Consider the following 72,089-nt stretch of genomic DNA (forward strand, 5'->3'; position numbering starts at 1 on the left):
GTCCTGCATCCAGGCCTCAGTCAACCAGGCCGTTCAAGATGGTACCTCAGAAGTGAGCACTGTTTCTGTTCTTTTCACCTATCATCCACTTTTAATTTGTATTTGTTTTTTTATCACCTGTAATAATATGGATTTATTTGTTCATTTATGTGTTTTCAACCTTTCCCCAGAAGTTTCTTGTTTTGTACTAAATTCTTAAAATGTTACAGTGCCAACACTTCCTGGGATGGTTAATAAATTGAATGGGATCTAAGATGAAGTCATAAAGGCTATATTTTTATACCCATCTAGTGTTTCCTCATTGTTGTATGTCCCCTATCATGTGTGGGCCCCATCAGCCTCAGAAGTTCCTGTCATGAGGTAATGAATGTAGCATTGCTATGTCAAATGCATTGACACTTGTGTCCCACTTCAGTGTGGTCTCTTGGGACATCTGATTGGTTTTCTGTGGCTGTCCTTGCTTATTGATGGTTACTATGAAATAATCTGCAGCCACCACTTCATTCTCAATATGTGAAAGCTTTGGAAGGGAAAAAAAGCAGGGGGTAGGGATAACCAGAGAAGCCTCTGTGTCATCACAGGGCCAGCAGCTGTTCAAAAGTGATAGTTGGCTCAAGGCACTGACAGGAGCAGAAGCAGCATGGCTAGAATGTGTGTCTTTTTGTCTTTACTGTGGTGCAGGAAATTGGAGGCTCTTAAATTTCAGCTCTATTTTATTCTGTTTCCACAGTGTTTCCTCCTGATGATTGTGAATTGTGATATATATTTTCCATCCAAAGATAGTAGAACGCAAACGTGCATCCTTTCCTTTTAACCATCAATATCCCATGAGGAATCACGAGATTTAAGCAACACCTTAATTGTTTCTTTCTGCTTTTTTATCCCTCTCACTAAACTTTAACATTAAGACTGCCAATCTTTCCCTCAAGAGTCTAAAATTTTAGTCAACTGAAAGGGTAAAGTTTCCAAGCTGCAAGGCCTGAGTTAAAAAGTGAAGGACCAGGTATTGTTAAATTCCTCTATTAGGACAATACCCGAACTGCCCAGTAAATATTCCTCCTGATCCTCTGGCTGTTTAATAACTAAGGGCTCAGAGTAGGCCTGCACATAGGCATCCAGGCCCACAAACCAACCAAGTTGAATGTGTACCCCGCTTAGAAGTGACCAATCACCCCCACCCAGCCTGTTCCCACCAATGAATGTACTAATCAAGTCTAAGAATTATTGTTTGTTTTTCCTGTGGTGTATGGTGATTTGTTAAAAGAGACTGTGATGTATGCAAAGCCCCCGCCCTCCCCCAAAAGTGTACTTAAGCACTGCTCAACCCCTGCCTGGGGCTCTGGGCTGCTCTCCTTTCTTGAATGGGCATGGAGCCCCAGCATGCTGGTTCAATAAATCCCCTTCTGCCAATTTCATGAGTGGTCTCTTGGTGGTCTCTTTCTCCGACGCTTCGCCGGACCCTTACACAACCTGTCCTGTAAAAAGTAAACTGCTGGTGCCTCTTCTATTTGAAATCATGGCAGGTATGAACATGAACACTAGCTCCACCTTCATCTTCCCAGGACTCTTGGGCCACTCCAGTGCCCAACAGTTTCTCTTTGGGATGTTTTTGACATTAGCTCTCATCTCCCTAGTGGGTAATGCCCTAATGATTCTCTTGATTCAGTGAAACCTCCAGCTCCACACGCCCATGTACTTCCTCCTGAGCCAACTCTCCCTCATGGATGCCATGCTGGTTTCCACCAGTATACCCAAAATGGCTGCTGACTACTTGACTGGAATCAAGTCCATCTCCCCTGCTGGCTGTGGCTTCCAGATCTTCTTCCTTCTCACTCTGGGTGGTGGGGAGTGCTTCCTCTTAGCAGCCATGTCCTATGACCGCTATGTGGCCATATGCCACCCTCTGCGCTATCCCATGCTCATGAGCTGGCCACTGTGTCTGAGGATGACCATGGGGTCCTGGTTCCTGGGAGCAGCTGACGGGCTGATGCAGGCAGTTGTTGCCCTGAGCTTCCCATTTTGCAGCAGGCAAGAGATAGACCATTTCTTCTGTGAGGCCCCCATGCTGGTGTGCTTGGCTTGTGCTGACACATCTGTCTTTGAGGATGTCATGTACATTTGCTGTGTGTTGATGCTCCTGGTGCCCTTCTGCCTCATCCTGACCTCCTACAGTCTCATCCTGGCTGCTGTCCTCCACATGTGCTCCCCAAACTGCTGGCTGAAGTTCATGAAGCACAGTCAGAGGGGGAGATGTGTGAACAATTGCCTGGGGTACTGCATAAATGGCATATGTAAAGGGCCTCTGAATGGCAGGCACTCCCCTGTGCTAGGCATGTGAGCAACAAATCATTGACCCCATAAGCACAGCCCGGAATGAGAGGCCATGTGCTGCAGTCCCTGTGCTTGCTCCACGGCCCACTCCTTGATTGGCCACTGCAAGGACAGTTAGCAGAAATTGCATTGGTGGCTGCCTGTAATCTGCTTAGCTACTGCCTGAGTATATATACATGGTAACTGCACAATAAAATCAGACCTGCTTCCTGCTTGCTCTCTGGAGGTCTTGATTAGTTACTCCACAGCCACAGTCTCCTCTACCTTGTTCAGAGTACCTTCTCACTGGAAAAGCAAGCCCCTGCAAATAATGACTAAAAGGTCATCTACTTGCCCAAACAGGAAGGCCTGTACAAAGACCTTGGTGTTTCTTAGGGAGAAGGTATTTAACTTTCCTATATACATAGATATAGATATAAATATATTTTTTCTGCTTTACTCTGAATCATGCGTGAAGGTCCACACTTTGAGTTTGTTTACTGAGCTGTCTTCAGCAAGTCAAACTGTGGATTGTTAAAACTCTGTCAGTTAAAATATCAGTAACATTTCTATGTCATGCACCACAGTGGTTTCTTTTTTAAATAATGAACTAAGTGTCTAGTGATTTTGAGGACTGAGTTTCTTTGCTGCCTGTCGGTGTATGATTTCCACAGTTGGGAGCTTAGACTGCAGGCATCCTCTTCAGAGGTTTCCACAAGTCTCTGCACTCGCAGCTCACGCCCACCTCAAGCAACAAGGCCCACTGAGGCAGGAAAGCAGAGCACCCCTTGGGACAGGACCTGGGCCTCAGCAAGGGAACGAGGCAGGGAGGCTGTGCTGTCCTGGAGGAGACATGGGCCTGGACAGCACCCTTCACTGCCCCAAAGACGTCAGCTGCGGGGCTCTTCCTTAGTGTCCCTTCCCCTCCCGCAGCCTAGGCCAACTGCAGAACCTGTAAAGCGCTTCCTTCTGGACAGCAGAGCCTCATCCCAACCCTGGTGCTAATGGAGGCTTGGAAACTAAAGGAAGCTTGGAGTTTGAGCTCCTGAGACAGGAGCCCTCAGCCAGCGCAAATGGAGCTGCAGCGTCGCAGGATGGCGCCCCCTGCCGGTCCTACGAGGCTGCGCATCTGCGCGGTTACCCAGGCCCTGGGCGAGGCCGCTCTGTGACTATGTCTAGAGGCCAAGTGGCCACAGGTGCTGTCTGTGCCTGGGTGTTTCCCTCCAAGGTCAGGACGCTTGGTCGAGTCCCGTGTCGCACTATTGGTGTGTCTGCTGTTTTCCTGCCAGTGGTCCTCCCTGGCTGGCGCCTTAGCATTCCTAGGCGCATTGCTTAGCGGAGAGGCATCTGCGCAGTGTGCAGTGCGAGCCGCAGTGACTGAGCTGTCTCCAGCCTCTCTGTGTGTCACATGCCTCTGTTCCTCTAGGCCATGGTTTTCAGAGCTTCTGCATACTTCAGCCAGCAATGAACAGGGATCCCAAATGTTCCCAGTATTATGGAAACTTTTCCATTTTGGCCAATTCTTGTGAGCACTTGGCTTTTCATTTGAATTTTCCTGATGACGAATGGGCCTTGAGGACTTGCCATCAGCAGATTGTCTATGTGCTTATGTTCCTTTTTGTCTTTTGGACTATTTCAGTTTTGGAAAAGGAGTCTGTGGATACTTCAAAACCAAACACAGCCATAGATTTCATAACAGAAAGTATAGGGCACTTAGAACACTACTGGGAGTTTTAGAAATAAGAGTCATGTGTTATGAATTTTCTAACATATCTTGTAATTCATTGCCCAATTTAATTGGTGAGAGAGAGAGAGAGAGAGAGATTTCTCTTCCACCTCCTCTGTTTTGCTAGAAACTGTAACTTAATTTCTTTTAATTATGATTTCTTACAAACTACTGGTCTTCCATTGGAGGGAAGATTCCACTGAAAATCTAAGAACTTTTTAAAATTGGGACTTGGGTGTTTTGGAACAGTCTTTGTTTAACAAATGATTACATACTCACAATAATTAATAAGGAATAAATTTGACACCTTTAAATAAATTGTTGAATTTGTCAAGAAAATTAATTTGGCTATGAATTTTTAATAGACCTATCTTTCACATATATTTGTGTAATATTCAAAGACAAAGCTAGTGAATTAAAAAAACCATCCCAAGGCTGTGGTTTAAAATACCACCTATAGTGTTTACTGTTGTGTTTCTTTTCTCCTCTTCTGATAATCTTGTCTGGATCTGGTTCCCCTCTTTACCACCTTTTCTTCTCTTGATTGAGGCTCAGTAGTTGTCCCTGTTCAGGTGGTGGAAGCTGCAGAGGACTCTAAGCAGAGCAGGAATAAAATATGCTGAGGAAACAGAGCAGGGTGGAGAGGCTAAGGAAAACTTTATTTTCCTTTTAGAAACTTTTTTTACTTGATCTTTTTTTTTTCTTGTTGTTATCATCATTATCATAAATTTAATTCTACATGATTAATTGATGGCAAAACAGTCCATCCCTTCTCCCCTGAGAGCCAGCCTTGCCATTGCTCCAGTGGGAGTGCCAGGTCTGCCCTAGGTGTCCACCACTGTCCCCATGATACTTAGGCCTGCTTCTACAAACTCCTTCCCAGGCCATGCCCTGGGGAATGGCTCCTTCTGCTGCCCTATGAAAAGACCACTGTTTTCTCCCTGAAGCCACTTGCCACAGGGCTCCCATTAAGACTTGTCCTCTGTTCTTCTGCTTACTGGTTCCAAATGACTCATGCAGTGCTCTTGCCAAATCCATCCTATCTGAAGGAGTGCCAAGTCCTTCAGGTCTGGTGCCCTCAGCCACTCCCTTGGACGTGTCTCTTTGCACAAGCCAGGGCTCAGGGCCACTGGGGTGAGGGTGACTGATGCCCCAGTGAGCAGAGGAGGCTAAGTGAGAAATGCTGCCTGTGGTGTTTACCTGGTGAGGTCCAGGGAGGTGGAGGTGGCCCTGCAAGTGTACGTGTGACACTCGGGGCTCCTGGGTGAGCCTGCAGCAGAGTGCACACCCACCTCAATGCTTCACCAGTACACTGGGCATCAATCCTGCCAGGCCTGCCTGGTTCTAGGGGACTGATCTGTTTGCCAAGAGCATGAGATCCAGTGGAGGGGGACTTTACCACTGAATATGGAGAACAGAAGACACTGAATCCTCTAAGAGTGCTGGGTGGAGGGTGTGTGCTGCAGAAAGCAGCCAGGCATGGAAGCGAGGCAGGTAGGTAAGATCCACCACCCAAACTCTCAGACTCCAGTGGAAGGCCTGCAGACCAGGACTTAGGAGGAGTGAGGGAATGTGATGGAGCAGAGTGGTGTGTACTTAAAAGTGAGTTCCAAGTGTTGGAGATATACCTCAGTTGGTAGAGTGCTTGCCTCACATGCACAAACCCTTGTGTTCAACCCCCCGCATGGAAAGAAAGAAAGGAAAGAAGGAAGGAAGGAAGGAAGGAAGGAAGGAAGGAAGGAAGGAAGGAAGGAAGGAAGGAAGGAAGAGACTCAAGAAAGAAAGAAAGAAAGAAAGAAAGAAAGAAAGAAAGAAAGAAAGAAAGAAAGAGAGAGAGAGAGAGACTCAAAAATGAGTTCCAAAAGAAATGTCTGGATAAGGATGAAACTATATGTGTATGTGGCAAAACTAGAGGATGATAATTAACTTAGTTTTCTTTATAACGTAGTACTTTAAATTTCTATCTCATAAATGGTGAGTGCTCAGCATTTTGAGTAAAAGGTACTAGAATTATCCTTGGTTGAAGATTCCCCAAATTACAATTTAATAGAAACTTTAAGAGCAGCCAACAGTCCTGAGAAGCACTAGATTTTCCCTTCCCAGATCTCACTTGCCCAAGTTATTGAATTTTTTTCATTAATATGTTCCTGGAATAAATTCTTATTTCAAAATGTATAACATTCTATAATGCTTATATGTGTGTATGTGTATATATATATATATATATTATGTATTGTATGTATCCATCCATACATAAAATTCATGAAAAAATTAAAGTCTGAAACTCATGTGAAGAGCATATTTTGGGGCCAGCTTGCAAGATTATAGAGGAGAGGTGGGTAGGAAGCTGTTTTGCATGTCTCTCCAATATTAACAAGGATTTGTGGAGTGAGGTGGAAAAACAGACTTCACCCTGGGAAAGAGTTGTATGTCCAGGGAAGAAGCTGCCAGGTGTGTACCAGCTTCTTTCTCCATCCTTACACATTAACTAGCTTGCTGCTAGAGCACTCATCTTTGGATTCAGGTGTAGCTCTGCTTGTCAATCCAGATGGCACTGAATGGCACAGAAGATATAGTTTCATAAATAATCCTGGCATCTTATGAGTGTGCTCCAGACCTGGGTTGAAGGGTGGGCAGAGTCGTGAAATGTGCCTGTGAAAATTCTAGGTGCCTCATAGAAGTTGCCCCCAGAGGTAGATGCAGGACACTGAGGGAGACAGGAGTGAGCGATGTTGGCTTCCCAGGGCTGCAGGGAAAATGTGGATGTGGCTGTGTAGACTCAGTGAACACCACAGGGACACAGTCAACTCAGAAATGCACCGGAGGAAGAATTTAACATCAATTGAAAATATTTGATGTTGTAGTCTATTTAAAAATTCTGTGTGGGAAGCCATCCTTGCTCGTGATTTGAGTTACTTCCCTGGCTGGGTGAGAGGCACTTAGATACAGCTGTGTCAGAGCTTTCTCCACCCTTCTCCAGGCCCAAGGGCTTGTCTGTGCAGAGGCATGTCTGACCACTGACCCAAGGACCCAATCGTCGCCCCTGACCATGGGATGCTACCCCCCTTAACCTTCATTGGATGGGATTTTCCCTGGAATTTTTTGTTCCCCAATAGAAGCCCATTCCCTGGCGTGTTCTCTCTCTCTCTTTCTCTCACTAGCCTCTGTAGTAAACCTCGCTACCACATTAGGTGGCTAGAAGCTGAAGCTAGGAGGAGCCGTCCTGGAGCTGGTTTTAAAGGTAATTAGAGTCTTGTCTCTTTAATTTAAAACTCTCTAGCGTTTTCTCACAATTCGAACCTTCTTTAATGAAGCCAGCGCTGGTTGCTGGGCAGCATTCTGTCTGTGGTAAGTCTTTAATGGCACCTGCAATGCGCACAGGGTCTGCTAAACACAGGGATCTCAATAGTAAATGGTCAGGGGGTGACTTCAATAAAGTGGAAAATTGAAAAAGCAAAACCAGAGGGAAAATATGCTTCCAGAGACACAGTATTGCTCAGTTTGAGTTGTGAGTGATTTTCACTGATGTGGGAAATGTTTGTGACCAACCAGCTCACAGGAGGCACATTGCCTGAAGTCTCCACCTGAGTGTGTCATCAAGGCTTCTGAGCTGTGGGTCAGAGCCTTTGGAACACCCAGGACAGGGGCACAGACAGGGTCTCAAACCTCACTCAGAGCTGGTCTTCTTGACTCACTTCTAGGATATTTCATTAAAAAAAGGAACACAGCAAAATGCTGCTAGCAGTCCAGGGAATTCGAAATAAGGTTAAGAATTGATCTAGTGCATGATACAGAAACAACATTTATAAAAAATATATGCAAGGCTAAATCATTTATGCACTGTTAGTGACTTAATTTTCATATATGCAAATATAAAAATTAATTATATTTAAGCTCAATAGTAATTATCAATGAGATGATCAATTTTTGTTGTTCTTAATTATATATATATATATATATATATATATCAATTATATGTCTACATATTAGTTAGACATACCAATCATAGATGTACACAATCTCCATATTGAGGTAGAGATTATATTTACAGAACATTACAAATAAGTATAAAATAAGGATATAAGTAACCACCTTCAAAGTATAAATAAATAACATGAACACCTATGACTTCCCATATGTAGAATAAAAAAGTTATGATTCAAATTCTACACATTAAGAAAACAGAGAAAAGTAAAATATATTTGTAAATGTATGTTGTTGATTTTGACTACATATAGCTTTCATTTCTTACATATAAACAAGGAAAATGTTTAAAATCATTCTATATTTTATCCTCTGTAAGTTTTATCTACTTAAAATTTTATTTAAAATGAAGTTTTATTGTCATAATATTTATGTGTCTATTTGTGTATTTACTCATTTGTTCATGGGCTGCTGTGGTGCATGCCCTTGAGGGAGGACTCTCACATCCCAGGCTCATGGTAGAATGGTCTCTCTAGCATGGCCCATGTATGTTAGTCATGAGCTCAACACCCATGATTGAGCAACTGCTGAAGGCCAGGTCTGTCCTGGGCAGTGTCCATCATGAGGTTAACCCTGGTGGAGCAATGACAATGAGTGGTGAGTGGAAATGACCTGTTCATTTAATAAACAGAAGGCCAAGGTGGGCTGCAAACCCCACACAGCAGAATAGTAAGGAGACCAGAGGAGTTCGGGTCCAGCAGGAGCATTGGGATTTTAAGAAGGCTGTGCAGGGTAGCCTCCTTGAGAAGGTGAGAGGGGACCAAAGACTGGACTTCAGTTTGTTACGTGGAATTAACTGACACTTTGAGACCCAACATAGACTCAAAGGCCAATTGAGCAAGCTAAGCATGACCCAGGAGCGGATCAAGTGCAGGCTCGCTCTGTGAAACAAGCCATGGGTCTTGATTACAAAACATGCATCAGTAACCTCACTTACCAGGCAGACCTATCTAAGTGACATCAAGATGCAGCACTGTTTTCTTTTTCTAATTAATTAATGATCTCTTTTTAGGAAAAGCAGAATCGAGATGAGGCCTGTCAATCACAGCGCCAACACTGACTTCATCCTCCTGGGACTCTTCTCCTCTTCCCACTCCAGTCTGGTCTTCTTCTCCTTCCTGTTTGGCCTTTTCATTGTGACCCTAACAGAAAACGCCCTCATGATCCTACTCATCCGCAGGGACCCGCGCCTCCACACCCCCATGTACTTCCTGCTCAGCCACCTGTCCTTCATGGACATCCTGCACGTTTCCAACATTGTTCCCAAGGTGATCACCGACTTCCTGTCAGGCCACAGAGCTATTTCCTTTGCAGGCTGTGGGATCCAGGTATTCCTGTCCCTCACGCTGCTGGGTGGTGAGTGCCTCCTCCTGGCTGCCATGTCTTGTGACCGCTATGTGGCCATCTGTCACCCCCTGCGCTACCCAGTGATCATGAGCGAGAGGGTCAGTGTGCTCATGGCTGCAGGGTGCTGGCTGGTTGGGACCCTCAATGCCGTGGTGCACACAGGGTTGGCCCTCCACTTCCCCTTTTGTCGCTCTAGGGCCATCGATCACTTTTTCTGTGAAGTTCCTGCCATGCTGAAGCTGTCCTGTGCAGACACTTCACACTATGAACGAGGGGTTTACGTGAGTGGCATTATTTTCCTGCTGATTCCTTTCCTCATGATATCAGTGTCTTATGTGCAAATTCTTCTCACTGTCCTCAAGATGAAGTCATCAGAGGCCCGGAAAAAGTCCTTTTCCACCTGTTCCTTCCACATGGTTGTGGTCATAATGTACTATGGGCCCTTTATTTTCACATATATGAGACCCAAGTCATACCACACTCCAGGCCAGGATAAGTTCTTGGCTATATTCTACACCATTGTCACGCCCACGCTCAACCCTGTCATCTACAGTTTCCGGAACAAAGATGTCTTGACGGCCATGAAAAACGTGCTCAGAAGTAGCTTCCCATATAGAAAATGAACAGGAAAGATGCCTGAAGTTAGTCTTCTTTCAATCATGAAACACTAAATGCTCTGTCTTTATGTTTGTTTTTAGATTAATCTCAATGTTTTATCATCTTGAACACTATGTTGAAATAACATAAACATGTTGGATGAGTAAACCCAGGCAAAAACTGTGTCTGCATTACCCTTAATGATTTTTATCCAAGAGCTCTGGAAAGACTACGTTCATATCAGCAACCACATGGCATTAGGTTCTTCCAGTGCTCTCAAGAAAAAGCTTCCCCGGTTCTCCCAGTGTAACTCCCTGTACAGACTGCACTACATTCCCCTTATGTGTGGATAGGTATTTAGACTCACTTATTGAGATGCATCATGTTCAAAAATAACAGCTGGCAAACCTTACTGAGGGTGTTCAAGGTTGTTACAGAAGCTAAAGAATAAGATGCAAAGAGACTGTCACTTGAGGACCCTGGACTGCTTGGTAACCATTACCCTCAGCTTGCAGGTGGCCTCCGAGGCTGGCAATAATTCTGCAGTATAGCCCTCTGCCCTGCTGTGTCCTGCCTCCTGGTGACTCTCACAGGAGCAGGTTGCCCTTGTGCCCCTTCAGAATAAGTCCTATCTGTGGAGGACACAGGGTTCGGCCCTGACACGAGCAAATCCAAATCTTGAGGAGTAGGAGATTAGTGGTCAGTGTGGACTGGGGATTTGTGAGGTGCTGTCCTCACAGCATAGCCCCTCAGAAACTTTGCTTGCAGTGACTCTTCAGTGACAACTCACACAAAGGATTGCAGTCAGTTTTCACTATATGTTCTCTCAAATAGCTTTTCGGACCTGTCTCTCTGTCTTCATATCACTGATAAGGTATAGAATACATGAGGGAAATTCAGGAGTGAAAGATTACATTTCCTATGAAAGAAGGAGCTAGAATTAGGGCTGGTTTTAACCCTAATTTGTCTTCAGCACATTTGTGTGCAGTGAAGCAGAAAAAACTTAATCTCTTCCTAAAATACCAGCTCAAAGAATATATTCACTCAACCACCTCCTTCGTGGGTGGAAATGATACCACAAGTTACCAGTTACCAGTGACGAGTTCTGCTCCCTCACATGTTGAAGTATACCATTAGAGAAGCATGCCACAGCAAGCATAAAATGCAGGGTTTATCTAAAAATGGGGTCACATGGACTTCTCCCAGGAGGGAGAAGGGGGCCATAGCTGGTATCCTGGTATCTCAAGAAGTGAGATACTTTTGCTTTTTTAATATGTCTCAGGCTTCCTTTGCTCTCCTGCTCTCTTCCATTATCTCTCTCCTTCCTGCATATGTGACTAGGCACAGGAGATGCTCAGGTGTGATGGCCTAAAGGTGAGAAGCAGATGGGCTGGAGGGGCCAAGAAGGAATGATCTGGGCAGGAAGGAGGGCATAATTAACAACTTGTATAACTCCCTGTATGGAGGGACAATCCCTGGGGCAGGTTACCTTAGCAACAGGTTGGAGCAGGGGCAGGTTATTTGATAAGAGTGAAGGAAGGACTCTAAAGGCATTGCAGTGCCTCAGGGAACAGTATTCAACTTCCTGGCCTACTTTATCCAACCTGACTCGATTTTCCTATCTACCCTGACTTCTTGTCTAATTCTGGCTTCAGAAATAGGTCTCTTCATACTAATCTGCTCATCCTTCCATTGTGCTGGCTCACCACTATGGTGGGGAAGTACTTGGAGGTAAATTATTGACAAGAGCCAACACAATCTAATGGCTTTCAAACTCCAGGACCCACATGTTTGGAAATTCAAATTGCTTGTGTATTAAATAAGACCATTAAGGCTGTGTCAGCAATCTGGTGTATCCCACAATGTGCTGCTCATCTCTTTTCAGCAGAATCAGTTGTGAAAACTCTTGAAACCATGAAGAATTGCACGAAGAATCCATGAAGGACTCGGTATAGCTGTGCTCTCCTCTAACCGCCCCTTCTAATTCTGTGAAAGTCACTCAATATTGTGAGTTCTGCACAGCAGGTGGCAATACAAAATGAATCCTTTTTTCAGACTAATGTGTGAACAGGCACTAAAAAAAACTAATGTGAATTTATGTACCCCAAAATTTCAAAGCTCTCTTGGGAAAACTGGCCTCAATATCTAATTAAACAGTTGTTTCCCCAAACACATAGGAAATTAGTGTAGTCATTATGGAAAGCAATGTGTGGAGGTGCCTCAAGCAACTAGGAGCAGAACCACAACTCCCCACCAACCTCACCCTGTATATCCAAATGAAATGACATTAGCATATCAAGCAACATTGACACTGCTGTGTCCATCCCAGCAGGGTGCCCAATAACCAAGAAATGGAAGCAACCTCAGCATCCATCAGTTGAAGAATGGAGAGAGGAAACATGTACAGACACACAAAAGACACACCATCATACATGGACACATGTGATTCTGTTATTCATGACAACACAGATGGAACTGAAGATCACTCTGTCATATGAAATAAGATGGGGATAGAAAAATAAGGGTCAATGCTCTCACTCAAATGTGGAAAAATAATTATCTCATAGGCAAGTGGGATTGTGGTCACCAGGCGGTGGGGCATAGGGAGGTAAGGAGAGATGGGGAAAGCAGATCTCTATTAACTAAGCTGTAGTTACAAGGAGAAGGAAATCTGATGTGCATTGCACAGTAGAGTAACAACTTGTGACACAATGCATTGCACATTTCAGAAAACTAGAACAAAGGATTTAGAAAGTACTCACCATAAAGAAGTGAGAAATGCTTGAGGGGATATACATGTTCCGGCTGATTTAAAGATTTCACAATGTAGTCATTTGTTGAAACACCACATGGAACCCCATTAGTAAGTAAGTACATTATGTGTGGTTTTATGTATCAGTTAAAACTAAATTTAACTAAATGTAAATTCCAGAGAACTGTAGGAAACTGTGTTAGCCTTTCATCACTGTGACCAAAACACCTAACAAAAACTATTTAGATGAGGAAAAAATTATTGTGGCTCATAGTTTCAAAGGATTTAGTCCATGGTCTGCTGTCTCCAAGGCGAAGTTCTGTAGCAGAAGGGAATAGTGGAGGAAAACTGCTGGGCTCATGGCAGCCAGGAAGCAGAGGGGGGTGGGAAAGAGAGAGGGAGGGAGGGAGGGAGGGAGGGAGGGAGCGAGGGAGAGAGAGAGAGAGAGAGAGAGAGAGAGATGAGGGAGGTCCAGGAACAGAACAGTCCCCAAGGGCTCTGCTTCCTCCTTCTCCTCCCTTCCCCTCCACCTGCCTGTGTCCACTCAAGCCACTAGATCATCACTCCTCACTCATCTCACTCATGGTTCTTTGCTGAAAATAGCAAGTGAAAGAGCAAACTTTTCTGGGATTTTATATCTCATGTGCTATATCCTTTGCCTTCTAAGACTAAAACAGGCAGCAGAGTAATCTAATACCCTGATAATAACCACATTACACACCTCCCTAGGTTCTCAGACTTCCTTGAATCTTCGCTATTAATTTCTTCCACCAAAGCATGGAAATAGATTTTAAACTCTATTGTTTGTAATTTATAGTGCATCATTAGAGAATTAGGTTTTGTCATTAGTATGAATGACCTCATAGAAATTTTTAAAAAAGAAGAATAAGCAAATGTGCTTAAAGATTAAATTTAATAAGATGATGTTGTATCAAGGAATGTTGTTTAATGACTAGATTTTAGCTCTTTATTTCACAAAAATAATAATGTGATGACAGATATATTGTAATCATAGATGATGATGGGAATCAATCTGCCCCACTGCTGTAGCCACTTCACTGTCAATATGCACCCCATGTTATCATGTTATAAATCTCAAATATACACAACTGTAGTTATTGTAGAGAACTAAGAGAAAGGTCATTCTTTGCTTGTCCCTCAGGGATGGGGCAGATTCTGGCAAATGGAAACTGGACTGGTACCTCATCATCAGCAGTATGTGGCGGTGCCAGCTCTCTCTCCATCTGAATCCCCAGGGATGTTCCTATGAAGTTTGCAGAAGCCCTGCAGGGACATAGACCATCACAGCACGTGAGAAACCCAGGATAAAGGGGAGATGGGGCTGTGTTTCCAAGTCCTCTGGGCTCCTGGTCTGAGATCCTCTAGCACAGAGCCAATCCCACACAATTGGCTTCAAGGGTGCAGAGTAGTCGTGTCCCACATGGGTGGTGCTGAGCCCACCCAGGTTCTGTGGAATTGAAAGAGAGGTGGAGAAGGCATGACTTAGAGCCACCACAGAAACACAGGGACAGAATAGAGGAGAGACAGTAGCTTATCAGAGACATTTGTGTTGGAAGAGTGTATAGCAGATGGTGCTTTGTGGGGAATGGGCAACAATGAGCGGTCGAGCTGGTGGGCTGGTTTCTGGCTTGACCTACTGCACCTGGTAGAAACCTTCACTGTCAGAGGGCTCACTTGGGCAGGTCCATGTCAGACCTGTGGAGATGATGTCCTTGTGACACCTGATCACAGATTCCCATCAAGGGCAGAGACAACAACTAGCAGATGACAGATGGTCACCAGGCAGTGATCTCATGGATTAAGAAGCAGTGCTCTGAAAATTCAGAGGGACAAACTCAAGCAGTGGTTGCTATAAAGTGGGCCTGTGGGTTCAGGTAGTTGACTTCATGGGAGGAGCATGGCCTTACCTTCTCACCACCCGCCCTGCACACATGGGAAGCCACAGCAAGTATTCTGACCCAGATGCCCCTGCTCCTCAGGGGAAGATGGGATTGATGGGCCAAGATGGAATGACATGGGCAAGAAGGAGGCATAATTAACAACTTGTATAACTCCCTATATGAAGGGACAATCCCTGGGACAGGTTACCTTAGCAACAAGTTGGAGCAGGGGCATTAGAGAAGGTGGTCAAAGTGGTTGACTATCTTCCCCTTTGGCTCAGGACCACAGCAAAATGTGAGCACATTTTGACCCGTCAGTGAGCACAAAATGCATTTCTCCTGCATTTTGGTTGCCTCAGTCACATTCTCTTATATCTTAGATCACTTTCTAAGGGTCTCTTTGAAGTAGATGGAAGCCATGGTGACAGGATAGTGGCATTAACAAGAACACAGTAATCATAGAGACAGCGGTGGTGAGCACAAACCCTGAGAACATCCTGTGGCCGACTGTGCTCCTTACCCAACTCTCCCATTATTTAATATTCCTTGTTTAACCTTCAAAGCAAAATTGTGACTCACTTCATTTATTAGAAATTTATTGCAGATGTAATTTCATAGATGATTGTGCACAAAAAAAGGCCCCAAATGGAATCTTTTCTGAAACTACATCTGATTAAGTTTTCTTCTTTATTTTTTTCATAGGAAATAGAGTTTGTCCATTACTATTTTTTCATAATTACTTGTGCCAAGGGCGTGCTCCTCCCTAGATAAGGTGGAGGATTTTGTCTTTCTGTAGTCATTCTTCACAAGACCTCTTGTAACACAACAGGGATCACATCCCGTCCATCTTTATATTGATTCTGCCTATCTGGTGAAAGTTCAGTGTCATTGGATGAGTTATGAAAAATAACCAGCTATTTTCAACCAGCTCATCACTAACCTGCTAAGTCCCCTATCTCAAATTTTTGATATATGTTGTAATTATGATGTCAACTGTGTCTCAGAATAATTTGTTATTTTCTTATAGTAAAAAATCCAAATGTTTATGTCAGACTTAAGGTTCACAAGGTTTTCATATCAAAAACACTTGTCAAAATGAACATTTTTCATGAAGAGTTCATAGTGTTATTTTTGTCTTTTCTTGTCTTCTGCTAAACAATATAATGTCAACAAATAATGCTAGAAGGAAAAGAGGTCTGCATGAGGAAGTTACAAGCTACAAGGTGAGTGGGGCCAGAAGAGGTGAGGATCCAAGGAAGGTAACATTTTCAGAAGGGGATGCGGGGCAGGGGGCTCCTGAGAAGGTTACCTTGAGAAAAGACTATATTTCGAGAAAAATCATGGAATTAATAAAACATTGAGACTCAACATGGGTTGAAGGTCCTTTCAATATGGAAAATATCATCATTTGATTCAAGCAAGTAAAAAGATCTTCCTAAAAAATGTGGCCACTCTAAGCCCGGTTGAGAGGTCCTTGATGTTGATTAGAAACATGCCTCACTAGCTCAGATTGTGTTACAGAAACACACAAAAAATGTGATTGGGATTTAACTACTTTTCTTTTCTTATATTCATAATTAAGTAATCATGTGTTTGATAATTTATTTTTCTTTTTAGGTTGAATATGGACACTCAGTATGAGACCTGCGATCCCATTTTATCTTTACATTCATATTTACTTAAGTATTTTAATCATTTCTTTGAAACAAATCATTCTGTATCAATTCTAAGGAATCAAATAGAATAAAAGAAGCATTCAAAGTTGCTTGCAGTTGTGCTGCGGCTGCAGATCCTGTGGTATTTCTGCATCAAGGTCTCCTACCACATCAGAATGTGGCCCTGGAAGAGCTCCCTTGATACTCTAGACACTGTGATAGCTGTGTGGGCTGCTCCAGCTAAGATGCTCAAAACACGTTCAGAATGTAGCCTAATAGTTTTCTAAAAATGATAAAAGTGAGTCAACCTAATGCCGATATTTGTGACATAGTTAAGGAAAATGTGCTAATATTCATGATTTCATTTGTTCCTACTTTTAAAATCTTTTATGTGGAAACATACAAATATGTTTAGAAAAATATGAGAGGAACTGGGTATGTGCCTCTGTAGTATTGCCTCTGCAAGAAATCCAGTGCCTGTTATACTTTGAGGCTCTCATTCACACAGAACAGCTGGTGATTGATTGCTTCAACAATGGGTTAGGTTATGACCATGCAGGTTTTTATTTTTACTTTGTTGAAGTTGATTTTATTTGTATTTTACTTCCACTATCTTACCATTCTGATGGGTCAGTTTACTTTTTTGTATTTGAATTCATCTGAATTCAAGAGACCATTTTTTCATAGTACAGAATGAAAAATAAAATTAATAAGCTTATCTCTCCCAGGTGCCAGAAGCACATCTGGATTGACAAGTGTCAGTGCAAGCTTCATACTCTGCTAAATGAAGGTTTCACTGCTTTCCCTCTTCTTCTCACTCCCTGGCACTTGGCGAAGAAGTGGAAGTAGCCGGTGTCTACAAGGATGTGGGGCTGTACCTGCACTGGGAGCTTCACCACATGAGCACTGACCAAACCTTAGGACTGCCTCCAGTAGAGATGCCCAGAGTCAGGGCTGCAGGTGAGGGACCACTGAAGATTCTGAAGTGTCAGGTGTGGCCCCAAAGGGATGCTGGGCTTCTCTGCAGGAACCCCTCTACAGCTTGGCCAGTGTGATGACAGTGGCACTACCCAGCTATCAGGAAGACAGGGAGGCTCTGGTTCCAACCATGTTGTCACAGAGAAGCATGTGACTGCATTAGCGGAACTGTGATTACAGCTTATGAAAAGTCACCCTCTATAAGGTCCTGGGATAGAAGACCTGCAATTTACAGGTCTCATTAGTAAGTCAACTTCAAAATGGATATTTTATTTTAATTGAATGCATATAAGTGCCATATACAGTCCTTCAATTGAGCAACTGGATGGCCATGTGTGTGTGCTTTGATATAAAGTTTCCTGTGTTCCTTAAACATACCTGTCTCCAATTCTAGGGAGAGCTTTTGTAATCACAGGTTGTGTGTGGAGTGGTTTATGTTAAAAAACCCTTGAAATTCTTATCTGAATGGTGAGGAAAAAGGCACAGCCCTGCCCTGGGTGCTGCCACATTCAGGAGTCAGATGGGTGATGGGTGATAGACTTCACCCAGTGATAGGTGAAGTCAAACAGCCACGAGTGACTGAGGAGTCCATTTGGGCTGGTCCAGCAGGGGCACAACCCAGGGTGTGCTGGAGAGGAGAACTGAAAGACGAATGGGGTGTAACACACTGGAGGACACGGGAGAGGAACTGTGAGGGGCAATACTACAGCCATGTGCTGATGCTTGGACGAGAGCCCAAGGTGGCCTCAGTCTGACCTCCCTCTCGGGACACTGAGGTCAGTGCCCCTATGATCACACTCATGTCGACTCCCCTTCCTCTGTGGGGTCTAGAAGTGGCTGCTGGGGATGCTTCATAGCACAGGAGCAGGGGTCAGGTCAGACCGGCAGGTTGAGGACTCTTGGGCTATGTGCGCTGCAGTGTGCAGCAGAGCCGTCCTTGGAGCTGAGGTGCAGGTGCGTGGTCCGACCTGAGCCCACGGGGCTTCCCTGGGGCAGCTCCTCTTGACCAGGGCTGCCCTAGAGAGCGAGCAGCCAAGAGGCTCAGGTCCAGAGGTCAGGGACTACACTGGAGTCCTCTCACTGTCCTGAGCGTGTTCCCTGGGTGTGCGGCCCAGCCCAGACCTCGACTTCACGCCAGTGCCAGATACTCTTGTTAACTTCTGAGAAATACCCTGAAAATATTCTTTCATTATTTTTCTAAGTATCTGTCAAGACACCCTAATCAACATTGCTGCTGCTGCTTCTCTCCCTCTTGGCTCTCGTCCTCCTCATACCTTCTCCCCTTCTCCTCCCTCTCCTCCTCTTCCTTCTCCTCCCTCTGTTCCTCCTTCTCCTCCCTCTCCTCCTCCCCTTCTCTCTCCTTCTCCTCCCTCTCCTCCTCCCCCTTCTCCTCCCTATCCTCCTCCCCCTTCTCCCCCTCTCCTCCCTCTCCTCCTCCTCCTCCCTCTCCTCCTCCCCTTCTCTATCCTCCTCCTTCCCCCTTATCCTCACCCCTTCTGTCTCCTCTTCCTCCTTCCCCCTTCTCCTCTCCTCCTCCTTCCCCCTTCTCCTCCCTCTCCTCCTCCTCCTTCTCCTCCTCCCTCTCCTCCCTCTCCTCCTCCTCCTCCCCCTCTCCTCCCTCTCCTCCTCCCCCCTTCTCCTCCCTCTCCTCTTCCTCCTTCTCTCCCTCCTCCCTCTCCTCCCTCTCCTCCTCCTCCCCCTCTCCTCCCTCTCCTTCCTCTCCTCCTCCCCTTCTCCTCCCTCTCCTTCTCCTCCTTCTCTCTCCTTCTCCTTCTTGCCCCTCATCCTCACCCCTTCTGTCTCCTCCTCCTTCTTCTCTCTCCCTCTCCCCCTTCTCTTCTCTCTCTTCCCCTTTCTCCTGTTATATTACTGCAGTGTAGTTGTCCACAATAGCTGGGTTTCTCTGGACATGCACAAAATTTTAGGACTCAATTTCTGTCCAAGTTGCCCTCCTCCATGTTTTCCTCCCCTGTCTATTCCTCTATTCTTCTTGCTCTATTTTTCATTTATTTGTTTTCAGTTGGTGCTTTATAGCTATACATAGAGGTGAAATTCACCTATGTATACATGCTCACAGTGTAATGTTGTCAAATTTGTTATTCTTTCCTCCACCCATGCCCCCGAACTCCTTCTTCTACTCCCTCTATCTTTATGGTAGCCAACCCTTCCTTTCTTCTACTTGCCTTGCTCTATCTTCCACTCCTTAGAGAAAACATTCTATCCTTGACTTTCTGAGTCTGGCTTATTTCGTTTAGCATGATGTTCTCCTGTTCCACCCATTTACTGGTGCATGCCATAATTTCACTTATTTATGGCTGAGTAAATCTCCATTGTGTACATGTACCACATTTTATTTAATCCATCCATCTATTAATAGGCATCTGGGCTTATTACATAACTTAGCCATTGTGAATTGTGCTGCTATAATAAACATTGAAGTGACTCTATCACTGATTTTAGTATGCTAATTTTGTTCTTTTAAATAAATAACAAGGAGAGGGATAGTTAGGTAATAAGGGGTTCCATTCTCAGATTGTTCAGAAATCTTCATACTTCTTTCCAGAGTGTTTAATACTAATTTTCAGTCCCATCAACACTGGATTAGCATAACTTATTTCCCACCTCCTTGCCAACAATTATTATTATTTGTGTGCTTGATAATTGTGAATCTAATTGGAGTGAGATGGAATTGCAATGTGGTTTTGATTTGTATTCCTCTAATTGCCTAGAGATGTGGAGCATTTTTTAAAATATAATTGTTGACCATTTATATTCCTTTTTTTGAGAAGTGTCTGCTTACTTATTTTATCCAATTATTGATAAGGTTATTTGCATTTTGTGTATTGAGTTTTTTATATATTCTGGATATTAATCTCCTGTCAGAGGCATAGTTGGCACAGATCTCCTATTTTGTAGGTCTCTCTTCATGCTCTTAACATTTCCTTTGCTGTGCAGAAGGTTTTTAGTTTGATGGCATCCCACATGTTGATTCTTAGTGTTATTCATTGAGATTTAAGGGTCTTCTTGAGGAAGTTGGTACCTGCCCCTTGTAGGAGGGAATGTCACCTTATGTTTTCTTCTAGCAGTTGCAGAGTTTCTTGTCTAAATTGTGAGTCTTCAGTTCATTTTGATTTCACTTTTGTGCAGAATGAGAGATTAGATCTAATTTCATTCTTTTATATATGAATATGCAGTTTTCCCAGCACCGTGTTTTTAAAAGGCTAACTTTTCTCCAATACATGCCACCTTGTCAGGTATCAGATGGTGTGGCTATGTGGGGTTTTCTCTGTGTCAGTGATCATGTCATTATTCTTTGTAGTGATGTCTTTCTTAGAGACCATTCTTTTAGTTATTTCTTATGAAGGTAAGATTTTATTTTTTTCTTAGGTTCTGATAGATAATTTTGCTGGATATAGCAAATATAGCTGGTGTTTTTTGTTGTTGTTGTTGTTGTTGTTGTTTTACAGATTGGAATATTGTCCCTCCTTCTTTTTAGGGTTTGAGAAGTAAGACGTGGCCCTTATTGCTTTACCTCTAAAATGATCTAACATTATTCTCCTACAGTTTTTCATATTTTTTCCTCAGTTTCTATGTTAGATATTATGATTGTGATGTGTCTTGGATAACTTCTTTTTTATATTTTCTGCTTTGTGTTCTTTATGCATCCTGTATATGTATATTCATTTCATTTCTAAGGTTTAGAATGTTTTCTGCTATTATTTTATTAAAAAGGTTTTTAATGACATCTGTCAACATCTCCATCTTCTCTTCTGTCCAAATGACTCTTACTTTTATTCCCTTGACCTTGTCCCTGAGTATGCTGAATCTTTGTGTGCTCAAATTGTATATGAAATTTCTGATCATAGCCTTTAAGTTGTTTTTATTTTTTCATTGCATACTGAGTGTTCAAGTTCAGATACCTTGCCTTCAAGACCTGAAGTTCTGTCCTCGAGGCCTGATTGTCTATGTGATCTTATCTGCTGGAGATACTTTCAAGGGGATTCTAATTTGATTCATTGTGACTCTCATTTCCAGGAGTTCTGATTGGTTTCTTTTCAGAATCTCTATTTCTTTATTAGAATTGGTTTTCACTTCCTCTATTTGTTCTCTTAACTTGTTCTTTTTATTATCTTATTTTTTGCTCACTGAACATTCTTATTATCAGTTTTTTATAGTCCTTCTCTGGAATTTTATTCTTTTCTTTTTGAGTGGGGAAGGGTTCTGTTAGGGTGATGAAAAATATATGGAGGTGTACCAAAAGTGAGTCTGCTAAGTGTAACTGACTGGTGCAGCAAAAATTGACTGTCATTATAAATTTTATTTAATGTATATTTTACTACAATTAAAAGGTTAGGAAAAATAAGGTTAACCTGGACCCAGAGGACCTCCTTCCCAATAGAAACATACCATTGTTTGTTTAATTATGCCATTGTTTGTTTAATATTTAATTTCTGACATAAGAAAAATTTGAAATTAAATATTACCAAAATCAAATTAAAGACTGTTCCCCAAGTGTCTAATGCTCTAAGAGCACCTTCTAATGTGTTTATATTGAATTTACTGCTTTCCACCGTGGTGAAGTAAATTTACTATCAGATGATTCAGAACTATAATTCTCATGTAGACATATTATGGTGATGAACTAAATGAATGACAATGCATAAAAAGATGCACTAAATTAATAACAATACATAAGATACTTGAGTAAATGCATTTGTTTGTTTTCCATCTGAACTGAGCATTAACACACCTGGGATACATGTTTTTAAAAAAAAAAAGAAGAAGAAGAACTTGTTCCCATCTTGGCAAAAGGCCAGTCAGTGCTGGTTTTGACTAATTTCTGTCAGCAGTGTCTCAGTGGAGATTTCTTACAGAACTACACACACACACACACACACACACACACACACACACACACACACACACACATGGCTAACTCAGATCCATGTAAAGTTGGGTGACTCATGGTTGCTCCTGAGTCTTCCAGGAAACATTTCAAAAGGCAAATAAAGAGATAAGAAATGACTATGGCCATTAGTTTGAAAAATATTCAAAAAATTTACTCAGAAAATGAATTTGACAATGAGTACAAGCTAGTAGCCCTGTCAGCTACCCAATCCAGGAACTTCATAAAAGAGGACTGAGAAGAAAGGAACATATACTAAAGGTATTTTTATTGATATAATTTATATTAGATTATTCCATTATTAGATTAATTAAAAGCTGCCATTTACAAAGTACTAAAGTAAGCAATTTGTAAACTTAGAATTTCCTTTCACCCGAGAACTTTTAAAAAAACAATTGACTAAAGTGGGATTAAAAGTTACAAATAGTGATAAGCCCACAGTATGTAGATGATAAACTTTCTTTTTCTTAAAAGTAGACAAAAATACATGTGTTCCTTACATACTTATAAACTTTGCAAATCATGAAGCTCTTTTTATATCTAAAGCAGATTGCTATACAATTCTGGCAAGAATTAGTATAATTGCTAATACCTAATGCGATTTAAAAGTGAAATTGATAATACAACCAATGTCTGATATTCTCTGTAAAATTATTTCCTGGATTTATGATAAGATTAAGGTTGGAACCACTCCACACTTAGGCCAATCATTTCGTAAGTGAGTGCAGTAATCAAGGTAGGAAAGTGTGTTTAGAAAGTGAGGGGAAGTGGAGTTTGAGCCAAAGTGGCTGCAGTGCTGTAACTGAACCCAGCCTGGGTGCCAACCCTTTTATATGGCCTCGGGATAGGAGTAAGGAGAGGTGAAGGATGAGTGTGTGCCCGGAGCCTGCCTTTGACATGCAGGTGTAGTGTTGGGGAGCACGTTGACATACACATCCTATGTGATTGACAAGCAGACAGTGTGCTTGCTCCTTTTTAGCAGAATCCCATAGTGGGATCCATAGTGGGATCCATGCTGTTGTCAGGAATACAAGGAGAATTCACACAAGGGTGCCAAGTACAGGCGAGTGTGTCTTCTGGACCCCTAATTAAAGAGGCTGGTTGCATGGAACAATGCAAATGTGGTAAAATAACATAAAAAAGAAGTAGAAGAAAGCAAGAACTTAAAACATTTAAATTGTAAACACCAGAGAAGCTTTTCTGGGTAAAAAGTTTCATTTCCCCCAAATTCTGAATCATCTAACACCTACAATAAATTTTCACTTTTATTAGTTTTTTTTCTTAATTCTTTTTTTTTTTAATTTGGAGAGTTAGAAAGATAGCAACCCTTATTTCCGAATCAATGCCTCAAAATACTGAAATGTAAGACAGGTTATCAATTTAACTAAGCCTAAAATGTAAGCATCTCATCTGTATCTGTCTATCCATCCTTAAGTCTAAATTACTAACAGGCAATCAAAGAAAAGTCATTCAACCTCTTTTAAGTTGACTTTATAATCTCTGTAATGATAGTGCTTCTCATCCTTGGTATGAGAGGTTGGGATAAAATGTGACTTGAAAGTGGCACAACTTCTTGGCATCTGTCAGTTTCCCACAGCTGGGACTCTCGGGAAAGTTTCTGTCCCTGTCTTCCTTTCTCTGCCCAGACCTTGTCTAAGGCCAGTGTTTTCTTCTCTAAGAAGCTGTTGTCAAGATTTTTCTTTTTATTGCTCTTTCTTCATATTTATACTACCATTAAGGTTAATGCCCAAACCACAACTTTGTAGGGGAATCGAGACAGGTGAAAATTTTTGTGAGTGGTCTATAAATAGATTATTTGTTACCTCAGTGGAGGAATGAAAATAAAAGGGAAAATATTTTATTTGGATTTTTTATACAATCACAAAAGTATTCTTTTCCTTTTAGACTTTGATACAGATATTGATGTTGGGAGCTCTTTCCTGTCAGATGAAATATTTATTTAAATGAGGTTATCATCCCACAGGAAGAGGAAAACACACAACTGGAAGAAATGCTTAATTTGCAGTCATGAGCTCTGATCCCAAAGAGCAGATTTGATATGGCCCTCCTTATTTCTCTTTGGTGATGCTTTTTTCTCTCCATTAAACTCAGAGTATATTAGCTGCCTCAGGGACATAGGACATAGTGGATGATCCTATGTAAAATGCCAATGGTGGATGAAATGGCAATGTTCATTTTACTGATGATTATAGCTTACCTTTCAACCTTGTCAATCATCTGAACTATTTGCATAACTTCAGGCTCTGGTACCCACCTAATATGCTGACCTCATGATGAATCCAAATGCGAGGGTGTGATAAAGATCTCTCTCCCAGAATTTTTCCTGAGCCATGTCAGTGGCCACAGATTCCTCAGGAATGGATTGCTGCATGGAGGCACATGGTACTGCTGTGAGTTTCTTACTAGCCACTTGAGGATTCACATGTGAAATACTTTCAGAGCTTTCTATTTGTTTACCCTGATGTGATTTTATATATTTTAAGGTGTTATCCACATAATGCATGAACAGAGCATCAACATCTGCAGAATAAAACAACCAGCTCCAAACCATCCCCCTTGTCACCACAGTGAATGCTTCACTGTCTCCAAATTTTGCTAATATTTTAAACACTATACTTTTCATCTCATGCTTGATTCCTAAATCTAAAACGTCAGGCCATCTTTTATGACTCAAACCAGCAAGCATGGACGTGGACCCTGCACTCCCCTCACTCATGTCCCTTGCCCTGCCCATCCTCTCAACATACTCATGGCCCCCTTTCTATCTGGAGCAGCAGTTGAAAACATCATTTCATATTTTAGTTTATTGATAGTATATAAAAATATAAAATTATTACAAAACCAGTAGGTATTTAATTGCTATTCTGCATTTATTCTCACTATTGTGATGTTTCTTTAAGAAGCTTCTAGGAATTTATTCTGTAGCTGATACTGATAATTTATAAGAATTATATTTAAGATGGCATTTGGAATTTTTAATAAAATACCTTTCAATATATTATTTCTCATTTTTTTCAACTTTACATGCTGTTAAAATATGGAGCATGAATATTTGTTTGTTGGGAGAAACTGGTTGTATTGACTGTTATTAACTCAGTACTCATGTCACATGTATTATCAGGAATGCCCGTGCATATTGGAAGGCCATCTGATATTATTTCCCTTATTCTCCCTTCTCTAAACTTCAAGCATTCATGTTCCTATGTTGCTTTAGTTTTCTCTCTTGTAGTGTCTCTGAACTTTATGTATGTTTCAAATTTCTAATAGGCTCATTGAGTGCATTATATCAATTGTGATCATTTTAATTTCAAGTTAGTTTGGTTCTCTACTATTCATTGTCATGACACTTATTTGCCTGTACACTTAATCACTTTTCCTGTGACTCTGATGATTTGTCATTAAATTTCCTGTGCATACCCATTGTCATTTTTTTTCTTTGGTGCTGAGGATTAAATTCAGAAGAGCTTATCATCTGGGCACCACCCGAGCCCTTTTTATATTTTATATAGAGATAGGGTCTTGCTAAGTTGCTCAGGGCCTCACTAAGTTGCTGAGGCCGGCTGTGAACTTGCAATCCTGTTGTGTCATCCTCCTAAACTGCTGGGATTACAGGCATGCACCACTGCCCCTGGCCTACCCATCTTCTCTTCTAAAGCATTCTATGTGTGCCCCTTTGTATGTGGGTGCCCGCGTGTGTGGGTGCACATGTGTGTGTGCGTGAACATATATGTTGTACTTCCCCCTTTCATCTGCAGGCTTTCTCAGCCAGTGGACCTGGCTACTCTTGGGCCTGGCCAGCGGGGCTCACTGCTGATGGCATTTTTCTCCAGAGAGAACCACAGCACTGCACTAGATCTCAAATTCCCATACTGATTTGAAATAAAAATAGACATAAACACAAGAAATAGAAGAGCAAATGAAGAAGGAGCAAGTAAAGGCATTGGAAGGCAAGGTGTAATATCATGTGAGCTGTAGGGAAAGGGAGACAGCATAACCACCAGCAGATGATTGTGGTATTCAGATGTTCAGGGAAGGGGTCTACCACAACGTTCTGTGTGTGGGTGAGAAAGCAAGGAGAAAGACCTTTGGTAATTTACACTGGGCCATAAGAATACATCATAGATTTTTGAAGACATGAACTAAAAGGTGGCACCTGATTTTAAGGGAATTTGATTCTGCATTATTGAAAGAGAAGTGGCACAGGGCTGATCAAACACATACCTGGGATAAGAAGTGGGTTTATTGTCAGGAGCCTGACAAGGCTGATCTGCAGAGAGAGGGACAGCAGCAGCATGGAGGAAATGTTGGAATGACTTTCAGTTTACAGCTAGCAGCTAGCAGCTGTGAGCAGCTCGGAGTGCTTGAAGAATCTACACTTGTTCTGGCCTGATAGGAGCACCTGCAGGATGGGATGTTATGCTCTAGCGAGCTGTTAGTGAAACCACATCCTTAGCACTTGTTGCCAAGCTGCCAGGTCAGGAAACTGAGGACCAGGAGCTTCAGGAATGGAACTTCTAACTTAGAAATCCCCTCCCCTAGGGACAAAGACCCTTCCTGATGATAGCAATATTTAGAACATCCTCATAGTGTGGTTACATTAGGCAGAAGATGATTGGCTTATGGATACTATCTTGCTCATGTATGATTGATGGGCATGCCCACTTGAACCCTATAACAGTTGTATGCATTCCAAAAATAAACTGAGCTACTGCACGACGACCTAAGGTGGGTCTCCAGCCAGTTCTCTCACCAGCTCCCGGAGTCTGTGTGTTGATTCCGAGTCTCTACCCACCCCCCCACCAACCCAAGACAAGGTAGCCTAGCAACTAGTTGACCAGAACCACAGCAAGGGAGGGCAGTAGCAACCCCCTTGAATGTCACCTTTGACAGTCTAGAATCATGGCCACAGGCTAGGGGAGGGTTTAGTCTTGATTGACACAGAAAACACCCCCTGATCTTATGGAAGGCAAGTTTGTTTCTCAGGAACAAAACAGGCACTTTTTCTATCTCTCAGAAGGAGGAACAGGGAAACTGGCATGTCTCTTTATCTTCACAAGAAGAGAACAGAGAAGCCAGTATGTACTCATCTCAGGGGCTGGTAAGCTGTGTCTTTCTCTCAATGAGAGAACAGAGAGACACTGGCACCTCTCCAGACCAGTACGTTTCATCTCGGGCTAGTTTCTATTTCTTGGGAATAAGAACAGTATTCGTAAAGTGGGGGTGGGGAAAGGAAGATGGCTGCAATCATGCCAACAGTCATGTGTAATGAACACTCACAAAATGAACTGTTTAAACTTGAATTGGTAAGTGAGTTCATTTTTGGAGGTAAAGCTAAGATTGAAATATGGAAGAAAAGTCACCCCCGCCCCTGGGATAATAAAAATTTACCCAAATATGAGCCTATACTTTAGACATTTACATTGTTTTCTATGCACTTACTCATAAGAGCTCATCTTGATGACAGCTGATTCTGTAGGTGAATAAATACCCATATTCTAATAAAATCATTGCAGAAATATGCTATTTTCATGACTGCACAGGTTTTATAAAAATGTCGGCCATGTTTGCTACTTTAAGATATATTTATGAAGAAGGAAAATGGGATTCCATTTTCAGAATAGTTTATTCTTTATCTAAGAACTTTAATAATTCACAGTCAAAATAAATGAATGATTCTAAAATTCCTTACCATTTATGTAACTTATTATTTTATGTGTTTGTAGGAAAACCTAAATGAATGATGGAAAATTATAATCAAACATCAACTGATTTCATCTTGCTGGGATTGTTCCCACCATCGAGAACTGGCCTTTTTCTCTTGGCACTCACTATGCTCATCTTCCTACTGGCTTCCGTTGGCAACCTGTCCATGATCCTGCTCATCCTCATGGATGCCCGTCTCCACACACCCATGTACCTCCTCCTCAGTCAGCTCTCCCTCATGGACCTCACTTACATCTCCACCATTGTCCCGAAGATGGCTTCCACTTTCATCCTGGGAAACAAGTCAATCTCCTTCACTGGATGTGGGGTTCAGATCTTCCTCTTCCTCACTCTAGCAGGTGCAGAGGGACTGCTGCTGGCATCTATGGCCTATGACCGTTATGTGGCAATTTGCTTTCCTCTCCACTATCCCATCCGCATGAACAAAAGAGTGTGTACGCTCATGATATTGGGGTCTTGGATGATGGGCTCTGTCAACTCCTGTGCTCACACTGTATATGCCCTGCATATCCCTTATTGCAGATCCAGAGCCATCAATCATTTCTTCTGTGATGTCCCCGCCATGCTGCGTCTGGCCTGCATGGACACTTGGGTCTACGAGTACACAGTGTTTGTGAGCACCACCTTCTTTCTCATGGTTCCATTCACGGGTATTGCATGTTCTTATGGCCAGGTTCTCCTTGCAGTCTGCCGCATGCACTCAGGGGAAGGGAAGAAGAAGGCCTACTCCACCTGCAGCACCCACCTCACTGTGGTGACCTTCTACTACTTACCCTTTGCTTACACTTATTTACGCCCAACATCCCTCCGCTCCCCAGCAGAGGACAAGGTTCTGGCTGTCTTCTACACCATCCTCACCCCAATGCTCAACCCCATCATCTACAGCCTGAGAAACAAGGAGGTTATTGGAGCCCTGAGAAGAGTCCTTCACAGAATTTGGTCCATGAAAATGTAATCAAAGTTTTCTGCTTTAATCCTTATTTAAAAAAAGGTGACGTTTATTCAACAGTGTAAAACAGCAAGAATAACCTTATCTAGTGATTACAGCCAAGGAACTAAAATTAATCTACAAGATGTGGAAATACTAAGATTAGACAGAATAATTGTATTTTTTTCTCATCAAAATAATGGACATGTATTATCCAATAATATGAAGGCACTAGGATCTGGTTGCTTTGCTGAAATGAAAAAGTAAAAAGTAGAAACTATTGAAATTATTTCGCCTAATGGTTGTACCATATTTTATTTTTTTCCTGTGTTTAGGAAATTTTCACAAAATTACATTGAAATTTTAATGTCCATAAGTAACTGAAAATAATTATCTTTTTAATTTTTAAATAATTTACATGTAAGGCAGACTACACAGTTTACAAAACTTTTGCTTGGTATATAAAAATTTACTTCAAATAAATGCTTCAAACTTTTTCCTACACTAATGGTAATTTATAGTTTTATGAAGTATAAATAAATTTTCTTGAGATTCAGTAGTTCTTTCATCACTAATTGGGACATGGGGTAAGTTTATATTTTCCATGAGAGAGGCCCTGCATTTATCTGAATGAATTCTCTGTATGTAGTGTATTAAAAGATCTAAGGATCAGTAATTATATCTGGAAAAATATAAATTTGAATTAGAAGATTCAGATGCATTTTTAAATATTAATAAAAATATTGTCTCTAATAGATGAACAAAGGTTAGACTGTTGGAGCAATTATGCAATTTCTACAATCACACTACTACAACTTTGCATCCTGAGTATCAATCAGTAACCTTGGATCCATATTCTCTTTTATGGACAACATAATTTTTTACTTCCTGTTCTCATACATCTACAATACCAGTTTGTGTTGAGAGAGTCACCTTCTCTGTACCAGTGTTTTTTTTTTTTGTTTGTTTGTTTGTTTTTATCAAGTTCTTTCAACAACTGTTGATGGAACTGCCACCAGGACATTAAGACCAGCTTTGCAAAATAACTGCTAAACCCTCCTTTCAGAGCTTGCCTGCTTGCTGAATGACCTGTGCAGATTTCTCTTTGTAAGGAACTCAACCTTCATTGCGTTCTTGACATGCCCAATTCTGCACCAACCTGTGTGCGGGCATCCTGCAGTGAAGCCCTTTAATGTATTGCCAGATAAATTTTTTTTATTGCTGCTCATTTCCCTATTTTTTATTGTTTTTTCCAGTGACATTCTTACAAAGAATGTCAGAGACAATCTAATATTTTGTGCCAGTTATCTCTTTACTACCAGCATATATGGAGAACTCAAAATTAGATTTCGATTAGAAATGATTTTGTGAAATCCTCCTAGATCCTCTGACTCAGGAGAATTATAAAGTTTGCCTACTATCATGGGACTTCACCCAGTGGCTCTCCTTCCTCTGACATCACAAGGCATGTGGTAGAAAGAAGCAGCATTGTTTAAGTTTGTGCCATCTGCTACCATCTTTATAAGCATCTACTCCAGATCATCTTGCATGTTGGGCAATGGTGCCTCTTGGGAAGACTGACCTAATCCCTCTCTTCCTACAGGGTCCCTCAATCCATGTTCATTGTGCACTTTTTGGCCATGTTTCACACAATTTTAAATCTGTAGTCATTATTTCCACTTCTTCACATTCATTATTTTCCCTCCAACTGTGATGTGCACATTTATAACACATGGTATCTCCTTAAGTAGATTTATAAGGCATATGGTGTACACTTACAGTTTTCTTAAATAACATTTTAGGCAAGTTTGCTTTAGGGAAAGGGAAATGAATATTTTATCCTTTTAGTCTTTTAGTTTGTTTGCTTTTTGTATCAGGGATTGAATCCAGGTGTGCTTTACCACAAGCCAAATCCCCAGCCTGTTTTAAATTATTATTATTTTTTTTTATTTTGAGAAAGGTTCTCACCAAGTTACTTAGGGCCTCACTAAGATGCTGAATTTGGCTTTGAATGTGCAATACTCCTGCCCCAGCCTCCCAAGCCACTTGGAGTAGAGGTATGTGCCATCACTCCTGCTTTTTCTCATATTTTGAAGAATGAGTGTATTTCTCATCACAATTGTGGTTCACTAGTGTGATAATGTGCAAATTATAAAGGATTAACTTTCTGTTGTAATATTTACCTCAACCCCACTATTCATTTTTTTAATAGTCTTAACATTGTGAGCAAGTGTTACTTGTTGTTGTTTGTTTTGGTACTGGGGATCGAACTCAGGGGCACTAGACCACTGAGCCACATCCCCAGTCCTATTTTTGATTTTATTTAGAGAGAGGGTCTCACTGAGTTGCTTAGGGCCTCACCATTGCTAAGGCTGGCTTTGAACTTGCAATTTTCCTGTTTAAGCCTCCAGAGCTGCTGGGATTACAAAAGTGCTGAGCAAACATTTTATCAGTCCCTAAACACTGTGAACTTACAGAAATTCAGTGGATATAGAGGTGCACAGAAACCTCCAACAAATTGGAGGACCCATTTGGTATTGGATCCTTAAGCACAGCCCTTTCATCCCACTGCCACACTCTAAACACTCATAAAATATTCTTGTTTCTTCCTCTAAATATTTAAAAATATATAACCCAATCAATAAATGGGCCAAGACCTGAACAAACACTTCTCAGAAGATGATATAAAATCAACAAATGTATGAAAAAATGTTCATCATCTCTAGCAATTAGAGAAATGCAAATCAAAACCACTTTAAGATATCATCTCACTCCAGTCAGAATGGCAGCTATTATGAAGACAAACAACCAATAAGTGTTAGAGAGGGTGTGGGGAAAAAGGCACACTCATGCATTGCTGGTGGGTCTGCAAATTGGTGCAGCTAAAATGGAGAACAGTATGGAGATTCCTTGGAAATCTGAGAATAGAACCACCATTTGACCCTGCTATCCCTCTCCTTGCTCTATACCCCCAAAGACTTAAAAACAGCGTACTACAGGGACACAGCCACATCAATGTTTATAGCAGCACAATTCACAATAGCTAAAATGTGGAACCAATCTAGATGCCTTTCAGTGGATGAAAGAAAAAAAATGTGGCATATATATATATATTTTTTTACTCAGCAATAAAAGAGAACAAAATCATGGCATTTGCAGGTAAATGGATGGCCTTGGAGAAGATAATGGTAAGTGAAGTTAGCAAATCCCCCAAAATCAAAGGCCAAATGTTTTCTCTGATATAAGGAGACTGACTCATAGTGGGGTAGGGAGGGGAAACATGGGAGGAATAGATGAATTCTAGGTAGGGCAGAGGGGTCAAGGAAAAGGGAGGGTGCAGGGGATTAGCAAGGATGGTGGAATGTGATAGACATCATCATCCAAAGTACATGTATGAAGACACAAATTGGTATGAACATAGTTTATATGCAACCAGAGATTTGAAAATTGTGCTGTATATGTGTAATAAGAATTGTAATGCATTCTGCTGTCATTTATTTTTTAAAATAAAATCAATAAAAAAATAAAATCCACCCTAATTATAATTATGTTCTTTGGATATTGTGTCCTTTCTAAAGAGATTTTCATTTTCTGAAGTCCTACAGACTCACACTCAAACACATAGATTTTTTATATCCTTTTGTGTGTGTGTAAGCAAATAACAACATTAAAACAATATGCAAGACTTTCATTCTATTTTTACATTTCACTGCATTTCAGGAGGGTGAAAGTATTTTCTGTGCTCATGCTGTTAGGTTTGACACCTCTTGGTTGTTCATATCTACAAGAAAAGTTTACTCATGTAAATAACATGATAATAATATAAGGGTATCATGCAATTACAACATCAGAGGAAATCATAAACAAAGAAAGTATAGCCAGATTAAAAACCTATGAAACTGTGAAAAATTGGTTTGAATTAAAAATTCAATATGATTGTTTGTATTCCTATTGCGAGTCAGTTCTACTTGTAAACTTTTTATGTAATTAATATTTTCTAAGTAATTTTTTTCTTATTACATAAATGATAGAAGAATTTGTAGATTACTATCCAAAAAATACTATTCTTTATAAATTGATTGAACTTGGAATTTTAAGTTTGAAAGAAAAATATAAACTATTGAAAATGAGAGAAAACATACAATATGTTTTCAACATTTACAATATAAAGATTTTCTAATAACTGAATTTGCAGAGTGAAATTTGCATAAATTCAAATATAAAATACATGGAAGAGCCCTACAATTATGAGGTAAATAATGGATTATTTATTCATTATTAAAAATATAAAAACAACAGTTAAATGTGTAAAAAATTATGAATATCAGTGCAAATATGTAGACAAGAAATGTTACAAATAAATACTAAAATAAGCATGCTAAACAGCACAGAGATGTGAGAAAAGACCTTACTATTGACTGGCATCAAATAGTGGTTACAAAACCAAAGAATCTCTTGTTTTACTCACTAATCTATATGGAAGTGATGTTAATTTAAGAAATAAGTGAAGATAATAAAATTCTCTTAATCCCAATATTTTACTTTTGACAACTTGTCAAGAAAAAAATCATAGAAAATGTAGTGCTACTAAAAGCATAAAGTGGATGGATCAATAATATTTAAATAGATAATTAGGGTTAATTAGGTCAAACTTGTATAGATAATATTGTAAATATTTATCAAAGTTTAAATTTATGTTTAAAGCAATTAGTTAAAAGCATATTATCTATAAATAAAGAATTTAAAAGAAAAAACATGCACTTGTGTTTATATGCTCAAATATTTTGTTTTAAGAAGCAGAAAATGAATTTTGGGCAATGTATTCAAGTGTTTACTTTTCAAAATGTTGCTGTAATATTCTACTATTAAGAAATAGTAGGGAAGTTGGTGGTTGGCGGAAATGGCAGGAGCCGGGCCCGGCTGGTGGTCAGAGCGCTAAGGGGACCTTCTGAGTTGGCTCATCAGCCGGGTAGAAGCGTGCAGCTGCATGCGATGCGCGGGGCCGGGGCCTCGGGAGAGCTCAGCCGCTGCGGGCCCAGGACTAGGGCGTGCCTGAGATGGATTTGCGCCGACAGCCAGCAGCCTGCCGCCGGGCGCGCGGTCCGGGAGGGCGTGCCGCCGCGGCTTCCGGCCGCGCGCTGTGAACCGCCTGGCGGGAAGGGCAGCCGCAGAGCCCCGCGCACCCGGGCGTGGCGGGCGAGAGCACGAGTGGGACCGCCGCTGTGCGCAATCAGTGCAGGCTCCCACCCGGCTCTGACTCGGCGCGGCCGAGACAGCGCGGCCACACCCTTGGCCCTGCAGCCGCCACCGGCGCCTCTTCTTGAGAGCGCGAGGTAGGAGATGTGCCTGGGGCGGCTGTGCGTTCCAGAGTGCCAGCCCGGGCAGCCGTCGCAGAGAAGTTCCGCCTGGCGGGGTCACGGCGCCTGAAGCCCACGTGCGCCTCCGAACCCAAGATGGCCTGTGATTGACAGCACAGCCGGCCGGAGCCGCTGCCCGTGCTCCTCCCCGAGGAAAAGATTTTGATTTCAAAGAAAGGAAGGAAGGAAGGACAACTCCCAGCTTCCCTGTCCCGCCCTCTCCGCTCCGGGGCGGCCGGGCCAGGCCTTGCCCAGGAAGGCTGCGGCCGCTCAGCAGAAGGGACTTTCCTGGCAGCACCGCGGCGAGGAGCGCGGACTGTGAGTTAATTCTGCCGCGGTTCCTGCAAGCCTTCCGGGAGGCCGAACGCTGCAGTCTCTCCTCACGCCCCCTAAGAGCCTCCGGTGTTCTCTGGCCCTCGGGCTCACCCTACGCTGCCCGGGCTAGGGCCGCCGCAGCCCAGTGCCCTCTACCCGCGGCGGTGGATGCCATGATGGTGCGTGAAAGGCACCGCGGCCTTGGCCAGCTGAGTCGCGGGGGCGGCGGCAGCGGCAGCGGCGGTGGTAGCGGGCTCCCCAGCGGCATGCCAGTGCCCCCTGGGCGCGGGGATGGCTAGCGGCAGCGCTTAGAAGCCCACTGGCGAGGCGGCTTCTCCGGCTCCTGTGAGCGCCGTCGGTGCGGCCAGCTCCCAGCCACGGAAGAGGCTGGTGTCGGTCTGCGACCACTGCAAAGCCAAGATGCAGCTGGTGGCCGACCTGCTACTACTGTCCAGCGAGGCCCGGCCAGTGCTCTTCGAGGGCCCCGCCTCTTCTTGTGCTGGTGCGGAGTCCTTTGAGCAGTGCCGGGACACCATCATTGCGCGCACCAAGGGGTTCTCCATTATCACCCATGATGTGCAAAGCCAGCTTAACATGGGCTGATTTGGAGAGGCTGGGGACAGTCTAGTGGAGCTGGGCGACCTGGTGGTGTCGCTGACCGAGTGCTCAGCCACGCCGCCTATCTGGCTGCAGTGGCCATAGCAGGCGCACAGCCTGCTCAGCCGGGCCTAGTGGATTGCTACCGCGTGACACGCTGTCGCCACGAGGTGGAGCAGGGCTGCGCGGTGCTAAGAGCCACCCCACTGGCAGATATGACCCCGCAGCTGCTGCTGGAGGTGTCGCAGCCCTGTCGCAACCTCAAATTCCTGACGGACACATGCGCCCTAGCCAGTGACAAGTCACGGGACCGCTTTTCACGTGAGCAGTTCAAGCTGGGCGTCAAGTGCATGAGCACCAGTGCATCCGCGCTGCTGGCTTGCGTAAGGGAGGTGAAGGTGGCACCCAGTAAACTGGCGCGCAGCCACTGCGCGCTCTTCAATGGGCCCCTGGTGCAGGCTGTGAGCGCACTGGTGGGCTTCGCCAATGTGCCGCAGTTCCTGGGTCGCGCGGCCGCTGTGAGCGCAGAGGGCAAGGCGGTGCAGACCGCCATCCTGGGTGGTGCCATGAGCGTGGTGTCAGCCTGCGTGCTTCTGACCCAGTGCTTCAGAGATCTGGCGCAACACCCCGATGGGGGCGCCATGATGTCGGGCCACAGGGAGAGGCTGAGGAACTCGGCCTGCGCCCTGTCTGAAGGCTGCACCCTGCTATCTCACGCTTTAAGACAGAGGTCTTCACCCAGGACTTTACCGCCAGTAAATTCCAATTCTGTGAATTAGCAACACCCCCTCCACCCCATGCCCTTTCTTCTACCCCAGCCTAAAGGAAGACACTTATTCTCTGCCCCTCTCCATTTATACCAAAGAAATCATAGGTGGAACCCCCGCCACTCCCCCACCATGTTAATTCCCCAAGAGGAATCTTCCAGGGCCACGCACACAACTCACATGCACCGAAGAGCCCAGGTGTCAAGCAGCCCATACAGGAGTGGGGAGCAGAAAATGGGTAATCTGCTGGTTGTGGTTTTACCCCTATACCCCCGACCCCTGTCTGTCAACTGAATTTTATTAATTGGGCAGGAAGGAGGTCATGGGTTCATTTCTTCTTTTTTATTTTAATTTAAAGAAAGGTTACCTCAGTTTCACTCCTTAGATATGGATGAAGCTACCTTTTTTTTGTATTTTTTTTTAATTAATTGTGTTGAATTAGGAGTATACTTGGTGTGGAAAGAGTATGACTTTGCCATGTGATTTGCAAATGGGGGGAAAGCTACTGTGAGCGTGTTTTATTTTTTAATTTACACCATAGAGTGATTTTTTTCCCCCCAGTGTCAAATTTTTACCTTGCATGTACTGGAGTATTTATTTCATCTATTAAAATGTTATGTTTCTCAGAAAAAAAAATAGTATAAAATTCTGTATACTGTCAACATTGAATATGTTCACATTTAAAATTAAACAAAAGGGTTGTGGTTTATTTTGATCAAATATGCTGGTATATTTCTTATTTTCAGTATTATGCTTAGTAGAAGCTCACAAGAAGCAGGGCTCTGCCCCATCAGCAGTCTGCTTGCACAGGTGGACTGGATTGTCTGCAGAGAAGTGCCCTTTGCCTGCTGTGTATTGGCATCTCTCTTCTGATAATACCCTTCTGCAGCAGAGGTCCATCCTTCCCCAACATGTTCACAATAAAAGCCAACTTCTGGTAATTCATCATGCCAGAACCTTCCTGCAGCCACCTCCTTGTTCCTCAGGCTGTAGATGAGTGTGTTGAGCATGGGTGAGAGGATGGTGTAGAAGATGAAGACTGTTCATCCTGCTCAGCAGTGTGATAGGCTCTGGGCAGGAAGTACTTGCTGATGGCTGATCCATAGAGGAGGGACATCACAATCACATGAGAAGAGAGGTTGCCAGAGCCTTGTTGACCCCCATGTTGGATCCTGACTTCAAAATAGTGGAGAGGAGGCTACTCTTGGATATACACACACTAGGACATTGTGATAATTTGGCTTACTTCTAATTGGCTGTTCACCAAATGCATGGTATGTGATTTTCTAGAAACCCATGATTCCAGGCCTGAGCATTTGTTTCTCTGGGTCCTTTTCTATAAATAAGAGAGACATAGCATCAGATAGTAGACATTTTAGAATTATTATATAATTTTAACTTATGTTGTTAAATGATTTGCACCTATAATGTCTCCCATTTGAGGCCATTAGGGCAGATATTGGAATGAGCAGGAACACAATGCTACTGACACAGAGACTGTTTTCATAAAGAGAGGTGTCAGAACAGATAAGTTTCAGCAGAGCGCAGATCTCACCAAAGAAGTGGTGAATTTCCCTGGATGCATAGAGGGGAGAGCCATGGTGTACACGACCTGACCAAGGCATTGAGGAGCACCCCAGCCAGGTTCCAGCCACAAGGGCAATACAGATAATGGGGCACATGAGGACTGAATAGTGCAGTGGGTGGCAGATAGCCATGTAGCAGTCGTAAGTAAGCCATGACTGCCAGGAGGAGGCGCTCAGCACCCACTAGAGTCATGAAAAAGAAGAGCTGAAATCCACAGGTAGCAGAGGAGATGCTGCTTCTTCCAGACAAAAAGTCAATGCCTATCTTGGGGAAAAAGGTGGAGCTGTCCACGAGGAACTGATGGCTGAGAAGGAAGTACATAGGGGTGTGGAGGTACATGTCCAGCCCAATTAGAGTCAACATCATGCCATAGCCCCCAAGGGACACACAAGGAAAACCAGGAAGACAAGGGCTAAGAGAAGCCTGGGGGCTTGGGTGTGGTAGAACCAGTCCAGGATAACAAAGTCAGCTCCCAGGGTCCCTTTTGTTCCCCTCCATCCTGCTCTGCAGCTCTGCCCTGGAGAGGGTTACAGGAACTTCATTGCCACTCTCCACCCAGAATCCTGCTGTGCTCTGAAATGGGCCGGTTTCATCTTCTCCCATCAACCTTGTGTGTTCTTGCTATTGCATGACAGAATCACCATTCTAAAGCACTGGTCTGTGTCAAACAGGAGTACAGATGTCACCTAGGTGGGATATAGGAAAACAGGCTCAATAAAAGTTCTATTTCTACAGCCTCAGTCATCTGCTGGAACAATGTTCTCCCTCCAACAAATAGTATTACTGAGACATTAAGACTAGACACACTAGGACATTGTGACAGTTTGGTTTATTTCTAGTTGGATGTTCACCAAATGCATGGTATGTGATTATCTAGAAATCCATAATTCCAGGGCTGAGCATTTCACTTCAACCTATAAATAAGAGGGACATAGCATCAAACAGTCATTTTAGAATTATTATATAATTTTAACTTCTGTTGTTAAATGACTTGCACCTATAATGCTTAATATACTGCTCCATAATGTGGCAGTTCTTTCGTGCTCAACAGTTTTATGCAGAAGGAACAGTTTTTACACAGAGAGAGATATGGCAGACCCTTCTGTAGACTCTCTGGGTTGTGATTACTCAAGTTATTCTATTAAAATGTTCTTCAGGATCTGAGAATCTGAAGTGCTCCCAGTCCTTTTTTGTTTTAATTGCAACTTCTTACCTAACTTTGGTTTAGGTCTAACTAAAGTTTACCTAACTTTCTGTTTTTGGTCCTGGGGATGATGAATGCAGGCCCTTGTTCATGCTTGGCAGGTGTTCTAACACTGAGCTGGATCCCCAGCATTTCATTTTTTTTGAGACGGCATCTCCCTAAGTTGCCTGGCCTTGCCTGGAACTTGCCAATTCTTCTGCCTCAGCCTCTGAGTCATTGGGATTCTAGTGCACATTACCATGCCTGGTAGTTTTTACATTTTTGAGTACTATTTACAATAAGCTATTTCATCTGCATTAATTTGTGTTTTAATATACCTGGTAGAAAAAGATCTCTTTTTTTTCTGTAAAACACTTATTTTCAGAGTAACTATTTTCAATTATAATGTAATATTTGGATAAAATTCAAATTCTTGTATTGAAATCTTAATTTTAATCTTATTTGAGCCATCAGAATTGTATAAATAAGTCAAGCTCTTCAACAATCCATGTTACAACATTCAATAATTATATGTTCAGGATATGCTTTTTATAACTCAAAAATTTTGTGAGTCTAATATGCCCTCCCTAGCTATTGAAAAGCCTCTAAAGGTTGTATAACCTCAGAAACATATTGGTAAATACATAAAAACTATGTTTCAGAGCATTTCTTAATTTTTCCTATATTTATCCAGAACTAAAGACTTGATGTGTTACTTTATAACTTTATTTTCAGTTGTGTATTAGAAGTAAGATGAAGGATGTTGGATTAAGTAATGACTCACCCAAGCAGAACAACACATTGGTCATCATAATGCCTGAAACTTGATTAATTTCTTTTGGTGTAAAATAAATCCTATTTTTTTCAGAAATGCTAGATGTAAATTGTTATCTTTTATATTTTCGCTGTGATGTCCCCAGGAGTGTACTCAGGAGGAATGAAGGTTGCCCAGGAAAATGTCCAGAACAATCATCTTTTCTTGATATTGTAGTCATACTCTGCCAGTGAGTAAGGAGATTCAAGGCCCACAGGACTCTCCCACAGAGACTCAGGCCACAGTGTGCCTCTGCCTGCACTGTCCTCTGAGGAACTCTTCTTGTTTTCTCTTCCTTCCCTCAGGTAGGATGCTGCCTAATTAAAAACTGTCCTTCAAATACTGAGCTCAGTCGAGTTTGTTTCCTTGGAAAAACATAAATAAAAATATCATTGAGTCACACAGTCACCAGCACCAGAAGCCTCCATCTGAAGAAGGCCATGAGGCAATCTCAGCTCAGAATTTCACATTTTCCCTTTGGATCTAGATCATGTCTGTTTCTTGGCTTTATGATTTTTTACTGCTCTCAGCTGTATTATGTTATGCTCAAATTCGGGACCCCCAAAGACCACCAGAGACCCAAGATCGATGCAAGAAGCAAAGAGGTGTTTATTTCGAGCTAGCTCGGTCCTCCGCACGCACACACAGCAACTGGTGATGCTGAGAGGCCCGGAGCCCAGGGTTTGCAGCATTTTTATACATTCTTTGGAGAGGACAGGGACTTCACATACATCATAGCAAATCATCACACACCGCGGGAAAATCAAATAACAACTCTAAAACATGATTAGCACATTCACTGGTGGGAACAAGTTGGGGAGGGGTGATTGGTCAGTACAAAAGGGGTATTCGTTTGAACTGATTGGTTTGAGCCAAGAGGGGTGTAAGTGCTGAACTATATGGTTTCCCAACTTGTTATCAACCACCATAAAATACTGGGAGGGTCATCTGGCATCCCAGGTATTTCCCTGTCTCATTCTGATTGGTGGCTGCTAGGGGGTTGCTATGGATCTCCAGCTAGCCTGACTGAGTCAGGGATACCTGGCGCAACAGATCTCTCCTGTTATTTGTAGATAAACAACTTAGCAGGGTGGGAATGTGCCTAGGAGTGCTTTGTGGGTTTTTCCAAGGACAAAGGCCATGTCCCTTCCTTGGACAGGCTTTGCTCTGAGATAGAGGCTGGTTTTTCAATTACTTACAGTGTAAGCAATTGGTTCTTTGTTTCTTCACCTATAAAACTGGATGATATCAGGGTACATGGTATATATGGTCTGTGGGTATAAAGTTAATTTGTTATTGAAAATTTCTTGGAAGAGTGCCAGATACACACAGGATGTTTAGAGCTACACCTCTGAGGTTGACTTTGAATTTTATAAAGGAGTACATATTAGTTCATAAAATATAGTTTTATTCACCTACTGACATCCTCAAACACATAGGTTATGGAATTATGCAAGAATTAACTTTAAAAATGTTATTTTTAACAATTTTATTTCTTGCTGTTCCTCATGGTCTTTTGATAGACATGTGTTTTGCAATGATTAGCTTTGACCAGTTAGCAGATGCAGTACCTTGTGCACTTGGGGTTTTTTGTCCTGACAGCACTTAACCTCTGTCTTCTCAGCTGTTTTCAACATGTGGTTCATGATTATAGCTGAGGACACCATGCTTCATGGTAGATCTCTTGAACTGCTTCCTTTGAATTCCTGCCAGGCCACATCACTTTCCCAGAAGCTCTGTTGGCCACAGTGCCACTCTGCTTCTATGAGTATCATTTTTTCTGACTCCAGGGTCAAGGTCATGTGCTGCTTGTTCCGCTGAGCCTGGCTCCTTTCACACTATGCCCTCCAGGTCACCCATTGTCAATAGTGAGAGACTGTCCCTCCTCTCTATTGATGTGTGGTATGATGTCTCCTGCACATACACGTGTTTTCTCAGTTCATTCATTCGCTAATGCACACCTGGGTTGATTCTGTGCCTGTGTAGCACTGGGAATGACACTGCCATATGCTAGAGACATGGACTTTCTTTGACACACTGACTCATGTGGTTTGAAGACACACCCTGCCAAGGGCTGCTGCATCCTATGGTAGTTCTACCTTAGGTTTTCCAGGAGCCACTAGACCTTTTCCCAAAGTGACTTCACCATTTGTCCTTCCAATTAGCAAAGTGTGTGAGTGTTCCCTTTTCTCTGAATTCTCACAAATATGTAGCTTTTGCTTTTTGATAATAACCATTCAAATAGGTATGAAGTGAACAAATAAATAGGTATGAAGTGGAATCTCTGTGGCTTTAGTTTGAATTTCACTTATGATTGGTGATGTTAAACATTCTTCAAACATCTGTTGATTCTTTGTACATTTTTTTAGTGGAATACTTATCATATCACTTGACCATTTAACCATCAGATTATTTTCTTGCTATTGAGTTGTTTGAGTAATATAAATAATTCATCTCCAGTTCCCCTGATCTTGTCCAACTCTTTACAGCCATACAGCATGTATTATCACAGAAAAAAATTGTTTAATATTTTTTCATTCTGCTAAGAAATACTGAAAATAAGGTAATCAAATAGAAATGCAAATCAACACCAGGAGGCACCTCACACAATCCAAAATCATTACAGTCAACATGCCATTAGATCCAACCAAAGTCCCTGCAAAAGAGTCACCAAATTCTTAGAAGAAACAAAATACAATGATTTGCATTACAGTTACTAAAAAGAATTAATAAAAAATTAATATAATTTTAATATTAATCTTGTATAATATTTAGAATTTCAGTTGGATTTTTAAATTTCTACAGTAATATTTCAGTAACCTATGGCTTTATTTATTTATTTTTATTTGCTATTATTATTTTTTCAATCAAAAAAATGGAAAGACAAGGTTTTTTAAAATTCTCTTTTTCATAAAGAAGCATGACTTTCTCTCTAGGTCTAAGTATTTTGAACATGTGTCTGCATTTTTATGCTGATTGAATTATTGTCAGAGTGGTGGCCACTCCATCAAGTGTGAGATCTCAGCTGCTTGGCAGAGGAGAGTGGGAAACCATCACCCAGGAGTGTATTCCCTATGTGACCTCTGCTGTCACCTGCCAGTAACGGAGTTTCCTTGGAGAGGAGAAGAGAATGAAAGCAGTCCTCTCTGAGGCAGGCAGCCATGTAGGCAGCAGGGATTATGATCAGCTTCTAGACATTATTCAGTGGATGCACCACGTTGGTGCCAGAGACCCAGGCCATCAGGGGGGCACCACATACCTTCTGAGATCTGTGGCAGCTCCCAGGTGTTTTCCAAGAGCACCCCAGGGTGGCCTTCACTGTCCCCACCATTCCAGAAACCAAACAAGCCTCTGACTGCCAGTGGTGCAGTCATATACACTCTGAAAAGGTTGAGTGACTTCTGCCTGTCAGGGAATGCTGCCTTCCACACGGGGTGCTTCTGGAAGGCATTGTCAGGAAACAAAGCTCAAAGGTGGGACTTGATGTTCTATCAGTTCAGATGAACACACAGTGATTACATGGTTTCATGTGGAAAAAACAAGCAGTGTTATTCTACAATGAGAAAAAATGGATTTCCCTGGTAACTTGGTGAAAGTGTTGGAGGAGAAACTTACTCCACATGGGGGAAGGTGGAGTAGAGGAAGGGTCAGGTGCCAGCTGCCCCTGAGATGGGATCCCAGCAGCAGGAGGATTGCTTCCTAACACAGTGAGGGAGGGTGAGGGAGGAAATTCACTGGAATTCCCATTGGACAGTAAAATAACCATAGAGAGACATTTACAGGTTTTGAAGATAGAACAAAAAGTACTGCATTAGAAATGAACCAGTTTTGCTGGAGGGGGAGTCTGCTCCCTCCCTCCCCTTTCCCACTTCCCTTCAGGCAGCCAGGGAGGGAAGCCCTGGCAATGAACCTGACACCTGTGAACCTGTGGAAGAGAGGGAGGCGGATCTCAACAGATCCAGAAAGGCAACAAGTTGGTGATGGAAAGACGCTGAGTTTCTCTGCAGGAGCTGGGGATACCTAGGCCTGAGGATGCCCTTGGCTGCTGGCAGCTGGTGCAGGCATCTGGGAGGAGAACAGACAGTATCCAGACCCTGAATCTGCACTCCAGGCCTTACCTGGGAAATGTGCACGGCGGTGAAGTATGTGCAGCCTGTGCAGGGACTGGTGAGGTTTCTGAGCCTGGGCTCCAGTGGAGTGCGCCTTGTGTGTGTGTGTGTGTGTGTGTGTGTGTGTGTGTATGTGTGTGTGTGTTGTGTGTGGGGTGTGTGTGTGTGTGTGTGTGTGTGGTATGTGTGTGTGTGTGTGTGTGTGTGTTATGTTTGATGTTTCATTTTTTATAATTTTTGTTCCACTCATCTGTTTTTTTCCCTGCTCTGCATTTGGAATGGAGGTTTTTGTGAATCTGTAGCATCCCAATCACTTCCTAGCTGCTTTTAGGAAAAAGGGGGGCAAGAAATAATTATGGTGGTGACCAATATACAGCCTTAAAATAAATATCTGGCACATGAAATGACCTGTATATTACTAATGGCCACACAAAGCAGAATAGTGGGTCAACATTTAATGCAAGTAAAAGCAAAACAGAGCCACAAACTAGATCTGGCACTGAACCCCAGCTGTCGCCTGGGTCACCCATCATGTCAATAACACAACATCATGAATGTTGGGGCCAGGAGTTACATTCACTAAAACAGTTCTCACAGAGCAGGGTTAAGTACTTTAAAACATTTTTAAAAACCCAGTTTGGTGAAATGGGACAGAATGTGGATGGAGAGTTACCTCCAGGGTGGAGCTGGGCATGTGGCCAATGGCTCATGGAACTGACCAGGCAGGCAGATTAGAAAGCACTAAACCCAGTGATACCTGCAGACACAGGCTGCCTGTGAGGCTGGGGAGGGCACAGCCATGCACATGAGAGAGGCATACTGTGTTGACTGCCCAGGTGGTGGGAAAGAAGACCCCAAAGAGCAGCTCAGAGGAGGCACTGGTGATACGAGCCAAGGAGAACCTCCTAGTGGAGTCAAGGATCATGGATGCTGCTGGTTAAATAATTTGAAAAGGGAAGTGAAGGAAAGGAGCAGCATCTTCCCAGGGAAGAGAATGCTCTTTACATAGCACATGCCAGGAGAATGATCAGAGATTTGGGGGATGGCGGGTTCTAGGAGCTGCTTAGGGTACTATATTGCTACAAGACTTACAACTGAAATTTAAAGGAAGTGAATGGCTATTTTTAAGGGTTGAGAGTACAATTCTTTGTCCCAAGACCAGGATCATAGTCAGAAAATGAAGCCACATGTTTCTCTGAAGGAGAGGACATTAGTCACCTAGAAGCCCTATAACTTCGTAGACACTGGGTCACATATGTTTGTGGGACACTTGATGGATCTATAGTCCAAATAGCTGTAGGTTTTAAGTATAAATTACACACAAGATTTGACAAAATAGAATGAAAACAAAGTATATAAGCAATAATAATTTCATGTGATGCATATAGACATAACATTGAGTAATATATATGTATGAACATGTATAGTATTGTATGAAATAATTCATAATAGTATAAAATAAAATGTAATTAATATTTGCATTGTAAATTTTAGCATGAATGTTTTGTTTTAAATTAAAGTATTAATCATTATATTAGTTTATAATGATCAATATATTATTTCAATTAATTTTACTTATAAATGTCACTAGAGACATATAGTGACATGCATCATTTTCACTATAGTACTATTGGTCAGTGCTTCATGAGGGTGTTCCAGTCTGCATGGAGAGAAGCCATACAGAGGAGTAGGGACAGCCATGCTCACTTCTTCCTGGGGGAGAACATCCCACACACTCTTCCCATGGCCCCCAGCACCTCCTTGTTCCTCAGGCTGTAGATGATGGGATTGAGCATGGGGGTGAGGATGGTGTAGAAGACAGCCAGGTTCTTATCCTCTCCCGGGGATCAGAGATTCTTTGGTCGGAAATAAGTGTAAGCAAAAGGTGTGTAGTAAAATGTCACCACGGTTAAATGTGTGGCGCACGTGGTGAAGGCCTTTTTTCTCCTCTCTTTTGAGCGCATGTGGAAGACGGCAAAAAGGACCAGTCCATAGGACACGGTGATGCCAAGGAAAGGAACAATGAGAAACAGGCCTGTGCTCACAAACACCATGTACTCATAGACCCAGGTGTCCATACAGGCCAGAGGAACCATGGCTGGGATGTCACAAAAAAAGTGATTGATGGCCCTAGACCTGCAGTAAGGAAGATGAAAGATGTAAAATGTGTGTGCCATGGAGTTGATGAATCCCAGTGTCCAGTGCACCAGGATCATCTTCAAACACATGCTTTTACTCATGCGGATGGGGTAGTGGAGGGGGTGGCAGATGGCCACAAAGCGGTCATAGGCCATGGAGGCCAGGATTAAACCTTCTGAGACGGCCATGGTCAGGAAGAAGAACATTTGCACACCACAGCCCAGGGAGGAGATGCTCTTCTGGCCAGAGAGGAAGTTGATGGCCATCTTGGGGACAGTGGTGGAGATGTACATCAGGTCCATGATAGAGAGCTGGCTGAGGAGAAAGTACATGGGGGTGTGGAGCCGCGGGTCCAAGAAGATGAGGGCAGTCATCCCTGAGTTCCCCACTGAGGCAAGAACAAACACAAAGATGATCAGAAGCAAGAGAAGGAGGCCAGTTTGGTTTTGAGGAAACAATCCCAACAAATTAAAATCACTTGAAGTTTGGTTCCATTTCTCCATGAAAAGGCACTGCTTTAATGTTCTTAAAAGAAAAATAAAAACAAAACTAAGCAATAAACATGATCAAATAGAAAAGGAGAATAACAGAAATTAAGTTTATTAGTGTTTGTTTTGAATGAATTGTCATCCATACAATACCACAGATTCTGTTCAATAGATTTTTTTATATAAGTAACTTTATGCTTCAGATAATGAATGTGTAGTAGTTGCTAAATGTGTCTGTCTTTTTACCCATTTCTTATTGGTGCATTACAGTTGGACATAATGATGACATTTGCTGTTACATGTTTGTACAGGCAATACAATATGGCTGAAATCTCTCCCTAGAATGTTCCCCATCTCTCCCTCCCTCCAACTTCCCAGAGCCTTTTCTCTACTGATTTCTGATTTTCATGAGATTTCCACTTCCCCTAAGTTTCTTTTCCTTTTCTCTCTCTTGCTTCTACATATGAAGGAAAACATATGACTCTCAATATTTAGAGTTTGGCTTCTTTCCCATAACATAATGAACTCTAGTTTTATCCATTTTTCTTTAAATAAAGTTATTTTTGTCTTTATGGCTGGATAAATAGCTGGTTCCATAGTTTGGCTATTTTGAATTGTGCTGCTATAAACATGGGTATGCATATATCAGTGCAGTATGATGACTTTAATTCTTCAGTATAAAAACCAAGGAGTGGTAGAGCTGGGTCATATGGTTGTTCAATGCTTAGTCTTTTGAGGAACCTCCATACTGTTTTCTGTTTTGTTGTACTAATTAACAATCCCCAAACTGTAAGTGTTTCCTTTTTCCCACATCCTCTCTATCATTTATTATTTTTGTATTCTTGATGACTGCCTTTCTGAGTGGTGTGAAGTAAAATCTTAGTGTAGTTTAAATTTACATGATCCTAATTGCTAATGGCACACTAGAAGACGTAGGGAAAAGCCCACACATCTATATTCATCTGATCTCTGATGCAGTGCCAATAACATATATTGGAGAAAAGATGGTCTTTTCTACAAATGGTGCTGGAAAAACTGGTTATCCAATATGGAAAAAAAAGATACAAAACCTTATCTCTCATTCTGTACAAAATTCAACTCATGTTGTGTCAAAGATCTAGGAATCAAACCAGAAACTTTACTAGAAGAAAACATGGGATCAACACTCCAGCGTAGAGGCAGAGGCAACAATTTTCTGAATAGGACCTCAAAGCTCAGGAGATAACACTCAGAGTTCATAAATGGTGTGCCATCAAATTAAAAACTTTCTGCACAAAAAAGGAAATGTTAAGAAATGTGAAGAAAGAAAGAGAGAATAGAAGAAAAGCTTTGCTAGGTATTCTTCTAACATTATTATCTAGAATACATAAAGAACTCACAAAACAGTAGCAAAAGTAGCTCAATTAATAAATGGGCAAATGAATTAAACAGACACTTCTCAATAGTGGAAATACATTGGCCAACGAATATGTGAAAAAATACTGTTCAATAGATTTTGATATTGGAAATAAAAATCGCTTTCCCAGTTCTTTCTAGTAACCATCTCAAATTGAAATACAAATTCTACTCCCATATGCAACAAATACAAATGAAATAACTGAGGAAGTCTTTCCTAGATAATGTTGGGCAGGAGCATTCCTAGGACTATGCACCAGGCTCATCCCTGGAGGAAGCCAGGATCCTGCTTTCCCTGCTCCCCAACTCAGCACTCAGGTTCACCACAGGCATGGCCTGTGGGGCGCAGAAGTGCCCTGTGTGCTTGAGTCTGCATCCTCAGTGACCTCGCCTCCTCCACACCTTTAGTGCCTGCTCTCCCCTCCCCACTGGCACTGCTGCAGCTGAGTAAGCCAGGGTCTTCTCCCAGAGCTGTGCTGCTCACCTCCTAAACAGAAGCTGCTCAGCTGGTCATCATTCAAAAGCATCTTTCTTAAGTTGTAAAGGTATCATGAGTCCTATATGATCAACCTTAGTATAGCATATTCTTTGGATACTGTCTCTTCCCTAATGTGGTTTTCATTGTGAAAACCTTACAAACTAATATCAAATATTAAGGTTTTTATATACATTTTCCCTTTCTTCTTGGAAGCAAATTACATATGATGAAGTTGACCGATTAAATCATGTGCAATATTTTCTATTCTATATTCACAATGGCAAGCTGGAACTGGAACAGTAACATAAATACAACATGGGTATGGATAATGGAAGCACAGACAGGGACAGACTTTTTGTGTATACAAGAAACCTGGATGTGTGCCATAACTTACACGAAAGGTTCTTCTCATTACTTCATTTATTGTAATGTGATTTAGACAGTATTTTTTTTATTTCCCAGATAATAAGAAGAATTCATGGATGTGAAGAATAACATTCTCAAATACAGTTATGCCTTGGAAGAAATTTGGCATCATATTACTAATCACTTCACAATAGCACATTTAGTAACTGGTGAGTGATTTACTGTATGTGCAATAAAGCATTCAAAGTAATTGGTGTAATTATTACTGTCCTCCATAGGATCAGGCCTAATTCTAGGTCAGGCAAATGGGCCATGGAGAGGATGTTTCTTTCTGTCCTGCAGTTTAGTTTCCAAAGTTAAAAGCAGGAACTGGCTCTGCTGCTGAGCTGTTCACCTAGGAAGGAACGTGAGCAGAGGCAGTGTCCTGACTGTAGCTTACACGTGTGTGCACTTGCCCTGTTCAGACTTAATTATATAGGGGAAGTAAAACCATAATTAGTTATTAATCGTTTAGAGTAAAGAAACCAAAATGAGAAGAAAATGAGTGAGTTCCTCTCCTAGGTGATATTGTTGCTTAGGTTGTTCTTTGGGAATGTGCATCTGCCTCTCAGCTATTCACAGCCTCCCTTCTTCTCCTTGTGCCATGTCAGATCTGGCAATTTCATTTTCATTGTTTTTATTCTCACAAATATTCATGAAATAAGACAGTCACATTTTTTATATCACTGGCATGTGTTTGACTTCTCCCTGTGTCTAGTCTTAGAGAGAGTTGCACTTTATGTTTGAGCTCTTCCATGGGGATGCTGCCACAGACTACTGTGGATGTTAATTTGGATTAATGATTTTCTGACAGGAAAGAACAGCAACCAATAGTTTGTTGCCATGATTCATCTCAGTAAGTAAACAGCAGTGATTCCTTGATATACTGTAGTAAACAGGAATACAATTGCAAAGGAGAGCTTTTCACATAAGAGGGGACACATTTTGAAAGCTGTCAAGTTGACAAGCACTGAGAGTAAAAAGTGGTGCTCAGGAGCACAGCATCACTTTACCTGCAGAGCAGTGAGATCTCAGACTTCCTGTGCCTCCAGCAGGTTGAGAGACAGAGCTCTGACCTCACAGAGAAGGAAAACACAATGTGCCCAGCCCTGAGATCCATTAATCCCTTCAAAAGGTGCTCACTGCTTCTGTTTGTGGCAATACTGCTGGGCATCAACAGGATTTAGTGGTTAAAATACATAAGATTACACACTCTGGAGCTCCTATTCAGTGGGTGACACAGACAATAGAGCAGCAGACCAAATACATGCTGCAAGGTGTGTGCACATTAGTGACAGCAAGAACAACAGAGCAGGGAGGAAGGACAGAAGGACAGTAGGGCAGCAGCACTGAGCACCACTCCAAGGAGGTGCTGCTGGGGCCCCCAGGCTCTGGACCACTTTGCACAGACTGAGCAGCAGGAACAGCCCTGGGGGAGCCTGACTAGGTCATCAGGACAGAAGCAGAGACAAGAGGGATCTGGAAACTCCAGGCCCCAGGGCAAGTGTGTAGGAAGGGGAGGACTCAGACTGTGCTCTGGACCAGGTGAGAGGCCAGTGGGTGTGACATGGGGTCAGGTCCCCTTCTGGAGCTCACACAGGAGGTTCTGGTTGAGCAGAGAGTTGAGAGGAGTAGCCCACGGCAGACACTGGGCAGTGGGCAATGAGTACAGCTTGGGCTACCTTGGTTTAACAAAGGAAGTCAAGCATGCAAGGGATCCTGAGGCCTGGGCATATCAGCACAACTGGGTGCTGCTTAGGGACAATGTGGGACCCACTAAATCCTCTGTCTCTGCCTCCGGCTCAGTGGCTCTCAGAAAATCTGCTGATCAACTGATCAAAATATTAGCTTCAGAAGTAAATTAGTAACAGCGACCAAACTAACAAGGTGTGACTAGATCATTTCATAAATCAATCCTTAACACACACCCGGGGTTTGGAGGGCACAGAGCCATCTGGGGTGCTTTCTTCCTTTCATTGTTTAGTCCAGGTTTAATTTCAGTCTGCTGTTTATGTCTTCCTTGGGCCATTTTTGGAGGTAGGCTATGTTTATATTTAGATTATGTGATGTATACTTTATAGATTAAAGAGTTTTGATGGTAGTTACTACAATAACTAATTTTGCAACATTGAAAATTTTCATGTGTTCAGAGAATGGGCCTGAATCATTACTTTCAGGATCCTGTACACCTTGTAATTGAGCTGTTATGATCTGGAACCTTTGGGTGGTACTATTTTCATTGATTACTAGCAACTTTGTTTTTTAAATTAGGTATGGAATCTTATTTCTTACAACAGAATCATTTAAACACCACATTTTTTGCTGTATTATACTTTGGAGAGAACTATTCCTGTGGCTGCAAGGTGAGTCATACTGCAAAGCCCATTGCTCAAATATATAGAATTTTTAAAAAAGAAAAAAATGAAAATCCAATTTCACAGAGCCTGATACATGTAAACATAGCAAGTGTTGGACCCTGAGTTTAGCTTGCAAATGTTATGAATATTGCACAGTTTTGAAATGTTACAGAGAATCAGCCCAAGACAACCAGCAACTTGTCTGAGCCTCAGATAATTCAATCTCAGCATTTTCCTATGAGAATTCTGAGGACAGAATTTAGGGGACAGAAGTAAGTGAGCTCTGTGTGTTCAGCACATAGAAGGTCTGAGTGTGAGTCCATGTCCTCTCTTCCTTCCATATGCTAAACACTGAGAAGACTCAGGCTCAGAGAAATTTGTTGTCCCAGTGAAGCTCCAAATCCTTGAGAGCAGCACGTTGTATAATTTTAACAGGTTCACATGGCCTCATTTTACCTTTAAGTTTACCCTTAGCTCTTTTCCAGTCTGTTAAGGAACCACCACAACAAACCATTTTTCTGTTGTTTGTGCAACAAAAAGTGTGTGAACTCGTTTCCAAACTATTTCCCTTATTTAAATTTTACCCAAATCAACTGAGTTCAATAATATCATCTTGACTTACCTTGTCTGAAGTGCTTGATTTTTTATTTTAAGAGAAGTAGCTTTATCATTAAAGGAATCCCTGCTGACAGTGGATTGAACTCAAAATGTTTAAACAGCAATGTTCCCACATAGTCAACCAGGCTAAGGAGCTAGGTCCTGCCACTGAGCAGTAGCCCTGGTTCCCACCAAATTCTCCTGACACAAGACATCAAGGGCACCTGGAAGGAATCCTCAGAACACATTCAGTGCTCACTGCTCCCGCCTCTACTATCATCTTTCTGCTGAAATCACAAAGCTCTTCACCTTGTGAGTGTTCCCCATGTCGTTGCTTTGCTCACACATCTTCCTTTGCTATTGCCTTGTTAAAGCCCAAAAGAACTAGGATATGCCACACTTACTTACTTCGTCAGGTTCTACAAAGGGCAACGAAATTGAGCTGCTGCATTTGGTGTGCAGAACTTTCCTTCAGCAAACCTTACATGTCCTCCCTTTGCCCCTAATTGATCCCCAGTGTCCAAGCCCACAGGGACAGGAGCTTAAGCCATTACACCTGCCTTTGCTGATGTAGAAACGGACTCAATTCAAGCTTCAAGCAAATTCTCCAACACACTCAGTTCTGCAGCTCTGGCCTGCTGCCCAGGATTAGTCTCAGGAGAAGATGGAGTACTGTAGGAGATATTTGGTGATGTTCACCAAAATCCTCTGATTTCCTAGGTTAAAGACCTAAGTATCAACAAGATGAAGGGAATACTTAGTAGTGTTCATTTGAGTAAGTCACAATGGAAATATTAGAAAATGTAAAAAAATGATATATTTCTTATCATATCATATAGGAATGAAATTACAGTGAACAGCAAGAAAAATTATAGAAATTATATGCACATGGAAGTTAAAATATATTTAAATAATGAATGGATCATAGAAGAAAAAATAGAGACAAATTGGAACATATATACAATATATTAAATTCTCTGGGACAGCATGAATGCCTCATCATAAGAAAGTTTAAAGCATTGGATTCTTACATAAAAAAAGAAGAAGAAGAAGAAGAAGAAAGAAAGATCATGAATAATCATGTTACACATCAAATACCCAGAGAAAAAGGCAAGCTAATTCCAAAACCAGTGGAAGGTGGGAAATAATTAAGATGATAACCATAATTCAAAAAATTGAGAATAAAAAATGCAAAAGATGAATGCAAAAGAATGGGTTCTTTGAAAAGCTAAAGAAGATGGATAAACCTTAGACTTACTAACTGAAAGAGACAGAAAGGACACAAATAATCCAAATTTGAGCCACAAAAGGAGATATTACCACAGGCACTGGTGAAATCCACAGGATAATTAGAAATTCTTTTGAAAATTTATACTCCAATAAATGACAAAATCTAAAAATATTCTGATAAATTTTTAGCACTGTCAGCTACCCAAATTGAAACATAATGATATGGAAAATGTAAAAAGACCAATATCAAGCAATGAGACAGAAACAGCAATTGAGAACATTCCAATGAAGAACTGCCCTCGTTCAGATGGATTCTCAGTTATGTTCTACTAGATGTTTAAAGAAAACCCAATGCCAATCTTCCTCAAGTTATTCCATTAAATATAAAAAATGGGAAGACTCGAAAAATTCATTCTGTAAACTCTGTATCACTTTGATACCTAAATCAGACAAAGATACATCAAGAAAAGTATAGATTAATGTACCCAGTAAACATAGATACGAAAATCCTTAAAAATATCAGCAGACTGCTTTCAAAATCACATTAGGAGATATTGCACCATGATCAAGTGGGTTTCATCTCAAGAATGCAAGTTTTGTTCAATATACACAAGTCAATATATTTAATTCATCACATCAACAGAATTAATGACAACAATCCCATGATCATCTAAATAGATATAGGCAAAGCCTTTGACAAAATGTAGCCCCCATAAATATTAAAACACTGGAGAAACTAGGGATAGAAGAAACTGACTGTAATTTTAAGAGCTATATATGACAGATTCAAAGCCATTATCATCTAGAATGGATAGAAAACAAACATATCTCCTCTAAAATGAAGAAAGGAACAAGGATGTCCACTGTCACTCTTATTCACTATAGTTTTTAAAACTCTAGCTGAGGCAAGAGAAGGTCATTAAAGAGATATAACTAGGCAAGGAAGAAGGGAATGTATCTGTTTCTGAGGACATCTTCTTACACTGAGAAAACACAAGAAACTCTACCAGAAGAAATCCATAGTAATCAGGGAAATGCAAATCAAGACTATATAAAAATCACCCAAAATATGAACAATAATAATTTTTGGTGAGAATGTGGGGGAAAAAGTAAACTCATACATTTTTGGAGGGACTGTAAATTAGTACAACCATTTTGGGAAAAAGCCTGGAGAGTCCTCAAGAGTATAGGAATGAAACCATCTTATTACCTAGTTGTCCCACTTCTTGGTATTTATGCAAAAGAACTAAAATCACCATGCAGTGATACATGCCTATCAATGTGCAAGGCAGCACAATTCACAAAAGTCTAGTTTGGAAACCTATACAGGGGCCCATGAACAAACAAATGCACAGAGAAAATGTGGCTTTGTTCAGCATAAAGAAGAATGAAATTATTTTACTTGGTAAATGCATATACCTGAAACTACCATGTGAAATGAAATAACCCAGATTCTGACACTCGAGGTTGAGTGTTTTCTCTCATATGCTGAAGTCAGAGCAAATTAAGAAAAATAGAGAAATGACTCCCTGAAAAGAGAGAGGAGATCAGTGGGAGACAAAGGGGATGAAGGTTAGGGAAGAGAAATGGGAAAGGGAGGAACTGGGAATAATACTGACCAAATTGTGGGAGGTGGATGTACGAACACATCTCCATGAATAATGCCTTTATGTGTATGTATAAAGCACAATCAACCAGTCAACCAATCAATGAATGAAAGGAAGACCAGTAGATTAGAGGAAGGGGAAGAGGACAGGCAGGAGGGGAGGAAAAGAAGATGTACTGGGACTGAAATGGAGCAAATTATATTCCATACATGTATGAAAATTTCAGCCTGCCCCTCACTATTCTGTATATCTATAATACAGTAAAAAAATATTAAAATGACACTGTTGTGGCAACATTTTACATGATCATCTAATATTTGTGGATTATGTAAGTTCTCTGTTTGTACTAAATAAAATGTGGGGAGAAATCCAATAAGAGAATTATTTAAATCCCCAGTTCAAAGCTATTGGAGAATCTGACAGTTTCAATAACTGTCCTTACAAATTCTTTCTCTTTTTCTGGAGGCAAAAAAAACCTGAGGAGAACATAATATTTGGTACTGAACATGACCTAATTTATGTATGTGTGCAAGTTTATAGAGAGAGGAAAAGTGTTAGTGCCATTTTTATTGTCTTATCAAGGAGAGCTAGACTAGAAGCTAGGGGATTAGAGCTACAGATAAATTTACAGCATAACTCTGGTAACTTTGATTTTATCCCTTTGTAAGAACTCAGTTTTTTGCTAAAGACGGGTGGACGGATGTATAAGGTTGATGTTGGCCAAAAGTGGATTTCACCCAGGATATCCTCATGTCCCACCCAGTCATTCCAAAGTACAGTCCAAATTCCAGTTATTCAAGGAGTCTCTACTCAGCTTTGTCCCCTTCCACACTGCTCCCTGACCCCTCATCCTCATCCTCACTCTCGTTTTCCACCTGCCGCCCTTGGCAGGTGGGGGTCCTTCAGCATGGGCACCATCTACCCCACAGTACTGCAAATTCACTCTGTGGAATGGGGCTACGCCCTGTGCCTGTCCTTCCTCTGTGGTCTTTGGAGGGAGGAACAGCAAGCACTTCTTCATATTTAGGGGCTTCACTTGGTCCCTGGAGCTTACTCAACATCAGCAGGTGTTGTGAATGAGTGAAATCGAGAATGAGAGACAGCTGAGTTGCAAGGCCAAGGTGGAGGGTGACCAGACTCTGGAACACTGGGGTTGAAATCTCACTTGGTCTCACATGCTCAGGCTGTGTTGTTTACTTTTGAATTTCAGTTTGAAGCAATACTACTCCTTAAATTATCCTTGATTAAGGAACAGAGGTGCCTGTGACATCTTAGGAGGCCTGACGGGAAGCTCTGTGACCCTGTTAATCAGAATCCATTCTAACTTGGTGTAAATTCTTTATTAAACTTGATCAAATATAACAGAATTGGAAAGATAAAATATGGAAGACAGTCTTGGGCTCTGTGCCAGGCCTCTATGAGGGCTTAGGACCCTATGGGTGGGCGCAGAGGCTGCCCAGGGAGGGAAATGGGTAGGTGCCAGATGAGGGACAATGAGCCACAGCCAGGACCAGATGCTGCTTCCAACTGGGAGGAGTCTCACTGTGACACTGACTAGGTGGGAATGCTGGGGGGGGGGGAGTGGCTATGTCTGAAGATGCTTTTTGAATCTTTAGAGGAATTGGGTCAAGCTGGGATACGGGATAAGTGAGAAGGGCTTGAGGCCACCTGGGAGGAATGCAGAGGGCAGCCTCCAGCCCTGTACACGCCTTGGGACCCCTTTCCTGCTAGGCTGTGAGTCATCTGCCTCTGTGCCTACCAGCTGAGGGGTAGGTGCAGTCACCAGACACAGGGGAAAGGAAGGAAGAAATGTGTAGTGAGGGCAGCAGGGTCAGAGGACTCCCACCTGGGGTGTGGCATTGTCCAGCTCTGGCACTCACACCCAGCTCCCTCCAAGATCCACAGGTGGAGAGCGGCTCCTATCACAAGCAGCATTTCAAGGTAACGTTCTCATAACCCTCCTAAGTAGGGTGCTTCTCTGTGTATGTTGTTACCTTGAAATCTTTTTCCCAAACAGTGTCAGTGGGGAAGCAGAAGAAGAAAATGCTCAACACAGCAAAAATGGGTGGCACAGAAAGCCAGAGGCAGATGGGGACCCAGAGCTCAAACCAGGGTGCCTGCCATCTCCAAACCTCCCAAGCCATATCATTTTTTTCCTTTTCTTAAGGACAATACCACACCCCAAATATGCCTCAGCTTCTCAAAATGTAGGTTTCTCCTTCAACTTTTTCAAAAATATCCCCATTTGTGATTTACCTGTGAAACTTACATTGGGTACTATCTGAGAACAGTTTTCTTTCTGCTGACACTATTAAAAATGCTGTACAGAACACTGAGAGGTGACATTTGAAGCTAAAGAACCTCTGCTAGTGCAGGGGAAGTGACATGAGAGGCACACAGTCACCTGGGAGCACGAAGGCCTGATCTGCACAGAAGCATAAGCCCCTCTCGCTGCAGCCCACTCCAACCTGCCCCTGGGATCCCTGCACATTCTGGTTGTCACTCTTGAGCAGAGCACTGTATTCCAACCTCTCATGGAATGAGGTCAGAGCCTGACTGTGGACATTTAACCTCACATTATAGTTTCTAGATGGGATAAACCTTCTGCACCCAGGAAGGTTGTTTGAGCACAGTGAAGTGTCCTAGGGCTGCCCCGTGAACTTGGACAGCAGCAACCACCTTGCCTTGCACCTGTGCCCTTTAGACCCCAGAGTTTCCAACTGTGAATGGTCACTGCAATCTTTTTAAAGATTCTTTTGGGGTATAAATGTTGTAGTATGTGACACAGACCATACCCTGGGTTATGTACCTCCTTGCTATATGATAATAGTGTGGTTTGCAAAGATTATACATCATCAGTTAAACATTGAGTCAATTTATGTGCAAATCTTAAGTGTGCAATAGAGTAAGAATTTTTTTAAGTTGTCAGTTAAAAAATTCTACTTTTCCTTAGAACAAGTATATTTTACTCATTCATTTTGAATTAAATTGAATTTGACCATATTTTTTGAAGTGCAGACAGTGTTGCTAGTGAAGTGTCACTTTCTGTGTGCACTGGGTGTTTCATTGTGGACTAGAGAGACCATGTTTTCCCAGGAGTGCAGGAGAAGGAGCCTAGTGAGGCTCAGCCTTCACCAGGAAGCCAGCCCATTGAAACTGAGGCACCAGAGTCTTTAAATGGCTCAGAAAAATCACACACTTTTGTTTGAATTCCATTTTTCACTGATTGTTTTAAGGCTAAGTGATTAAGAGGTTATTGTCTGGAGCCCAAAAGCAATGATCTTATAAAGTCACAGTGTGAAAAATGCTACTAAAAAGTGTTCAACTCAGAGATTTTTTTAGGTTGTCTGTCTCAGGAGTTCCTACGAAATAGCTTGATGGCTTAGAGATGTGTTTCTCCTTTCATATCTTTTTAACATGCATGATTGACATATTGTATAATTTTAATTAAAAGCTTTTCAAAGAAGTTCTGGGACTTTCTAACCAGAGGTGGCAGGGAATCCTTGTGCATTTCTGCAAACCAATCCCCAATATCTTAAATATTCCATTTCTACAAAAAAATTTGTAAGAGTTTTTGAAAGCACTTATATAAATCTATTGCAGTGATTTTTAAATTGAGCATTTTATAAAGTGAAAGACAACCAGTATGCCGCTTGTCTGAAAGAAGAGATCTTTCCAGACCTCATCTTCTTGTCCAAAGTTGTGGCTTGGTGCAGGCAGGGAGGCATATGCCCTCAAACAGCCACTGAGCTGCTAGGCAGTGTCTGCCCAGCCAAGTGAACCCAATGTCAAGCTGAGAAGAGGACATGAGCACACCTCATCTGCTCTTTCCAGGTAGGTGTGTGATGTGAGTGCTTACCTAGTGTATACTTTTTTGCCTGTGTGCTTACCTCTTTGCCTGGATCCAGACTCTAATGAGCTGTGCCCATTACCCAGGTGTCTAGTGACATCTGCAGAAAGGACATCAAGCGAAGAACCTTACATTTATTTGTTGCCACATAGAGCTAATTTTGCGCAGTGGGGACAGGCTCCACTGTGTGACAGATCAGGGCTTGTTAGACAGTGTGGCCTCCACCTGAGGGGGCATGCCCTGAGGGCCACTGCATTCTCTATCTGTGTGTCAAGCATGCCTTTTTCCTCTGAATTTGACCTCAAAATTCACAAGTGCGCTTTATGTTATATTACATTCAGCAATGCTCTTGGAAAAAGGCAAGGTTGTAGTATAGGTCAATGTTCTCAAAACAGCCAACACCATGGGATTTTTACCCAGTTTTGCTAAAATAAATTATTTTGTGTGTTTTTCTGCTCCCTGGAAGGTCTAGGAATTGTGCACTGTACCACTGTTCCAGCTACTTTCAATCGACTGGTGACATCAGGGAAGCAGAAGACACCACAGTGAGTGCTGGCTTTGTCCATTGTACCAGCATCCTGACTGCAACCCACTACCTAAGGGTCTAAGTCAATAGGAAAGGGATTTCTAGGAAAAGCAGAATTCGGAGCTTGGGAGGTCAGCATGCACAATGTGTGTGATAGTAGGAGCATCAGCTGAGGCTCTCTTCAGACCAGTCACTACAAAGCCAATCACTTATTGGGTAAAGCTATAGGAGAAAAAGAGAGGCTGTCAGTTTGTGAGGTCTTCAGTGCTCAGCTTGTCCAACTCTACTGTGGCCTGCTAAAGGTTTAAAATTACGTCTTCCTCCCTGTCCATGCTCTGGGGTGCTGGTCACAGGCTTTAAGTGAGTGCCATATTAAGTTGTTCCACTCAGACTGAGAGTCTGAGTCATGACCTAATGGGGCAGAACAGTGACTACTGTTCACTTCCAGGTTGGAGGTACTGTGTCTGACCTAGAGTGATGGTGAATGTGGGACCATAGAATCTGTGCCAGTTTTGGTTTCCTTTCATGGGAGCTATGGTTTAGAATTTCACCTAAAAAGGAAGCAATATATGCACTGGGTGAAGAGGGTGAGGGGCTCCCTAGGATTGAGGACCCAGGAAGCTCCTCTCAGCACGTCATTACCTCCTCCAGGTAAGGTTCCATGTGCAGCGTGCCCTTTCCCTGGGGGTCTATAGGTGAGTTCCTCTGCCCTGTGGGGAGAGGGTCACAGGAGTCAGGACTGCTGGTGCTCCTAGGGGTCTGTTTTTCCTGGTGGGAGTCAGAAACCTAACCAGGTAACCACAACACACATTCCAGGGCTTTGAATTCTGTCCCCATTTATTAAGGGAGAAGAAGGACACATTTTTTTCCACACCAGGGGTGGCTGAGGTCATCGCACAGAGTCAGGCTCCCTGAGTTCCTCTCCTGCATTGATGATGCCTGATACAATTTGCTTTGGTTTCCATTTCTCTCCTTTACAAGTGGCAGGATATATGGTCTCTGTTTGTGAAAATATTGATACATTTTAATTTTATATAAGATTTGTGTATATTTTATGTTAGTAAATGATAAAAATGTAGCATTACCAGCATGTATTTCATGCATTCATGACATTCTAAATGTTTCTTAAATTTGGGGAGTATTTATGGTCACATACTTTTTCTTCAAGTTTTATCAAATGCTTGCAAATCTCCAAACATGTTTCCAATGCATTTACTAAAAAAAAAAAAAAAAAAGATTTTTGTAGAAGTTTACACATGTAGTTCAAACCCGTGATGTTCAAGGATGAGCTGCATTTGCTATTTCCTAAATCCTATCAGGGGGTTGTTTGGAGTGTTCTTTTGTGCCTCTGAGCTCAGGAACTTGTGACTCTGGAAGAAGCAGAGGTTGGAGCTTGGCAGGTGTATGCCTTTCCTCTCTGGAATGACAGAGCACAGGGGTGGATATGGATGAAGATGTCAGGAACGTACCCTGGGGCAGACCAGCTCTGCCTCTCTACATGTGACATTTACTTAACACACCAGTGCCTCAGTTTCCTTTTGTACACTTTGGAGATAATAATCATAGCAGAGCCTCCACACCAGTGTTTAGGGCTTAGGTGAGTAAAAAATCCTGCTCTGTGCTCCTCTAAGCCTGGCGAGGAGTCCATACTCCAGCATCAGCAGGTGCCACTATTGGTGTTGACACCTCTCCTCAGGTGCAGTAGAGATGGATGGGACCAATGGCAGCACTCAGGGCCACTTCATCCCCCTGGGTTTCTCTGACCGCCCCCACCTGGAGAGGGTCCTCTTTGTGGTCATCCTGGTAGCCTACCTGCTGACCCTGGTGGGCAACAGCACCATCATCCTGGTGTCTCGGCTGCACCCCTGGCTCCACACGCCCATGTATTTCTTCCTCACCCACCTGTCCTTCCTAGACCTCAGCTTCACCACCAGCTCCATCCCCCAGTTGCTCCACAACCTGAGTGGCCGTGACAAGACCATCAGCTATGTGGGCTGCATGGTCCAGCTCTTCCTGTTCCTGGGCCTGGGTGGAGTGGAGTGTCTGCTGCTGGCTGTCATGGCCTATGACAGGTTTGTGGCCGTCTGCAAGCCCCTGCACTACACGGTGACCATGCGTTCCAGGCTCTGCCTGGGCTTGGTGTCAGTGGCCTGGGGCTGTGGAATGGCCAACTCCTTGGTCATGTCTCCAGTGACCCTACAATTACCCTGCTGCGGGCACAACAAGGTGGACCACTTCCTGTGTGAGATGCCAGCCCTGATCCGCATGGCCTGTGTCAACACAGTGGCCATAGAAGGCACTGTCTTTGTCCTGGCCGTGGGCATCGTGCTGTCTCCCCTGGTCTTCATCTTGGTCCTACGGCCACATCGTCAGGGCTGTGTTCAGAATCCAGTCGTCCTCAGGAAGACACAGAATCTTCAACACCTGTGGCTCCCACCTCACCGTGGTCTCCGTGGTCTCCCTGTTCTCTGGGAACATCATCTACATGTACATGCAGCCAGGAAGCAGGTCCTCCCAGGACCAGGGCAAGTTCCTTACCCTCTTCTACAACATCATCACCTCCCTCCTGAACCCCCTGATCTACACTCTCAGAAACAAGGAGGTGAAGGGGGCACTGAGAAGGCTGCTTCTGGGGAACAGAAAGGGGGGCAAGGAGTGAGGCCCTGGACTGCCCAGCATCCAGCCTCAGGGTCAGCTGCAGTGGGGCCACTGCTGGCCTCTGAGCTGTGGAGCAGAACTGGTCTCAGCCTGCACTCCCTCAGCATCCTAGCAGGGCTGGCCTTCTGGAAACCTTTTTATGAGAGAACAGCACAGGGTCTGTCACCCACACCCAGGTGTGCAGACCTCACCCCACCAGCTCCTATCAGGACCTCACTGGAAGCAGCCCCTCTCTGAGTCCTGCTTCTATAGCTTGTTGTTAGTTCACATAGTGCTATCAGCATTTTATCTAGAATCCCCCAGCTCTCTCTGGGCTCTTGGTGTAAATCACTGTCTCTTCCTGGATGGCATCAAAGGCTGAGTTCAGTGTGGTTTGGTATTTTTTCTCCCATATTGCACCACAGGCTTACATAGGATCAGTTTGTCTTTTTTCTGTCCTTTATTAGGGGACAGATAGATGAGTATGGCTGGAACACAAGTTTAAGAGAATAAGTATAAAATGGGCCCACTGTGCTCACTGCACAAGTGTTCTTTACCAAAAAGCAATTTCCCTGCAGCCCTGCCAGGCCTAAGTAGACAGAATGTGTTGATTGCTCAGCAAGCTTCCTGTTATCTGCATGGAAATGCAGGTAGGAATTAGCATTAATGAGAGGAACCCAAGACACTTTGAAGGGAGTGACATTTTGGACCCTTTTTCCACACCAGATTCTGAAAGATAAGGAAAATTTCTCCTAACCATAAACCTGTAAGAATGTGTAGTGACGACTGCAATTAGAACTGGTCAGCATGGGCCAAGGTGACATAGGTTTGCCATGACAGTGGGAACCTGAAAGTCTGAGGTCACCCTGTTTTCATTCTAAAGTCAAGAGGCAGACCTGGGCTGGACTTTCTGGAAACTTCTCTGGGACCTCAATAAAACTGGAGTGCAGGAATGGTACACTGTCCCTCTCCTCTCTGAGTGAACCAAATCTCCCACTTGAGAGTGTCCCCTTCCCCGTTTTCCTAACCCTTCAGTGAACTCATGCTTGTTACTCTGACTGACATGTCTGAAACCTTTCTGACATGATCACAGAGTCAGGGTTTGTAGGGAGTCTTTCTTGTGCCTCAGTTTCCCTGAAGGCCCCATACCTGTAATATTTCGTCCCCAAACTTGGTCATTGTCCCTGATTCATTGTCCTTGGTCATTGTCTGGATTCATGTCTGGATTAAAACTCTGGATTCATGAATATTTTCACAATGGCATTGAATTTGGCTCATTTACATCTTGAACCATGATGATTTTGCAGTTGTATTTCAATTTTGTTTGTGAGAAGGACCTGGTGTTTTCCAGATTCCCACCTGGTGCTCAGTTCCTCTAACCTCTGTGCTTGTGAGAGGCCAGTGTGAGTGGCATCCTTCTCACTGTACCCACTTGGTGTTTGAGATGTGGAGGTTGCATCAGGAGATTTGTTCAGGAGAAGAGAACCAGGATTTACCCAGGGCCTCTCTGACTCCAATCCCTGAGGTTCCTACTGCACAGCAAACTTTCAAAGTAAAAAAGTCCTTCAGCCTTTGACTCTCCCCAGGGCTACTCCACTTGCTGTGTACCCACATCCCCTGAGAGCTGGGAGGCACACTCTGATTCAGGGGTCCTGGGAGGGCTGAGGGTCTACACTTCCCTCATCCCCCAGGTGACACTCACTCTTGGGACTCAGGTTGAATTTTGAGGACCTAGGGGCAGGTCACCTTTGTGGTGAGGACAGATACCTTTAGGGAAGAGCCAGGACACCATCACAGACCAGGGAAAGGAGGTGGGAGAAGGTGATCCAGGCTCCTCTGCCACCACAGCCCTTCTCAGCCCTATGCCTCCCAGACCTCCTTGGCCTGTGCTGTCCCCACCCCACCTCTCATTTCCTCCTTTCCACCCCACAAGTCACCAGCCCCAGGGTGGGATTAAGTGGAAACAAACCAGAGCTCCCTGGATGGGATTGCAAGCAAACCAGAGATCCCTGGATGGGATTCAGGGGAACCCAGGTGTGAATATGCCAAGTTCCCTGTGCAAAGGATTAAAAATGTGGCCAGGCTGAGGGTGAAGGGGAAACTGGGTTTCCCTGTGAGACCCTCCCCAGAATGAAACCCAGGAATCCTGCTGGAGCTGAGCCAGTCCTTGGAGAGGTTCCTAGGAATGGGGAAGAGCTCCCTGGACCCCTGGGGAACTCTCCTCTTTTTGGAAGGAGCTCACTGGTGCTCTGAGTGAACTCCATGCTCCTTGTCCCCAGGCATCTGGGAATGTCCAAACTTTCTGCTTCCAAAGTATGTGCCTGAAAGAACAAACATCACCAATTTTGACCTTATACACTGGATTATTTTTCCTTCTTGGAATTTTGGAAGCAGAAACAAGACTAAGTTCCAATTGAGCAGCCAAAGACGCTTTTACTCTTTCTCCAAGAGATGAAGAGGTGCTCACTGAGGACAGTATGTCCCTGAATATGCCTCAATTTTCTGCGCCCTCATTTGGTTTATCACCCTTTGACTCCTTCATCAAGCTTTCTTTTGGTGGTCTTGGAGTTTGGTTGCCAGGGTGACTGGGTTGTGATAGCTTCTGTGATAATTGAAGGTCCAGACCACCAGGCAGGGAAGGGCCTGAACTTGAAAAATTGTTTTATTCTCAGGGTTGTGACTTTGGGCTGTGGAAGGTGTGACTCACCAGGCCCCACCCTCTCCTTCCCTGAAGGAGAAGACTTTGAGTCTCCCAGAAACCCTGTGATTTTATGGACAGTGGCCTCCTGTGTTTGTGGGTCACTAGAAGAGTTTACAGTCCATGTTGCTGGGACTTGGGGGCTAGTATGAATTACACACAGAACTGACAAAACAGAAGCAAAACAAAGTCTACAGACAATAATAATTTTATGAGAAGCATGTAGATGTGATAACATCTCAACATCAGTATGAACATTAGAACATTAACTAATATATAAGAACATATCATATATATGATAACTTATAATGACATAAATTGTGGTTAATATCTATATAATTCATATTTACATGAATTTTAATGTATTCCATTAAACTCATTAATTATTTTTATATTTCTTTATAATGATCACTATATTAAATTAATTTTACTAATAAACATCTTACTAGAAATTAATTACATATGTGAAATCACATCATAATTCTCTTGGTCATCTCTGCTCCAGAGTGTGCTAGTCAGCATGGAGCAACACAACAGAGAGAATCAGGTGATTAACCCAGCCTAATTCCACCTTAAGATTGGGAGCTGTCTTGTTCCAAAGTCATGAAAAGTTAATTTCTGTTTTACTGTAAATTACAGCAATTTCTAAACTTGTTTGGAATTCCTGCCCATGACTTGAACTCTCCCATGCCTGGCTTTCCCTGCCCATATAACAACCCTCTCTGAAACCTTAGTGGCAACTGATAAATCCTGCCTCCCTTTGACCCAATAACAATGCTTCTGAAACCTCAGGAGCACCTCATAAATTCTGATGTTGGGATCTGAATTTATTCCCTACTTTTTCTTTCTTTTTTTATTGGTTGTTCAAAACATTACAAAGCTCTTGACATATCATATTTCATACATTAGATTCAAGTGGGTTATGAACTCCCATTTTTACCCCAAATACAGATTGCAGAATCACATTGGTTACACATCCACATTTTTACATAATGCCCTATTATTAACTGTTGTATTCTGATACCTTTCCTATCCTCTACTATCCCCCCTCGCCTCCCCTCCCATCTTCTCTCTCTACCCCATCTACTGTAATTCATTTCTCTCCTTGTTTATTTTCCCATTCCCCTCACAACCTCTTATATGTAATTTTGTATAACAATGAGGGTCTCCCTCCATTTCCATGCAATTTCCCTTTTCTCTCCCTTTCCCTCCCACCTCATGTCTCTGTTTAATGTTAATCTTTCCTTCCTGCTCTTCCTCCCTGCTTTGTTCTTAGTTGTTCTCATTATATCAAAGAAGACATTTGGTATTTGTTTTTTAGGGATTGGCTAGCTTCACTAAGCATAATCTGCTCTAGTGCCATCCATTTCCCTGCAAATTCCATGATTTTTGTCATTTTTTAGTGCTGCATAATACTCCATGGTGTATAAATGCCACATTTTTTTTATCCATTTATCTATTGAAGGGCATCTGGGTTCGTTCCACAGTCTAGCTATTGTGAATATCATGCCATGCAGATCACTGACCTGCTATCTGCCTTTGTATTATGCTTGTCAAAATCTTGTTAACTATAAGTTCTCAAGATACCTCCCCTTTCCAACTTTTTTGTGCTATAAAACCTTATTCCTGAAGAGCTGGGGGGCTGCTCTCTAGCCCACGTTAAGAGAGTCAGCCACTGATCAGCTCTCTTTGTGTACACAAATACAAGTTTGCTTTAATTGATTTAAAATTGGAGTCCGTGGTCTTTTCTTTGCATCAGGGTTCAACAGAGGGACAGTCACACTCACTTCTTCCTGGGGTTGAACTCTTCACATACTCTTCCTGTGGTCCCCAGGACCTACTTGTCCTCAGGCTGTAGGTGATGTGATTGCACATTGGGAGTGATAATGGTGTAGAAGGCAGCTAGATTCTCATCCTCTGCTGATAAGCCAAGACTCCTGGGCCTGAAGAAGCCAGAATTAGATAGGCAGATAAGCAAGGATCAGATCCAGAGAATGGAGAGATTGAAATGTTAATTCCTTCAGAGCCCTTCCTCCACCTCTTATCAGTCACCTGCCTCTGCTCCAACCTATTGCTGAGGTAACCTGTCCAAGGGATTGTCAGTCCATACAGGGAGTTGTTAATTACACCCCCTTCCTGACTGAATCACTCCTCCCTGGCCCCTCTAGCCCACCTGTTCCCACTTTAAGATTATAGCTATCTCAAGGAACCTGCAAGCTAGGACAGGAAAGAGTAACCCCACAGGAAAATACCCTCTACCTCAGACCACAAGGCAACTCAGAGGCTGCCTAGGGATACTGGATCCTACAGGCTTTAAATTTCTGGGAATGGGGAAATGGCTAAGCCTTTTCATAGCCTCATTAAAGGAACTCTACACCAAGTAACCACTGCCCTGGTATGGGAACCAAAACATTGTAAAAGTTTTCAGACATTGAAAAGGGGACTTACTTCAAGACCCTGTGCTCAACTTACCTATGTAGCAAAATTTAACCTCTTTGTCACTGAGAGAGGAGAAATAGCCCTAGGAATGTCACACAAGAGAATGGACCTACTCAACAGACAGTAGCTTATCTCAGTAAGAAGCTTAACATAGTAGCTTTGGTCTCAAAAATAATGGAAAATAAGGTATCATAATTTTGACATCCAGACCTGTGGGTTACAAACTAGCAAAAATGTTTAAAATGTCTTGAGCATGAGGTTTCTGCTCAGAACAGTGATTTTCCTGAGCTCTTTCCAGATCTTAGCCAGGACTTACATTGAAATGTAAATGGGAGAAGACTGCAGGTTTAGTAGGAGACTACTCTGAGGCCCAAGGGGGTGAGGGGAGAAGAAAAAATGTCTTTTACCTGAACTTTTACTAGACTAAACCAAAAAGTTAATTGTACAGTAATTTACTAAAATAGTTACCAGCTGTGTCTATTTTTTTGTAGGAGTCTTAATTTTTCTTAGATTCTGTATTTTTTTAGCTCATAATTTTGATTCTACAAACCTAAAATAAAGTTTTTCTGATCAGTCCTATATTTTATTCAACCAAAGAGGTTTTTAAAAATTTATTTATTCATTTATTTAAACATTTATAACATCACCATGGAGATTCACCTTGGGAAAGCTACAAGGCCTTCTTCACTTTTGGTTGTGTGCATACTGTGTATTGTGTTATCTGTCCACATGTGTGTGCATCCATACATTATGAATAGATAAATAAGGAGTGCTCATAAATTTTTTAAAAAAGGATCCAAATACCTTAATTCACATGATTTAAGAAGGTTCAGTTTAGATTGGGTAAACAAATAAAAGTAAAGATATCTTTGAAATTACTTAACCCACAAGTCTCTCTAGTTGTTCAAGGAACTAATAAAGTATTGATATTTATAAAAGTTAAATATCCATTGTTTCTGGGACTTTTCTTCAACAAGGGAGAGATGGCTAATACTGGTCAGTACACTTGTCTGATATTTTGGTAAAAATAAGTAAGTTAATTTTGAGTTGGGATTTCTCATAAATGTGTTTGTTAGACATCTGATTAATTTACAAGGTTACAATGTAAACTGTTGAATTATAACATCAAGTACTCTTAAGTCCTTAAATTCCATTGAGTAGCATTATTGATATTTTTACAAATTGAAAAATAAGAAAAGAGTTTAAAATTGCTTTGTCATCACTGAAAACAAGGTTACTAACAGATTAAAGTCCCAGCAGAAATAATTCTATATAAGGGAACATTGTGTATTTTTCATAACATGGTAAACAGTTGTGATTCTGTATACAAAGGGGCCCAAAAATTCCAACTTTGTTTTTTATTAGAGTACTGTAAATAACATAAATTATTTCTTCTCATTAAAATGGAGTCTAAATTCAGAAATTTACTAGGATTGTTTCAAAATGTGAACAGAAAAAGGGGGTTAACAGATGGGAAAGAGATATTAAAAGGTTCTAGATATGAAAACTTTATTCAATAGAAGGAAAAGTAGGTGTTGTGGTGTAAGAAAGTCATCATTTGATGAAATAAAGAAAAAGAGTTTAATTAAGTGATAAAGAAGATCCGTGTAAATAAAGAGCAAATTTCAACAAGTTTGCATGATACTAAGTTGGTTATTCACATATATGGAACAATAATTCAAAGCTATTTAAGGTTTTTCCCTAAGGTCAAATGTTGATACACTAAAGATTAATCTATATGTTAAAGTGACAAGAAATTTCTTAAAATATTAATTTACTAACATGGTGTCTGTTAAGTTTTATTTTTTAGAACATCTAATTTTAAAGAAATTAAGATTTATACAAGTGTGGTTAAATAACTGTTATTTTGGAATATTGCATTTTTACAAAGTCTAGATTTTTTTTTAAAAGTTAACTTAGTTAATATAAAAACATCAATGTAATTGTAGTGCTATTACTCCTCTTTGTATATTAACTGTGTTCATATCTTCCAGATATACAAGTGTTTAATGTAGAAGAATTTTATATATATATATATATCAAGCTTGTGTTCTCCAAATTAAAGTTGTATGGTAATTTTAGACTTATAAGAATTACAAATTTTATTGGGGATTTATTTATATCACTTACTGATCCATAACTAGACTTGTTAACTTTTACACTGGTGTAAAATTTCAATATATTTTGAAGTAAATGAGAGCCTAATCAATAAAAGCATTTGCTACTTCTCTACAAAAAAGGTTAAAAGCTCTCAGCTTTTCTTTAATTTACTTTTAAATGTAATATATTGTGCTAGCTAAAATTCATGTGGACTCAAAAAAACAAAATATATAAACTTTATAAAATGATATTTAAGAAGCAAAAATCAGCTTCAAAACTACAACACTTTACTTAAGATTTATGAAGAGCCCACCTTACCTGAGATAAGGCTCTGCCCACCCACCTTATTACACAGCAGAATGATTCCAAAGTAGGCCACACTTCAGTTAATTGAAATATTGTTAAAAGGATTGATTTTTGTTGTAAGAATTACTGTGGTCTCAAACAGGTGATTGTTAGATCAGGCACCAGTGATCAAAATGAAGCAGATTAAATGCAGCTGAACAAGGTTTTATTGAGATTCACTCCGGGGCAAGACCCTCCAGTTCAACAGAGCGGGTCTGGGGGAATCATGCCCAGGCTCAGCCAGATTGGAATTTTATATAGAGTAGGGCAGGAAGGGAGGAATTGGGACAGGAAAGAGAGGTTGTTCAAGTCCCTTGTCCTCCTGGGGTTGGTTAAGGAATCTTGCTGAGATCTGTGTCCTTCCGGGATTGATCAGGAGAGCCCTCTAATTGACAGGTGGTTATATGAGGCATCATCACTGCATGTCTATTGGCACCTGATTGGTTGTTCTTTCACACACACAGGTTGCCTGACGCTTTTGTTCCCTTAGCCACCTCAAATTGACCTAAAAAGAATATAATGTATAACTCAGCAAAAATTCAGGGTAGCTATTACATGAACTAAATATGTTTTTACATTTGTTAATTTCATTTTGCATTCTCTTTATAAATGGTGTAACTATTGCCTTTTAATATTTTGCAGAGGTATTGCTTCAAGAACACACAACCTGGATTAATTTAAGATAATAAACCACACCCACAGGACACATAGGAAAATACAGACCCCAATTAATAAAAGGGGTCAATGACTATAAGATTATAGACATTGAAGTTAAAGCCCAGTACTCTTACTTTAAGATGGGTGAAACTGACTTGCTGGATGTTTAAGATGAAGACTTAAAAATTAGAGTTAAATTAAAAGGGGCAAGAAATCCAGTATTTGGCTCTTGCATTCTAAATCAGTCTGAGTCCAGGGAACAAGGGAACTTCTCTCAAGAGCTTTGCAACTCTGGGCCACACAACCTCCTGATCAGGGAGATTAATGTGACCACTGGAGAACAAAAAGCCAATTGGTGCACTTGCTATGAAGAGGAGGAGGGTCATTGGAGAAGGTAGACATCTATGATACTTCCAAGAGAACTCACATGGTCAGCAAGAATGTGAACCATTCTAGCACAAATGGCACTAACAGAGATAAGAAGCTGCTCTCAAGATTCACAGTAGTGACTCCCATGGAAACTCATCTGACTCTTAACAGTAGATAGGAAGTCAATTTTGACCAGCATGATTTTGAATACCTAGCAAAAAGAGTTAAACCAAAACACAGCCATTTCTTGGCATTAAAAAAAAAAAAGAAAGTTAAATTTAACTTAAGATATATACACTTGTGTTACCCCCAAGAATAAGTAAAACTTGAAGCTACAAAAGATTATAAGAGATTCTTAGGAAGAATGCCTAATAACTATCATGAGAAATTACCAGAGTCAGAAGTTTTTAATTAGTTTAAGGCCTATATTTATTCCTAACCTACACAGGTAAGCTTAATAGATCCCTTTATTTCTGTTACTTAGGGGTAGTATGATTATCTAGCCCTAAGTAACAGAAATAAAGAGATCTCTACTAAATATAGAAGTCATACAAGTTGAAAGACTTTACAAAATTAAATGACATTAAGTAACTTAACTACATCTTAAAAGGGTAAACCTCTGTGACATTAAAAGTTAAATATTGTGCTTTAATTCCTGATAACAGACAATGTTAAATATTTACACTCCCAAATAAAGGCCTTGTTCTCTCCAGTCTAGTTATGGAGACAACCTAACCCTCAAACCTCTGGGTGAAAGACATTCTATTATTTTCATGATATTCATTGACATGTTCTAGATGTTGCAACATTTATTTTGTATTAATCTCATTTTAGTACTCATGTCTTTTTGTTTATCTTTTATAGAAGCACCTGCCCTGAAATAACTTTACAAACTATTCTTCCCCAAACAGACTTCAATTCAACCTGACTTGTAAAAGGAAACTTCAAACTGCTTGCGGCATCTCACATTGTCCCTTTCAGCTCCAAGCAGCCAGATGATCATTGTCCCTTTTCCTCACAGCAGTAAGAAGTTTCTAAAATTAGAGGGGAAAATGAAGCCAGAATTCGGAATATAGGCAAGAGTCAGATATACAGGATGGAGGAATTGAAATGTTAATTCCCACAGAGCCCTTTATCCAACCTTATGGAGAACCTGACCCTGTTTCAACCTATTGCTAAGGTAACCTATCCCAGAAATTGTCACTCCCTACAGGGAGTTACTAATTACATACCCTTCTTGCCCAGATCACTCTTCCATGGCCCCTCCAGACTGGCTTCCCACCTTTTGGCCATCCCACCAAGCATTTCCTGGGCCTAGTCACATACACAAGAAGGAAAAAGGGGAAGAGAGTAGAACAAAGGAAGCCTAAGACACATAAAAAGGAAAAACACCCTTACTTCTTGCCATACCAGGATACCAGCTATAGCCCCCTTCTCCCTCCTGGAGAAGTCTGTAACCCCCTTTTTAAGTAAACCCTCCTTTATATTCTTGTCTTGGAGCTCTTCTCTAATGTTATAGTTCAACATGTGAAGGAGCAGAACTCATCACTTATAACTGGCAGTATCACTGAGTTAAGTGTAAGCAAATGTGTATGGTAAAGTGCCACCAGAGTTAAATGTGTGGCACACGTGGTGAAGTCCTTTCTCCTTCCCTCTTTTGAGTGCATATGGAAGACAGCAAAAAAGACCCATCCACAGGACACAGTGATGCCAAGGAAAGGAACAAGGAGAAATAGGCTTGTGCTCACAAACACCATGTGTCATAGGCCCAGGTGTCCCCACAGGCCAGGGGCAACATGGCAGGAACTTCACAGAAGAAATGATTGATGACCCTGGACCTGCAATAAGGAAGATAAAGGGCATAAAATCATCTTCCCATGCATCATGTTACTCACATGTATAGGATAGTGGAGGGGAAAACAGATGGCCACAAAGTAGTCATAGACTGTGGAGGCCAGGATTAAATCTTCTGAGCTGGCCATGGTCCAGAATAAGAAGCTTTGCACACCAGAGCCTAGGAAAGAGATGCTCTTCTGGTCAGAGAGGAAGTTGATGGCCATCTTGCGGACTGTGGAGGAGATGTATATCAGGTCCATGAGGGAAAGCTGGCTGAGGAGAAAGTACATGGGGTTATGGAGCCGTGGGTCCAAGAAGATGAGGGTGGTCATCCCTGAGTTCCCCAAACAGGCGAGAACAAACACAGAGACGATCAGG

General features: G+C 42.1%; 3 protein-coding genes and 3 pseudogenes across 3 annotated transcripts; 5 read left to right on the forward strand and 1 right to left on the reverse strand.

Annotated features, from left to right (window-relative positions):
- Positions 1-1,525: 1,525 nt before the first annotated feature.
- On the forward strand, positions 1,526-3,646 carry LOC144367271 (olfactory receptor 2T8-like; annotated as a pseudogene).
- Positions 3,647-9,048: 5,402 nt separating this feature from the next.
- Positions 9,049-9,990, forward strand: LOC101957891 (olfactory receptor 2AJ1-like). The gene has a single exon (XM_013366448.2). It carries the CDS (start codon positions 9,049-9,051, stop codon positions 9,988-9,990), a length of 942 nt encoding a protein of 313 aa, XP_013221902.2.
- A 17,927-nt stretch (positions 9,991-27,917) lies between these two features.
- On the forward strand, positions 27,918-28,856 carry LOC144366649 (olfactory receptor 2L2-like). The gene has a single exon (XM_078021185.1). The coding sequence runs from the start codon at positions 27,918-27,920 to the stop codon at positions 28,854-28,856; it is 939 nt and encodes a 312-aa protein (XP_077877311.1).
- A 5,936-nt stretch (positions 28,857-34,792) lies between these two features.
- Positions 34,793-36,501, forward strand: LOC144378601 (talin rod domain-containing protein 1-like; annotated as a pseudogene).
- Positions 36,502-45,261: 8,760 nt separating this feature from the next.
- Positions 45,262-46,200, reverse strand: LOC101966595 (olfactory receptor 2L13). The gene is given in 1 exon segment (XM_005342360.2): positions 45,262-46,200. A coding segment is annotated over 1 exon segment (939 nt).
- A 14,137-nt stretch (positions 46,201-60,337) lies between these two features.
- Positions 60,338-61,289, forward strand: LOC144364650 (olfactory receptor 2W3-like; annotated as a pseudogene).
- Positions 61,290-72,089: the final 10,800 nt, after the last annotated feature.

Source organism: Ictidomys tridecemlineatus, chromosome 1 (assembly GCF_052094955.1).
Source record: "Ictidomys tridecemlineatus isolate mIctTri1 chromosome 1, mIctTri1.hap1, whole genome shotgun sequence".
NCBI classification, from domain to species: domain Eukaryota; kingdom Metazoa; phylum Chordata; class Mammalia; order Rodentia; family Sciuridae; genus Ictidomys; species Ictidomys tridecemlineatus.

Coding starts and splice junctions, on each gene's coding strand:
- LOC101957891 (XM_013366448.2), top strand. CDS start 9,049: ATGAGGCCTGTCAATCACAGCGCCAACACTGACTTCATCCTCCTGGGA.
- LOC144366649 (XM_078021185.1), top strand. CDS start 27,918: ATGGAAAATTATAATCAAACATCAACTGATTTCATCTTGCTGGGATTG.